This window comes from Pangasianodon hypophthalmus, chromosome 17 (genome assembly GCF_027358585.1).
Source record: "Pangasianodon hypophthalmus isolate fPanHyp1 chromosome 17, fPanHyp1.pri, whole genome shotgun sequence".
NCBI classification, from domain to species: Eukaryota; Metazoa; Chordata; class Actinopteri; order Siluriformes; family Pangasiidae; genus Pangasianodon; species Pangasianodon hypophthalmus.
Window position 1 is genome coordinate 8,496,624 of NC_069726.1, and position 72,089 is coordinate 8,568,712.

At 38.6% G+C, this 72,089-nt stretch overlaps 2 long non-coding RNA genes across 2 annotated transcripts; both read left to right on the forward strand.

Moving 5' to 3' along the window:
* The first annotated feature begins 12,132 nt into the window (after positions 1–12,132).
* Positions 12,133–23,061, forward strand: LOC128320787 (uncharacterized). The gene is made up of 4 exons (XR_008304375.1): positions 12,133–14,327; positions 14,417–14,458; positions 22,226–22,330; positions 22,470–23,061. It is a non-coding gene; the product is annotated as an uncharacterized LOC128320787 (long non-coding RNA).
* Positions 23,062–26,123: 3,062 nt separating this feature from the next.
* Positions 26,124–42,520, forward strand: LOC128320780 (uncharacterized). Its single transcript, XR_008304368.1, has 4 exons — positions 26,124–33,201; positions 36,087–36,169; positions 41,685–41,847; positions 41,944–42,520. It is a non-coding gene; the product is annotated as an uncharacterized LOC128320780 (long non-coding RNA).
* Positions 42,521–72,089: the final 29,569 nt, after the last annotated feature.

Below are 72,089 nucleotides of genomic sequence, written 5' to 3' on the forward strand. Positions count from 1 at the left end.
ACCATTCATGAACACTAATCTCAGCGCTACCGTGAGAGGAATAATAGAGTCGTACATGTTTCAAAAACTACAGAGTGCTGAATTTATTTAGCACTCAGTATTTATTTAGTTCATTAAGTTTATTTAGCGGTTGTTTAGTTTACTTCTCTTTGGTCAGGTACATAGTGAGTGCATATCAAGTAAGTACGACTGTGCTGTTTTCATTGTAGCTTGACTTTAATTAAGCTGAATGTATAATATGTTAACGTTAGGGTGATACGTGGTTATGCTTCTGGCGTTAGTATGGTTGTCACCATGAATTCTGCCACTACTTTGACTTAAAGAATATAAATTGATGTAGTGTTTTTTTATGGCTTGTGATATTCTAGTTTATATTTAATTAATATATAGTTGTGTGGTTTATAGATAACATATACGAAAATATGTCGTACTGCATTGTTGCGCTAATCTGTGAATGGATTTCTACTGTTGACTAGGTTACTTCAAAAAAACATGTGGGGGCCATCAGCCAATCACATTTCAACACACACATCACAGTTTTAGCATTAAGCCACCGTTGCCAAATTTTATGTTTGCTTTAGTGTTCTATGCAACTTGACGAGAACTAGCTACCTGTGGTGCTTGGCCCCTGCAGATTGCTGCTTACTAATAATAATAATAATTATTATTATTATTATTATTATTATTATTATTAGATTTATTGATTCATCTTTTGGTTTATCAATCCAAATTTGGTGTCAAACCACTCAACATGGTGTGAACGATCTGCACATGGTGCTTGGCCCCTCCAGCCTAAATAATAGCAGCATTTGCAGCTATACTATTATTTTTTTCTGCACTGCAACTGATTGTGCAGACTGAACCATATGTCCTACAGATATGAAACTTGGTCAGTACGTAGTAATCCCTCCCACTACTCAGGCAAGAGAGATGTGCCTGATTGGACTAATGGTGGTGCTGTAGCAAAGCATTTTAAATTTTGGCTCTCATATACCAAAAGTCCTACAGTGAAAATTTTTTTTGCTACTTATTCATTGGGGTCTCCCAAACAAACAAACAAACAAAAAAGCCCAAATAACCATTTACCTCCACCCACTTAGATTTTTAGTGAGTTTGCTTATATGCAAAACCTACTTTTGTGAACTTATCCTAGAATTTTTTCTGATCTTAAAAAAATTATCATTGAAATATTGTGACCAAATTTGGTTGTTAGTTCCCATATCCCACCCCTTTGCAGGCAAATGAAATGACCGATACCCACCAGAAGGCATGCTGTAATAAATAAATTTACCTTTTGGTTTATATCATGACAACTGTAGGGAATAGAGAAAAACCTGTTCTATCAGCAGAATTCCAGAGTCCTCCTGCATCATTTTGCCATATAGTTTAATTATTTTTGGCTGATATACTTTCTGCCAACTTTAATTTATCTGATCATAACAAACTATGAAATCTAGCAAGTAGATAGTTTGCTGACAAAAATAAACTAAAATAATTTTGATTGACCAAACCGTTTGGCTGCTACAGGTCAGTGAATTTTAGGCAATTGCCTGTATGAATTAAAAGATCCATATCGTCTGAATGCAAAGAATACAAAAGAATACAAAAAACTTTACAGTACATAGTCACTCTCTGGCCACCCCTCAAATTTCATAACAATTGGCCCATACAGGGCGTTATAACTAAAAACTTTATACTCAGAAAATGGCAGACTTTTGGACGTTGTGTGTGTGCCTCACCAGGAAAAGAGAGGAGATGGGAGATTATGGACATGCTTGTTCTTAGCAGGACAGAATTAAAAGTTTAACATCCCTGGCTTATATGGATCCTACCAGGCATTCTTCTGCCGGGTAAATAATAAATATATTTATTATTTGTCACATTTATTAAACTTTAAAAACCGGTTTGAGACTTGCAGTACTGCAGCGTTTTCATGATTTAACACACTTCATTCAAGTGAAATTTTTATTGAGTAGCAGCTTGACTGCTAGGAGTTCTCAGTTGCGGATGTCCTAGGTTCGTTCTTGGAAAAGAACGCCACTGGGTGAAGCTTAGGTTTCTTTCCAAATCTCTGTGAAAGCACCACCCCATGCTGGTCTCTGAAGCATCCACTTCCATAATGAAGGGCTTGGAGGGATCTGGGTGCTTCAGGATTGGAACCGGTGTGAACACTTCCTTGGGTCATTGGAATGGAATCACTGGAGTCTCTACCATGCCAGAGTCATCAGGAGAGCCACCAACATCATCAAGGACAATAGTCACCCCTAGCATACCCTTTGCACATGCTTACCATCAGGCAGATGCTATAGGGGTGTTAAAGCCAGAACATTAAGGCTGAATAACAGTTTTTACCCACAGGCCATCAGGCTTGTGAATGACACCCATCCGCTGCCTCTCCCCCCTTCACTAGAGACAAAGATTACCCTTTGACTATCCAGAGGTGTCAACTACCCCATCCTTCCTACACACACACAAACACACACACCTCAATGCAAACAACATCAGAGGCTACAGACTAACTCTGCATACTTTGCGCACTCACACACATCCTTCTCAATGCAATAAGCAATATGGACTCATCTACCCCTACAGGACTTTGCACATGTATGTCTTCTTTGTTACATGGCACAAAGTGTACTTTATACATGCAATAATTTTTGTCTCTTGCATTTTTGCACTATTAGTAACTTTGTAATTGTAAATTTGTAACTTATGCCTTGTGTATTATTTTCTTATGTCCTTAATTTATGTCATAGGCTGCTGGAGGATTCGCACAGAGTAAGAATTTCATTGTATGGTGTAACATTTCCTGTACAAATGACAATAAACTCTTGAATGGTTGGTTAGCTTGGTCACTGTAGTTTCTTGGGCCCTTTCTTAAGCAAGGTTTTGAGGGGTGTGGTGATGAAACTGAACCCTCTGATGAATCGACGGTAAAAGTAGCTCCTGTAGCTCCTTCACTGTGGTGGGGATTGTGCCACTTTGTGACGGTGGTGACCTTATCCTGGTCCATAAGAACACCGTCTTTGTTAATGACATAGCCGATCCTGGTCCATAAGAACACCCTCTTTGTTAATGACATAGCCGAGGACCAAGATTGTGGCCACATGATATTCACATTTCTCCCCTTTTACAACAAGCTGGTTTTCCAGGAGCCAAGCAAGAACCTTTCTGGCATAAGTAACGTGATCTTCCTTGGATGGAGAGTAGATGAGAATGTCGTTGATGTAGGCGATGACAAATTTACTGAGCATTTCCTGGAGGACATCATTGATGAGGCATGAGGCACTGCTGGAGCACAAGATAACCCATATGGCATGATACAATACTCAATTTGGCCAGAGGTGGTGCTGAAGGCCATTTTCCACTTGTCCTGCTCACAGATCCAGACGAGGTTATGGGCACTGTGTAGATCGAGCTTGGTGAAGCTCTTAGCCTCTTGGAGTTGGTCTAGGGCCAAGCTGGGACTAGGGGTAGCAGATAGCAGTACTTGACCGAGACTTGGTTAAAAACTGTCTGCACATGTTTGCACTTGTGCACTTTATGTATAAATTATGTAGTCCCTTGTAGTTCTGTGTTGTTCTGTGTTTGTCTTATGCAGCACCTTGGTCCTGAAGAAACATTGTTTCATTTCACTATGTACTTGTATATGGTTGAAATGACAATAAACTCCACTTGAACTTGAACTTGAAAACTCAATAATCAATGCATGGTCTGAACCCTTCTTTTTCTTTTCCATGAATCTGCTTTTGTTGCTTAGCGACAAGGCGGTCTTGGGAGGCCAGAGACTCTCACAACTCTTGGAAACCTGCTGTCTCCATGTGCAGGTGAAGTATTCTGTCAGATGGCTGAGATGGTGTCACTTGCAGGTTAAAAGTCTGCAGGTTAAAATTCTAGAGCAGAATAACAAAAGGCTTGGTATCGAAGGTACAAGACAGTAAGCATACAGTATACTGCATAATGAATGGAATGACTGAGAGTCCTTTTATGCTGTGGTAGTGATTGTGTATTTGACTCCAGGTGTGTGCAATCAGGAGGAAGGTGAATGTGAATCTGAGAGAGTTTGCGATGGCTGCTGGGTGCTGTAGCCTTTGGCAGCCATGTTTCTAGGCTGCTCTGAGTTCAGGGAGTTGTAGTCAACGGCCATGCTTGTAGGCCGCTCTGTGTTACTTGGAGTAGGAAGCAATGCTGATTCCGGCATTGACGTGACAGTGGTACAAATATGGATATGCTGGCAGTCAGTAGCTACTGCAAACTGTGGGCTTAGTCCACAAAGAACTTCAGTAGCCTAGTAGTTTATACATAAGCTAATTTATATATAGTAGTTTAAAGATACAATATATATTATATATAGTATATGTAAGGGAGTAACTGAGAACAGAGAATCTTTTTCCCCAGAGTTTTTTAGGTGGCTGCAGTATGCTCTTTAAAAAGGAGTGGCTTCTGTCTAACCAGTAACCTAGGAAGGTTCTTTCATCTCTGGGGAGGACTTCTGAAGCTCTGTTAGGATGGTCATTGGGTTTCTGATCACCTCCCTGACCAGAGCCCTTCTAGCCCAGTCACTGAGTTTGGACAGTCAGCTCTAGAAAGAGTCCTGGTGGTTTCCAACTTCTTCCATTTAACAGTGATGGAGCCCACTGTGCCCCTGAGAACATTCAAAGCTTTAGAAGTGGTTTCCTACCTTTGCCCACACAATTTGATCTATTAGATCTACATCTACTAAGAGTTCCTTGGACTTCATGGCATTTTGGTCTGACATGCACTGTGAATTATGGGATATTATACACATGGGTGTGTGACTTTCTATAAATATAAATATTTTATTGTTAAATATATTTTAACAATAAAATGTGCAAAATTCTGAAAATTATATATACACTCTATGGACAAATGTATGTGTAGACCTGAGCATATATGAGCTTGTTAGACATCCTATTCCAAGCCCATGGCTCTTCTGGGGAGTCTTTCTACAAGATTTTGGAGTTTGTCTATCGACATTTGTGGCCATTTAATCAAAAGAGCATTTGTGAGGTCAGGCACTGATGTTGGACGAGAAGGCCTGGTATGCAATTCCAATTCATCTCAAAGGTTTTCAGTGAGGTTGAGGTCATGGCTCTGTGTAGGCCACTGGAGTTTCTCCACACCAAACTCATCAAACCATGTCTTTATGGACTGTCAGGTCAAGTGGCATTTATTGTCATTTCTACCATATACAGCTAGTTAGTACACAGTGAAACGAAACAACATTGCTCCAGGACCAAGGTGCTACATAAAAGAAACACAGAACTACAGGAGACTACATATATTTGCATAAAGTTCACAGTGCAAACATGTGCAAACAGCACAAGACAGTACAAAACTTCCAAAACTTTGTGTGAGGGGTGTGTGGGGTCACCCACAATGCTGGTGGTTTTGCGGATGCAGCGTGTGGTGTAAGTGTCTGTGATGGAGGGAAGAGAGACCCCGATGATCTTCTCAGCTGTCCCCTCTATCCGCTGCAGGGTCTTGCGATCCGAGACGGTGCAATTCCCAAACCAGGCAGTGATGCAGCTGCTCAGGATGCTCTCAATAGTCCCTCTGTAGAACATGGTGAGGATGAGGGGTGGGAGATGGGCTTTCCTCATTCTCCGCAGAAAGTAGAGATGCTCATGGGCTTTCTTTGTTATGGAGCTGGTGTTGAGGGACCAGATGAGGTCCTCTGCCAGGTGAACACCAAGAAATTTGGTGCTCTTGAATATCTCCATGGAGGAGCCGCCGATGTTCACGGAGAGTGGTCACTCCATGCTTTCCTGAAGTCAACAACCATCCCTTTAGTTTTGTCCACATTCAGAGACAGGTTGTTGGTTCTGCACCAGTCCGTTAGCCACTGCACCTCCTCTCTGTATGCTGACTCGTCGTTCTTGCTGACGAGGGGCACAGTCATGCAGCAACAGGAAAGTACCTTTCCCAAACTGTTGCCACAAAGTTGGAGGCATACAATGGTCTAAAATTTCTCTGTATGCTGTAGCATTAACATTCACTGGAACTAAAGGGTCTAGCCCAAACCCTGAAAACAGCCCCAGACCATTTTCACTCCTCCACCAAACTTTACTGTTCCCACTATGCATTCTGGAAGGTAGCGCACTCCTGACATCCGCCAAAACCCAGATTCATAAAGCAGATTGCCAGTTAGTGAAGCGCAATTCATCACTCCAGAGAACACGTTTGCGCTGCTCCTGAATCCAGTGGTGGCATGCTTTACACCACTCCAGCCGACACTTGGCGCTGTGCATAATTATCCTAGGCTTGTGTGCAGCTTCTCGGCCACTGGGTGCTTGTGCCGATGTTGCTTCTAGAGGCTGTTTGGAACTCTTTAGTGAGCAATGCAACAGAGGATAGACATTTTACACTCCACAATCTATGAGTTTGCATGGTCTACTGCTTCATGGCTGAGCTGTTCGCTGATAATAGACACTCCCATTTCACAAAAAGAGCAGAAGTTGACCAGGTATATCTAACAGAGCAGAAATTTCATGTACTGACTCGTGGCAAAGGTGGCATCCTTTGACAGTGCCACATTTAAAGTGGCACTGAGCTCTTCAGTATGACCAATATATGACTACTGCCAATGTTTGTCTATGGAGATCACAAGCTTATGCGCTTGATTTTATTCATGTGTTAGCAATGGGTGTGGCTGAAACACCTGCACTCAATCATTAGGAGGGGTGTCCACATACTTTTGGCCATATAGTGTGTATAGCTACCTAATGTAAGTTCAGTTAAGTTTTTCATCTAAAACAAGCTGTAAGTGTTAATGAGAGTGACTGAAACTGTTATGATGCTCATCAAACTGGGCATTACAAGTTTCTAAACATCATTTTTAATATTTTTGACATTTTTTCACATTATAATCAAATTATGCATTTTGAGAATTGGATTCAGAATCAGAGTCAGAGTCTGAGATGTTTGTGTTGAATGTATCATGCGGCTCATCTTGTGCTCACCTAAAACACCTGGGGCCATTGTGACAACCTCAAAGAAATACTAAGATGCCCCAAGTGTTCTCCTCATATAACCAATGATTTTTATCATTTAGTTTCAAGGTGGCATACCTGAAACATTCAATTCATACCACTGTCAGAATATAAATAGTCTGTCACACCTATGACAAAACGAGAAGGGTAATTTGTCAAGTTGTACAGGTTTTTACTTAATTATAAAGCTGAGATTTGGCTGAAATAACAAATTATTTATTTAAAAATAAATGTAAAAAATAATTTTAGATTTTTTTAAATTATGAAGAGTTACCAAGGCCTCAAAGGTTCAATGTGCCTTTCTAGGTTTTGCAAACTGAATGGTTCAGTCATACTTGGGGTCACACACACAGCTACTTTGCTGACTGTGCAATTGAACTTTTTTGCAGTTAAATATTTTGCGTTTATGTTGAACTAATTGTTTTTGTTTATAACTAGGTATAATATTTATATTGTGGAACTGAGGGTGCAAAAGTGTCAGTACATGTCTTGCAACGTAATGTAGATCTCAACAGAATTAAAAGTTGGGTAGGAAAAGTCTTTCATTCTGGATTTGACCAGAGCCTCAGAGATACTTATTCATAAAGACATTCTCTTTGAAGCTAGTGAAATTTTCACTGACCCAAGTGGTAGATATATTATTCTCTCTGGAAACTCTTTATCAAACCTGTGATCACACTTGGTATTTACACCCCTAATTGGGATTTCTCCTTATTACTAAATGTAGATTTCAATTCTTTTATTACTGGGGAGACATGAATAGTCCTGAATTAGACCAATCATCTAATACACTTATTCAAACATGCCCTAAACTTTACTACAGAATTAGTCAAAAAGACTAAGGCACACCAGGTTTCTGCCTCATGGCAAATACTACAGCTAAGACAAAATGATACTAACACATTCTGTTAGGCATAAAAAAATGTACTCTCATTTTTTTTATTCTCATGAAAAATAACTTTTCTGTTGTTTTTTTTTTCATTCGTGATATTTAATCTTCCAAAGGCATTTTGTGGGAAAGGATGATGGAATAAATTATTAAATTTGTTCATGTTCATTACATCCATGATGGGCTGAAAAATATTAGCCCCAATGCACACAAAATCTAGTAGGCATTTCACTCTAAGTAATCACTTGACATAGATGGGTCTAATTCGGTTCATTGTATTAACTCACTTCTCCATATCATTCTGTGGATTTTTCTTACAAAGATCAGTCGTTCTGTTGTGCTGGTTCCACAATTTCCAAAATAATCCACTTTAAGACATCAGCAAATTATCTGATGTAGCTGCACGAAAATGAAGCCTTCTGTTCAGTGGCAGCTCATCTCTTGAGGCAAGGGTGGCAGAGCCCAACCAGCATTCAAATGTTAACCTCATTCACCTCACTCATAATGACCTAATTTTTTAAATTCCATTGAAATTCTACTTACTTCTTTTGAGTGACCCATGATTTAAAAAAAATTGCTATATACAGATATACAGTACACCTGTCAGGTCAACCCAGTCTAGTGACACCAGTTCCCAACATGCACCGCGGCCGCCAAACATGGCTGCCCTGGACTCCATTTCCCACAATACACACACTACCTCACACTCTATCACCGGACTTTTGATTGTGCACACCTGCACGTGATTACACACACACACACACTCACAGCCACCATACACAAGAGACTCTCATTCACAAGAACTTTGCAAAGTATACGCTCAATTCCTCAGTGTTTGTGATATTACCAGGCCAGTTTATTCTCTGCCTGATCTTTGTCTGTTTTGACTTTAACTTTGTTCTTTGTTCTGTGCTGCTTTTGCCTAGTTTCTGACATCCTATTTGTTGATTGCCTGACTTCTTCCTGTCCCTGGTTTTTGATTATTGCTCTTCGTTTTGGATTGTTTGCACAAACGCTGCCTTACCTGCAATTGCATCTGTCTCTATATGATAGAATACTTCGCTGATAGCATGAATGCAGCTGAGGAGCCAGCCAGGCCGCACGTCATCATGGTTCATAGGCAGCTAATGGGAGAGCAGCGGCAACACATCACTGATCTCAACACCAAAACTGAGCTCCTTTCCCAGGCCATTGCCCTGCCACGGTCTGCTACGCCACAGCAAGCACTGACTCCATTCACTGGCTCACCAAAGATCGCACCAGAAAAGTTTTCATGTGACGTTTCACAGTGTAAAGTTTTCTTACTTACTAGTGTTCTCTGTATTTCGCCAGTCACAAGGTAATGTCTGAAACAGCACAAGATCTCATGCTTCCTCAATCTGCTCACGGGGAAGGCGTTGAAATGGGCATCAGTGGTTTTGGAGCAATGAGGAGCACCTATAGCTTCTTACCAGCAATTCACGGACCTATTCTGTGGTGTATTCGACCACTCACCCGATGATGAGCTGAGCTGAGCAGCTAACTCTCGACTCCTTTATCGACCTGGCCATATATCTTGACCATCTGCTCCAGAACTGCCTTTCTCCTCACGCCAAGGAGACCTCTGCCAGTGTCAGCATGTCCGTTGAGCCCATGCAGCTGGGGCACAAACGGTTTAGCGATGCAGAGCAGGAGAGACAATGTCGAGAGCGCTGCTGTTTCTACTGTGGCAAAGCGGGACATCTCATCGGGCAGTGTTCACTGTTTGATTCCACTGGTTCAACCATGAGCGGTAGCCCCAGTCCCCGCTCACATTCAGTGAGTCCATTTCAGTCTACTCTTAGCAATGCATTCACTTTGCTAGTTATTCTGCAGCACTCAGGGTTGTTCAGGGTTGTGTATTGACAGCAATGATTGACTTAGGAGCAGCTGGAAACTTCATAGACCAGGAGACTGTGAACCTGCTGAACATTCCCACAGAACCCCTGCCTCAACCCAGACAGATCCAAGCCATTGACCGGGGACCCATCGAAGAAGGTGTGATCACCCACCACACACAGCCGCTTCTCCTGAACAAAGAGCCATGAAGGAGTACATTCAGGAGGTGCTCCAACAGGGGTACATCAGACCATTCACTTGTCCTGCATCGACAGGTTTCTTTTTTGTGGAGAAGAAGGGGAGGGGGGGCCTCAGACCTTGTATTGACTACAGAGGACAAAGCCAGTGCACAGATAAGTACCGTTATCCCCTGCCTTTAGTCCCAGCAGCCCTGGAACAACTCCATTCGGCCCTGGTGTGGAATCCCACAGCAGACCAAGCACTGACTCAGTTAAAAACTGCATTCACTAAAGCTCCCATCTAAGGCATCCAGACCTGTCCAAGCCCTTCAGTGAAGTTACCACCTCTGAAACAGGAGGGGATGCCATTCTCTCCCAGAGGTACAGGGACAAGTTGCATCCAGTCGCCTTTTTCTGAAAGAAACTGTCCCCGGCTGAGCGGAATTATGACATTGGGAACCGGGAGGTGCTGGCAGTCAAACTAGCCCTTGAGGAGTGGCGACACTGGCTTCAAGGGACCAAACACCCCTTTGTCATCTACATCGACCATAAGAACCTGGAATATCTCCGTTCTACCAAACACTTGAACCGCTGACAAGCCTGTCCCTTTTCTTTGCCCAATTTCAGTTCACTCTGTCCTACTGCCCAGGCTCAATGAACACCAAGGCTGATGCTCTGTCCTGCCTGCATGCCACATAACCCAGTCTCAACAGCGAGGAATATATCCTGTCCCCCGCCTGTGCAGTGGGCACTATTGACTGGGAACTGGATCGAGCAATCTCTAACACACCACGTGAATGAATACCTGCATCTTGTCCACCCAATGAACTCTTTGTCCCTCTCCACTTGAGAACCAGAGTCATCAGATGGGCCCACAACTCCGTTGCTTCCAGCCGCCCAGGAACCCAGCATACCTAGCACCTGATGTGGGAGCAATACTGGTGGCCAGATATGCTGGCAGACAGGCACCATGCAGTGTCTTCCCGTACCATCTATGCCCAGACCAAAGTGCCCAGGACTCTGTCGTGGTGCATGTTGGTTAAGCTCCTGCCACTGCCCACACTCCAACATCCCTGGTCACATTTGGCTATAGATCTCCTCACCTACTTGCCTGTATCACATGGCAACACCACCATTTTTGTAGTCATAGACAGGTTCTCTAAATCCCTGCGCTTGATTTCACTACCCACTCTGCCTTCCATGTTTGCTACAGCTAGTTTAACCATGTGTTCTTTGGGATGTCAGAGGATATCTTGAGTGACGAGGGACCACAATTCACATCACGGGTATGGGCCAGCTTTAGGGAGAAACTGGGCATAATGGTGAGTCTGCCAAAAACTCCCTGCAACTTTCAGCCACCCAGCTTACCCCGTTCCAATGTGTGCTGGGTTACCAGCCACACTTGTTTCCAAGGAGCACTAACACCGCTGATTCACCTGCTGTGGACAGCTGGTTTTGATGCAGTGAACAGGTCTGGAAAAAACACATCAGCAACTTGAACAAGTCACCCAGTCATACAAAAGGTTCGCCGACCAACACAGAAGTAACATCTCCCAGTATCAACCAGGCAATCATGTATTGCTGTCTACCCGTGATCTGCAACAACCTCATGCATGTATAAAACTTAGCCCCAGATAGGTTGGCCCCTTCAAGATCCTCAGTCAAATCAACATAGTCATCTACAAACTCGAGCTCCCACGCCACTGGCGAATAGCCCCATCTTTCCATGTATCCTGTTTAAAACCAGGAGCAGTGCTGGGCCCCGGCAAACGACATACTTGACCCTAATCTGTGTAGAGAGTTTCATGCCCCCATCCTAGGGGGAGGCCGAGGAAAAGCAGCGTTTCCGGAGTGAGCTCATCAGGGGGGATCTATCAGGTCAACCCACTCTAGTGACTCCAGTTCCCAACATGCAAAACATGCAAAAATTGCCTGACTTCTGCCTGTCCCTGGTTTTTGATTATTGCTCTTTGTTTTGTATTGTTTGCACAAACTTTACTGCTGCCTTACCTGCAAATGCATCTGTCTCACCTATGAGAACATGACAATACCAATGTTCCACTGATTTACTTGCCTCTCTAGATCAAATGAGGGGCAGCACACTCAGTGTCTCATTTAGTTCCATATTATTATTATTATTATTATTATTATTATTATTGTTGTTGTTCCCTATTCTATATATTATTCCATTTATTATTGTACGTAGTGGTCAAACATGGGAATTGCAACTAGACCGAATAGAAGCTCATTGGGGAAGGACTCATGCAGCCCAATGCTCACTTTCTGAACATTTTCACTAGAGGCGGAGCAGAGGACAAGACATTTAATGACTTTAACGTTGACTATAAATTAGTTTTAAATTACTTTAAAGATGGGAGTGCAAGAGAGAGTATTGGTTGTTATAAGTCATCAAACTTATCTTGACAGGTGTAGGTTAAAAGGTCATCATCAATCATTCTTATCTTGACAGGTGTCATTCAAAAGGTCATCATCAATTGTTCTTATCTTGACAGGTGAAGGTTATTGTTTAATAATGTTAGTCTTCCACATACATTCATACATACAGAACTCCAGTATGGTGTGTTCTCATACATGTAGACATAATTCTGATTAAATAATAAGGTCATAGGTTAATGATTAATAATGATAGTCCTACACATACATACATACATACATTCATACACACATATCACCAATATGGTCTGTTCCCATACACATACACATAAATCCAATCTGTTCCGTTCCCATTCCCAAGAATATTGCATCTAGGGTAGTGATTAATAATGATAGGTCTGATCCCATACAAGTTTACTGCCCAAAAATATGACACACTCACCCCACCCACACTCACACACGGAGAGAGAAGATACTCCCTGACCAACCAGGATAAAGAAATCTAAAAATGCTCCGGGCAGTAGGTGGCAGAATATGTGCCATAAGCTGTTTAGCCAACTGCTATAAAACATAAACGAAAAAGAAGAACAACACACCCACCCTGCCCATTTTCCCTTCAATTACTTTACTTCTCTGGATGTAACATACCGTTGATTCTTCAACTATGGCCGCTTGTCCATACACACTGCTTGTCCATACCATACTTTGAGAAGATTTGAAAAAATTTTAGAGCATGAAAAGATTCAATATTGGGTAATGGAAAATGGTTGTACAGCCGGATTTTTTTTTTCAATGCAGAAAAAGGAGATGTTATGCTTTTCAAGCTCTCGGTACTGGGTCACATCCACTAGAGCAGTGCTACTGAGACCGTAACTTTTTATTAGTGTGAGTGTGACTGGAAAAAGTTCCGTAAATGGTGTAAGGATTTTGACTACATTGTTAGAATGGATTTCTTTTCACCAGAGGCCTACAGGCGTAAATGAAGAAGCAGTACCTCACGACAACACACATATCACATCAGAGCAACAAATTTCTCGAAGAAACAGGTTTCACTGCACTGTGTAGCTATTATTACTGGGGACTACGCATAATTCTGATTAAATAATAAAGTCACCAAGAATATTATATCTAGGTTAATGATTAATAATGATAGTCCTACACATACATACATGCACACACAACTACGGTCTGGTCTGTTCCCATACACATACACACATCTCCAGTCTGGTCTGTTCCTACATGCATACACATATCTCCTATCTGGTTAAATAATACGGTCACCAAGAATATTATATCTAGGTTAATGATAGTCCTACATTATTAATCAGTATTACACATACATACACATGCACATAACTTCAATCTGGTTGTGTATCGCCTATCTGGTTAAATAATATGGTAACCAAGAATATTATATCTAAGTTAATGATTAATAATGTTAGTTCTACACAGACATACATGTACACATAACTCCAGTCTTGTCTGTTCCCTTACACATACACATAAATCCAATCTGTTCTGTTCCTATACATACACACATACATATGCCCTCTTTGGAAAGGAATAAAGAACTTCCAAGCTCTGTTTCAAAACTTTAAGAGACCATGGACTTCTCAGCAGGTAAGAAGTTGTATTTTTAAAGATGTTAAATCATTAAATTTAAATTGGTATTAGAATATTTTAGTCATTTTACATTTTGGCATTAACCTATTAACCTTATATATTAACCTATTTAACATATAAAATAATCAGAACGTTTCCGATTGAGATGATCCATCTACTTACCTTACTTAAAAAGTAACTGTTAAGTTACTAAAAGAATATTTTATTTGTTTACTGAATATTTTAGATAGCAGCATTGTGATTATTTCTGATGACGAGTATCCTAAAACACGCATAGTCATTTGAACCCGAGATTATTGGGACATAACCAGTCTATCCAAAGACATTTACCATTTGGAGTTCCGCAGCGTAGAACAATCCAGCAAACTACACGTAAGTCATAACATAAAAGTATGAATATTTCGTACTGTAAAGTCTTTCATTTTTCATATGCATTTATATTTTGTTTGTTTCATATTCAGAAGTTGAGGACACCCTGACCGATGATGAATCAGTTGCTTCAGGTGAGATGATATTATGTATATCATATATTATGCTTTCTATTTTCACCCATCCTTTCAGTGCAAAAAGTGCAAATAGAGGGAGAAATTGATAGGTAAGCTTTTGTCGTCTAATGGTTAAGGACAATGTACTTTGCGTGCAGAGTGCAAGCAGGGACTCCGGTAAGACTAGCAATTACAGCATAACTAAAAGGGAGAGCCAGAAGCTAACACAGACACGAGGGCACCCTGGGATATAAGGCAGCCAGCCACTCCACCGTCGACAAACCTGAGTGAATGCGTGAGAGCGGGGGGTGACAGCATCCAAACATCCCAGTTCACCACAACACTCTATGCCTGTGAACACTCCAGACCTGCCCCTGTACCTAAGAAAAAACTATTCACAAATGGCTTGACTAAACAAATATGTTTTCAGCCTAGACTTAAACACTGAGACTGTGTCTGAGCCCCGACACTAAGTGGAAGGCTGTTTCATAACTGTGGGGCTTTGTAAGAGACAGCTCTACCCCCAGCTGTAGCCCGCACTATTCGAGGTACCAACAAATAGCCTGCACCTTTTGATCTAGGCGTGGCGGATAATAAAAGACCAAAGGTTTGCTCGGGTACTGTGGCGCGAGACCATTTAGTGCTTTATAGGTCAATAGTAGTATTTTATAATCAATACGAAATTTGATTAGGGGCCAATGCAGTGTGGATAAGATAGGGGTGATGTGATCATATCTTCTGGTTGTAGTAAGGACTCTCGCTGCTGCATTCTGGACTAACTGGAGCTTGTTTATGTATCTACTGGAACATCCAGACAGTAAGGCATTACAATAATCCAACCTAGAGGTAACAAAAGCATGAACTAATTTTTTGCATTGTGTAGTGACAATATATTTCTTATTTTAGCAATATTTCTGAGATGAAAGAAAGAGATCCTAGTGATATTATCTACATGAGCTTCAAAAGAAAGACTAGAGTCAATAATCACACCGAGGTCTTTTACTGCTGCACATGATGAAACAGAAAGGCCATCCAGAGTTATTATGTAATCAGAAAGCTTATTTCTAACTGCATGTGGTCCTAGTACAAGTACTTCTGTTTCTTTTACACATTCCTCAACTTTATTAAGCTGGTGTCTGTCATCTGGCTTTGCTGAAACATACAACTGTGTGTCATCAGCGTAACAGTGGAAGCTAATTCCATGTTTACTAATAATTTTGCCCAGAGGTAGCATGTATATAAACAAAAGAGCAGTGGGCCTAAAACAGACCCTTGCGGGACACCAAACTTTACCTTAGTATGCGAAGAGAAGTCACCATTTACGTCTACAAACTGATAACGATCAGTCAAATAAGACCTGAGCCAGGAAAAGGCCGTTCCCTTAATGCCTACTACATTTTCTAGTCTATCGAGGAGAATAGCATGATCAATGGTATCAAAAGCTGCAATAAGGTCAAGCAGCACAAGCAAGGAGACACAACTCTGATCAGAGGCCGGAAGTAAGTCATTTACCACTTTAACCAGTGCTGTCTCTGTGCTATGATGAGGCCTAAATCCTGACTGATACATTTCATTAATGTTATTCCTATGTAAGTATGAGCATAGCTGCTGTGCTACAACCTTTTCTAGGATCTTGGAGATAAAGGGGAGGTTTGATATTGGTCTATAGTTAGACAGCTGACAGGGGTCAAGGTCAGGTTTTTTAATCAAGGGCTTGATAACTGCTAGTTTAAAAGATTTAGGTACATAGCCAATGCTAAGGGAAGATTTGATTATCTTTAAAAGAGGTTTGATTGTTTCAGGAATTATCTGTTTGAAGAAACAAGTAGGTAAAGGATCTAGTATACAGGTTGATAATTTTAATGATGAAATTAGTGAAATTAGTTCAGTCTCTTCAAGGGGAGTAAAAAATTGTAATTGTTGATCTGATATTATTATATTATCATCTACAGGGTTAGTTATAAAACTGTCTGGTTTTAAATTAATAGTCTGAATTTTTTGCCTGATATTTTCAATTTTACCGTTGAAAAAATTATGAAAGTACGTTTGACACGGTGGCGTGGCAAGGTGCATATATTAAGATTAAGACACATTTTAAATGAGATGAGGTAATGATCTGAGATAGCTTCAGACTGTGAAAATGAGAGTATATTTTCTATGTTTAATCTGAATGTTAGTATTAAATCAAGAGTGTGACCACCACTATGGGTACTATTAGAATGTACTATTACATTCTGATTAATCCTACTGAATCAAGAATGGACACAACTGCTGTTCTTAGAGGGTCATCTGGATTATCAAAATGAATATTAAAGTCTCCAACAGTTAACACTTAGAAAAGGAAACAACCAGGTTAGAGATGAAATCCGCAAATTCACATAGGAATTCCGAATATGACCCTGGGGGTCTGTAAATAATAATTAGTGGAATCACCTGGGTAGACTTATTTTTAGTGGCTACGTATGTTATGTTAGTATAAAGAACTTCAAACGTGTTGAATTTATGACTAGGTTTTTGTGTGATGCCAAGATTATCAATATAGATGACTGTGACGCCTCCTCCTTTGCCAGTTAGACGGGGCTGATGTATGTAACTGTACCCGGTTAATAATGACCACGACCTTCCAATGTTTGATGTTCAAATGGAAAATGTTTTGTCTCCTAATAACCAAAATGTGCAAATAGATATTGATGATGAAAACATGCCATCTCCTAATAACCGAAATGTGCAAGCTGGTAATGGGATAGATCCTGAAATTAGAATAATTAATCATGAAAGATTCAACAACACTGAGATTAGGAGAATAGTAAATTTTTCTTCGACTGCTACTGTCAACAGCTTTGTGAAATTTAGAGATTTTAAACAGGGTGTTAGATGTAGCAAATTAATTAATTACACCATTGGATGTTGTCACAGTTGAAATCAGAGGTGAGACGCTCAATGTTTCATCACACATTCAATTATTCAGTGGTAACATGGATTTGCAATCTTTTCTGACCATGCTCGAAAATGCCATTCAGATTAAACGTGAAATTTTTACAGACAACGCCCTTGAAATAGTAATCCAAATTGTCCGACCACCTCGGGGTGGTGCATCTGGAAAGAAAATAGTTGACATATTCAGTTCAGAAGCCATTCAGGAAAAAAAATGACACAACAAATTGCTAAACAGATCCAACATGATGTGGGATTACCTGTAAGCACTCAAGTTACCTTTGCTGATGTAACGAGATTTGAGGAACCTTTGAACTGTAAAATCGTAATCGTATACTGTTCCGCCAACAAAGCCGGATACTCATTCTTTCAAATTAGCAAGACTCCCCATGAAAAAACTATTTACTTGTTCTTGCATGACAACCACTATTATGGGGTTAAAAGTATCACGGGTCTTTTAGGATCAAGTTTTGTCTATTGAATGCGAATATGCGAATATAGTTGCAACGTTTGCTGTGATCCCGATTGTCACTCTAAAATTGTATCTAAGTGTCCAGATCGCTGGAGATTATGTAGATCACAGTACACAGTTTTGACAGGCATAAAGCAAAGCTTCAGTTGAGTGGAGGTGAATATTCTATGTGTGAAATGGGATTCTGCGGTAAATGCAATTGTGTGATGCGGGATAACCCTTTTAAGCGTAAAGATCATGTGTGCTCTAAGTGGAAGTGTAAACTCTGCGACAAAAAAGTCAATACAGATACTGAACATAGTTGTTTTATACAACTGGCTAAGAAAGAACACGTAGATGAGAAATATGTGTTTTATGATTTCGAAACTAAACAGGAAACAGGAACTCACATAGCTAATTTCTTATGATGTATTGAGTTTCACGGACAGGTGTGGGTGGCCGAAGGGAAACGGATGTATCAATGCCTTTTTTTAAGAAGTTCTGATGTATTGCTTACAAAACTACAAAAGGAAAAACAACTATGAAAGCTAAAGGCGTTAATTTAAATTATACCAGTTTTGAAGCTGTCAGTTTGAAATCATTGTTAGAGTTGGTGGAGCGAGTGAAAAATCCGAATCAAACCAGTCAACTTATTACTTCACATAACCAAATTGTGCGAGATAAAAAGGGTTTTCATTTGAGAAAAACAATCACAGTTAAAAAGTTCAGGGTTGTGTATGGTAAGCGTGTTTTATTACCTGACTTCACAACTCTTCCTTATGGCTATTAAGACTATTCATGTATATATGTATACATTTTGTTTGAACATTAGTAATGGAAAATATGAATGCACCTGCCTTTTTCGGGCATGGTATGTGGACCAAGTAATAGCGGAAAATCGTGTTTTATCAAAATGTTGTTGGAAAACTGTAAAGAGGCATTGTCTGGTGTTATACGTGTTGGCAACCTCTGTATGATGAATTGATGACCAGAATAAATATAAATTTTCTTCAAAAAATCCCTGATTCTTTGTGCGATGAACTATTTCCCCCCAGCAAAACTAACTTTTTGGTAATCAATGACTTGATGGAATCTTCCAGTAAAAATGATGAAGTAGAAAAGGCTTACACGCACCACAGAAATCTGACCATCATCTATCTTGTTCAGACCCTGTTTTTTCAACTGAAAACCAACTACATGGTTCTTTTTAAAAACCCTAGAGACAATTTCAGTTCAAGTTCAGTATACTAGCCCGTCAGATGTATCCGGGTAACAGCAAGTACTTTTTAGAATGTTTTCAAGATGCCACTGCTAGACCTTACGGATATTTATTTGTTGATCTGAAAGCACACATCAGAAGAACTCTGTCTCTAGTCTGGGTTGTTTCCACAAGAGAATCTGGTTGTGCATGTTCCAGAGAAAAAAAAATGAAAGTATTGAAAACCAATGTCCATTCAATTGGAAAAAAAGACCCTCCTGGGCCTTTAGGATGGAAAGAATTATTATAGACAGTAGCTAACCTAAATATACCCTTTACAGCAATACCTAATGTGGTTGTTTGATGCAAAATACCTGACATAAAAAGATCTAAAGATCCATACACTCAGACACCCCCTCTCAACTTGTTTCCCCTTCTTCAGCCCCTAAAAGCAAAGACTATGATTCTTTTACACCTGAGCCTGTTTTAAAATCTCCCACTCTTAGCCGTTCTGTCTGGTTTGATTTTTGAAATGACTGACGAGGGACAACATATGATGTGTTGTATTTTGTTACCCTTTATTTCAATAAAATAACTCTGCGTCAACAATTTTCTTGTGATGTGTTGTAATTTAATATTCCACTACATATGCTATTGAAACATATCTAGAGAATTTTGAATGTTTTTATTTACTCTAGGGTACATATTTTTAACAAAAGACACAACTATCATTTCTATTTAAATCTTTGCTATACATAGACATAGTGTGGTTAAATGAATAACCTTTAGCTCTATGACACAGAAAAACACACAATGTTGCCCACAGCAAACTGAAATAAAATCTTGAACTTGTACAGGGTTATATTTTATTTTGCAACAGTTCTTTGTCAAAAAATAATTAATCAAGTGAGGAAAGAGTTCGTAGTCTGGCGGGTTTCCATACGAATCCAAAAAATCTCCTGTGGTTTTGTCATTAAGGCATATTGCACAGTGAACAAAGCAGGGAACTGTCTCAGTGTATTTGTAGGTATGTTGTCGCAGGCCATCACACTGAGAAATATTTTATCTATTTCAGGACAACTTCTCATAACCGTTAGTTCTATGGTATCCCTGTGTTACTGGTAATTGATGAGCAAGTTTCTTTGATTGTTTATTTCTAGAATACTGTCGAAACTGGCGTACACAATTAGATTCACTGTTCTTGAAAGCGGTTGTCTGAGTTCCAAATACATATTCCCTGACATTATTAATGACAAATGTTGCCCACAATCGTCATCAGGATTCAGGTTGAATGCAAATAAAGTATATCTGTTCAGGTACCCTGTGGTATTCTGTACTCAGGTGTTTATTGCCAACTCCTGATCCTTTAGCTGCTTTCCTTATGCTAAAATTAAAGAATGGAATTCACGGACCATATTACTGGACTGAAAAACAGGTTGAAATGGTTTTGCAGGATATTGAGTACCGTCTAAGTAGAGTGCAATAAACTCTGCATGGTAGTTTAAAATTAAAAGGATTTTTATTGTATGCTCCACCAAAGGCATTGTTGTCTACCATCCCAAAGATAAAGGTTTTAGGTAACAGTCTAAGGAAAAGATTCTTTTGTGAACAAATGTGGCTCCCTGCAGCTAGACATAAGGTCTTCATGCAGACTCTTTCGATAGGGTACTTAGCGGTGGCAGTAAGGAGTGCTTGTGCATGACCAAGTTTTACTGATGGAGGGACAGTTACTTTCTTCACAACAAGAGAAGTGTTGAGTATTTTCAGAATGAAATTTGCATTTCCTTCCTTCATCAAGCAAAATTCATCTTTACTGCGAACCATTTTAATCCTCAATTCGATACAATTCAGTAAAAGTTTATCCTGAAAAAATATATCCAAGTGAATGTGTCCAATCAGATCAAAAGTGTTGCTTTCAGCACTGAATCTGGCCCTTTTTTAAGACCATTGTTTCAACCATCTGGATCAGTGACATCCATATGCCCTGCTGTGTCTTTGTAGAATAGCCCGGTGCGTTGTGTTTCCAAGGTCTTCCATAGTTGAGAAGACTTTTGAAGGTAGCAAAGGTAGTTGAGAAGACTTTCAAAGGTTTCAAAGGTAGCACAGTATGGGTATGTGCTACTCGATTGAGAAATAAGACGATCCCCAAGCATGACATCCACTTTTCCAGCCACGTAGAACTCCAGGGTGCCATTGTCCATCAGAGCAGAAAGTGAAGGTATTTTGATATAAGTGTACATTTCAATACTCGTTTGGGTATAAGGTAATGTGAAAATGTCCAATTCTGTCTTAGTACATTCTGAAGATAGTCTGTGTAAGAAAGCCATGATGTTAGAAAATGTTCAGCTGTTTTCTTTTGTGAGAGATAGAAGGACGCTTGATGGTTCTCTGCTTGGTCTTTTTCACAGTGGCCTTGATTTTAGTTACTTTACGTCTTTTATTTGTAATCATGTGTCGACACCCAGGGGGTTCTTTAGATTTTTTATGTGTGATCAATGCAAGACCTGATCCGTCTTGATTCTGAGTTTGTGTCTTATTCATAATGTTGCTCACTACGTTGCTTACAATACCTTTTGGCCATTTCCAGCCTGATGAACATAATAATCCACATAGGACTGCGAATCAATTTACTCCATCTATAATTTTTTGAGACGGAATGAATGTTTAGCAGTTCTGAAGTGTAGTTTAACTATAAATTTTTCGTAACTAAAAGATATATGCTTGTTATGATCCGATTTGACTTCGATTACAATATCGGTAATGTGGTTCTTGGTGAGAGGTACGTAATGTGGCTTATCATAAGTAATAGTGACGACTTTGTTGTTTTCACCTGTAATATGTACGCATCTCAGTAAAGGGGCAAAGCTGTCACCAACTCGTTAACACTCAATAATGTCTGTATATACATACATCGTGAAAAAACCTGCATGAATATCAGCGGGGTTAGGCGCTTCTGGTTCTCGTAGTGTTTACGGACCACCGGGAATCAAACCGATATGGTAAGTTTCCATTAGCTCTGAATGTATAAAATTTTTGTGTCTGGATACATATTTTATTTTTAAAAGGGTTTTAGTTTATCTCCATATCAATATCCATTTTTTTTCATTGTTTTGTTGATTTCACTAACCAGTTCTTTGATGCTTTTATAATATCTTTGAGTGATATGAAAGTAAATGTTTTGTATTTTCTTTCCATCCCCCAGGGTATATAGACTGCCATCCTCTGTTAATGAGTACCAGCTCTGGATATATTGTACCTCTACTGGTTTGGCAACTTTAGTAGAATAGTGCGCGATCTTATTATTAGGGTAAGTGTCCATCGACTTGGAAGGGTTACAAAGAATCCACACTCTTGCATGGTTTAATGATTACAAATTTCAGTTATGTTCATGACGATCCTTTTTATGTTCTTTTGTTATGTTAACTACATCTTCGACCGGAACCCAGGAATTAAATTTATCGGGACACCCCACTCATTTCACCAGGTAAACTTTTTTCCTGTTTCGGGCCTTTTCGGACAAGAGTTTCTCTATTTTGAATGCCTTGTCCTTCTCAATAATGATCTTTTGTAACTCAGGTTCATAAAATGTTCCCTCAATTGTTTTCTCCATCATAGTCTTGCAGTTTATATACCAGGGAATCTTTCGGTATCTGTTCAGAAACATTCATCCATAATGTTTTGCTCATAGCCTTTTTCAAACTGTCTTTATAAATGGGAAATTCTTACAAAATCACTGACTGTAAACTTGAATTTTAGTTTCTTTAATTTAGGTGAAAATAGTCTATAGAGGGTTTGAAGCAATTGGCTTCACTGACATCGACAGGCTTCATTCTAATGCTGGAATGGTAATTGTGTTTGTACGCTTGAACCAAATCCTGTACTATGTCAGTGTATTTTCTCATGTTAAAAGCTGTAAAATATCTCCACATCTTAGTCTTTAGCGTTCTGTTGAACCTTTCACACACCGATGCTTTCTGTCCCGTACCTGTAGCAAAGTGAACAATGTTATGTTTTTACATTAAAGATTGAAATTTTTTGTGAAATACTCCTTCCCTTGATCAGTTTGTAGTTTTTTGGGTACTCTACCTTCCTTCCTAGAATGGATTCTATAGCTTTATTTACCTCAGTTCCGGTTTTGTTTCGTAACACACGTACCCAGGAATATTTGGATAAAATATCTATACACGTTAACATGAATTTCACATTGTCATTACTCTCTGACAGGTTGCTCATATCAAATAAATCAGCTTGCCATTGTTCATCGATGTTCTTTACAAAAACCTTGTTTCTTTTAAACTTTGTAGATACTGGTTTATGTATACTGTACGCATCCTGCTCTGCTAACCAGTTTTTTATTTCAGCATTATTAACTCTATTACCTATTTTCTCAACAATAGCTCTTTGCAATCTCTCAATACCACTCTGGGAAATTAGTATGAACCAGGGCCTGACGGCTTACAATATATATTCTTCATCAGTCGTTCAGTCATTTTGGAGTGTTAAGACAAAATGATCAATCATAGGTATAGATTAAGCATTTTATCTCAGAACACTTATGACGTGAGCAAGGTTTACATTTTTACATATTAGAAAATTCAATCAGACAATCAAAGATTATAGTGACATCAACATTTTCCTTTCTAAGCAATTTTAAATCACATATAATGGTTACATAGGTTAAGATGTACCATACATGATTAGTATTGTATTCAAAAGGTTGAGCAAACATGTGAGATAACCTTTGGTACACATAGGTGTGTAACGGACACACAGGATTTACAGCAAAGAAAGATTCCCAATTTTTAATAAAATGTTGCACGTTGTTCATAAACATTTCTAGTTGATAAACAACTATATCAACATGAATATGATTAGAGAGCAGACAGGCTTTTCTCGAAGTGAGAATAGACTTGCCGTGTTTCGAAGTTTCCCATGTAACTGGTTCCATAGATGTCCACAACGTCTTCATACACCCGGTCACTGCAAATTTCTTATGTTTTCTCTTTGACCTCGCTCAGAACAGTTTTGATGTGAGGCTTGGCCCTTGATTCACACACGAGGGCCTCTGCGATACCTAGAACTTTTTCCAGGGATTGGGTGTGTTTGATACCACACAATTTCAGACCTCTAGCCAACATTTATTTCAACTATGGTTTAAACAGCTTATTCACCAATCTGTAGGTGTTTAGGTATAGATAGTACACTTCGGAATCAAACAAACACGTGTGTTGGAGTTGACTTGGGTGATCGTGGCAGCCGTGGCAGTTGTCTTTCAGGCCTTAACCAATAATTTTGTCCAGCAAACATGTGAAACCTGGTTCTTGGAGAAATTTTTTGCTCTAATGTGATATGTGTGTTGCGGTGATGTACTGCTTCTCCATTTATGCCTGCTGGCCTCTGGTGAAAAGAAATCCATTCTAACAATGTAGTCAAAATCCTTACACCATTTACAGAACTTTTTCCAGCCACACTCATCAAAAGTTACGGTCTCAGTAGTACTGTTCCAGTGGATGTGACCCAGTACCGAGAACTTGAAAAGCAAGACTCCTTTTTCCGTATCGAAAAACAGTCTGGCTGTACAACCATTTTCCATTACCCAATATTGAATCTTTTCATGCTCTAAATTTTTTTCAAATCTTCCCAAAGTAGACGTAACCTTTTTTGATGCGTATAGAGAAGCGGCCATAGTTGAGCACTCAAAGAATCAACGGTATGCTACATCCAGAGAAGTAAAGTAATTGAAGGGAAAATGGGGAGGGTGGGTGTGTTGTTCTTCTTCTTTTATGTTTTATAGCAGTTGGTTAAAAAGCTAATGGCACATTTTCTGCCACCTACTGGTATTTTTAGATTTCTTTATCCTGATTGATCAGGGAGTAACTTCTCTCTCCATATGTGAGTGTGGGGGGGGTGAGTGGGAGGTTGGGTGTGTCATATTTTTGGGCAGTAAACTTGTATGTGTATGGGATCAGATGTATCATTATTAATCATTCACCTAGATGTATTATTCTTTGGAATGGGAACAGAACAGATTGGATTTATATGTATGTGCATAGGAACAGACCATACTAGTGATATGTGTGTATGTATGTATGTGTAGGACTATCATTATTAATCATTAACCTATGACTTTATTATTTAATCAGAATTATGTCTGTGTGTATGCAAACACACCATACTGGAGTTATGTATGTGGAGGACTAACATTATTAATCAATAACCTATGACCTTATTATTTTCAGAATTATGTCTACATGTCTGGGAACACACCATATTGGAGTTACTTATGGATTAATTTATGTGGAGGACTAATATTATTCATCAATAACCTTCACCTGTCAAGACAAGAATGATTGATGATAACCTTTTGACCTTACTTTGGTGACTTATACCAACAAGTACTCTCTCTGGGGCACAGTGGCTTAGTGGTTAGCACTGTTGCCTCTCACATCCAGGGTTGGGGACTCAAACCCCGCCTCCACCCTGTCTGTGTGGAGTTTGCATATTCTCCCTGGGCTTCTCCCTGGCTTCTACTGGGTACTCCGGTTTCCTCTCCCAGTCCAAAGACATGCATGTAGGTTGACTGGCATTTCCAAATTGTTCATAGTGTGTGAGTATGTGTGCATGATTGTGCCCTGCGATGGGTTGGCACCCCATACAGGATGTCCCCTGCCTTGTCTCCAGGCTATCCACAAACCTCTGCAGGACAAGTGGTACAGAGACTGGATGGATGGCTTTGCCAGAGTCATGGTTTTTATGTCAAATTCTGCTAGTTTAAAAATACTCCAAAGATCTTGTTTTATATTAAGTAATCAGAAATAAATCTAACAAATTTTCACAAAATGGGTTAAGTGTAGTCTCCACAGGTGCAGACAGTGTGTCTGTAAAGTATACACCCATTTCTATTGTAAGATATATTGCAATGATTGGGAGAGTGAAAGGGGGATTATGGAGTGGATAATGCCCTCTGTTTTGTTTTCATTTAGCTAAAGAAAATTACTTCCCATCCGAGTTTTTAGCATCCACTATTCAATTTAAATTAAATATTATTTATATAAAGCAGCTTTACAGAAATCCAGATGTATAATTTTAACTCAAACTTATCCCTAATGAGCAACCCAGAGGTGATGGTGGTAAGGAAAAACTCCCTGAGGCAACAAGAGGGAGAAACCTTGATGCAGGATAGTGTGATTATACTATAAAGTCAAGCAGTGTAAGTGTGCTAAAAGGAACTTGACTATGAGCATCATTACAAATTTAAGTTTAAGTTTCCAACTGAAATTATCAACCGTTCAATGGTGATTTGAGTGTAAACAGTTCTTAGTGATTTCTGAAAGAACATCCACTGAAAGAACATCCACAGCCATCTTAAGGGTGTCTGTGTGGTACTATGTGGCTTTTAGAACAAGTGGCCAACCACTCCACCAACAAACCTTAGTGAACTCATATGAGAGTGGGGGGCGGTAGCATTCAAACATTCCAGTTTACCAAAACACTCTATGCCCATAAACCCTCCAGATCTGTGCCTTTACCGAAGAGAAAAGCTAATTAACAAAAGGCCTAACTAAACAAATAGGTTTTCAGCATAGGCTTAAAGATTCCAAACACAATCCCAAACACAAATTGGAAGACCAAAATATGCTCAGAAACTGTGGCCCAAGACCGAGATATTTCTGAGATAAAAGAAGGGTATTTTAGTAATATTACTACAGGAGCTTCAAATGAGAGACTGGAGTCAATAATCACACTAAGACCTTTAAATGCTGCACATGATGCAACTGAAAGACCATCCAGAGACTACAAATTTCTACTATGTACATCTACAAACTGATAACAATCAGTCAAATAAGACCTGAGAGGAGAGAAAGAGTGTTGTTCTCTTAAATCCAACATTTTCTAGTCTATCTAGAAAAATGTTATGATCTATGGTGTCAAAAGCTGCACTAAGTTCAAGCAACGCAAGCAAGGAGACACAGCCCTGATCCGAGACCAGTAGTAGGTAATTTATTTTAACTAGTTGTGCCTCAGTGCTGTGATGAGGCCTAAATCCTGACTGATAGATTTCATGAATGTGATTCCTATGTAACTATGAGAATAACTGCTGTACCTTTTCTAGGATCTTGGAGATAAAAGGGATGTTTGATATTGGCAGACAGATTGGTTAGACAGTTGACGAGGGTCAAGGGCGGGGTTTTTAACCACGGGTTTTGATAACTGCTAGTTTAAAGGATTTAGGTACATAGCCAGTACTAAGGGAAGAATTGATTATTTTTAGAAGTGGTTTGATTGCTTCTGGTAATATCTGTTTGAAGAAACCACATAGTTCCTGTGACGTAGTTCCAGGTTTCGAATTGTTTGCTGTGAGATTCTTGCCAGTGTCGTCATTTAAACTATACCGTTTTTTTCTCTTTTCATCAATAATTTTGTGCTGTTGTCTTCATTTTTTTGTATTTTTCACTTTCCCTTCTGCTGCATTTTTTATTTTCTCAAAGAATGTTTTTATTTTTTGTCTAAAGACAGCAAGTGATGGCCATCCATGCCTGATCCATCTAATATAATCTCAACAAATCTTCGACTAAGGTATGTTAAACACTCAACATGGCAAACATTCAGCTTGTTCAGTGTGTTGAGTGCAGAATGTTTAGTCCTTGCTACTTTGTTAGTAGCTTTATTTGTGAGAAGTGTATATTAGTTAGCCCTCTGATGGAGAAGATTGCAGCATAGGTGCACATCCAGACTCTAGAGAGGGGTAGCGAGAGTGAGAGCAGTGTAGTGTCTGTAGGGGAAAGTCTGGATGCCTTAGGCAGAGTTAGTAATCCCCCCAGCTCCAGCATTAGAGCCCTCACAGTGGGGTGAATGGGTGATGACTCGGCGGCATAATCCAAAAGCCAAAGCTAACGCTAAGTCTCGCCCATGGGAGCACCACTCCTCTCCGCTTCACGTGTCTAACAGGTTTGCTCTCTTCAGTGAAGCACTCGCTGAGAAACCTGAAAGAGTTCTGGTTATAGAAGACTCTATCTTAAGGCATGTGAAATTAGCTAGGCCTTTAGGGGCACCAGCAGCTTTAGTTAGGTGTATACAGGGAGCCAGGCCATCTGACATAGCAGATAATCTTAAAGTCTTAGACAAGCATAGGCTTTCAAAGATAGTTATTCATGTAGGAGATAATGATATACACCTTTGTCAGTCAGAGGTTACTAAGAATAACATTGTAGAGGTGTGTAAATTAGTGAAGGCGATGTCCGATGCAGTAGTAAGCTCTGGCCCCATCCCGATGTGGTGTGGCGATGTAGATTGCAGCAGATTATGGTCACTGAACTGCTGGATGTCCAGGTGATGCTCCGAAAACAATGTGGGCTTTATATATAATTGGAATAGTTTTATAATAATAATAATAAAACTTTATTTTATATAGCACCTTTAAAAAGGACTCTCAAGGTGCTTTACATAGGAAAAGAAAATAGAACCAGAAGTACATAGCATAAAACAAGGTATATAATAACAATAGTTAATATAATAATAATATAGTAATAATTGTTAACTGTAATAATTTTGAGGGCAAGGCTGGCCTGTTAGGGCAGGACTGTCAAATTTACATGGAATTGGTTAAAGAAACACAAAATCAGTGTTTTCTAGTGCCCCTCTCAGTCTTTGAATCATACTGAAAACCTGCGGTCTGAATTGAAGAGGGAAGTCTGTGTGCACAAACCTAAGAATATAAAGGATCTTAAAATGCATGATTGAGTGGACCAAGGGCAGGTGTCACAAAATATTAATTGTAAATGTGGCAATAATTTTGAAACCAATGTGTTGTAGAAAAAAGTCTGCACTACATAAAAAAACATATGTGTTTCTTATAAACATGTTTAAAAGAAACAATACACTGTTTGAGCTAAAAAAAATAAATAAATAAATAAATCAGCTATTTAAGGCTGCTGATACAACTGGGGCAAGCAGGCATTTGACCAACCAATTTTCAAAGTACTGAGACAAAGCCCCAGCACTGTTTGGTTCAGTTAAAGTTGATTTTATGGGGGAATAATTTCTCCCTAAACACTTGAAGAACTGACCTATAGACAAGAACTGGCAGATAGTTAGATGTAGAACCAATCAAAATCTCCTTCTCAATTTGGGGGCAGGACATTTCCCCAAAAGCATATGCTGTGAAGCTGTTCAGTGTGACGACTGCTGCATCTCACTAATTTGGTAAATGTTTTTACTGTGAAGCACAAACTAAGTCAGTCAGTTCAGATTTTAGTACCCTTTTGCTGTTATAATAACCTCCACTCTTCTAGGCTTTCACCTAGGTTTTGCCCATGCAACCACAAGAGCATTAGTGAGGTCAGGCGCTTATGTCGAGTGAGAAGGCCTGGGCAAAGTTGGCATTTCAGTTCATCCCAAAGGTGTTCAGTGGTTGAGGTTAGGGCTCTGTGCAGGCCACTCGAGTTCTTCCACTCTAAACTTATCAAACCATGTCTTCATGGACCTCGCTGGACCTCGGGACACTGGAACATATTTGGGCTAGACCTCTTTGTTCCAGTGAAGGGAAACTTAATGCTACAGCATACAAAGATACATTCTAGATAATTGTTTGCTTTGTGGTAACAGTTGGCTCATTTATGGGTTTGATGATCCGGTGAACACAATCTTTTATTGGAGCAAAAATATAAAATATATTTATATATGGAATATACCTTTGAGTTTATATTGCTTACTTTTATTATGTTTACAGCATTTCGCAGGCACCCTTATCCAGAGTGACCTACGGAAGTGCTTTGTATTCTCTATCAAGAACACATCCTCATACTACAGTAGTTCACTAGTTCAGGGACTAAGAGTACCATCAAGAAAATTTTGTGAAAACCAGTCTTTTATATTATTGGCATTAACTAAATCAAAAAAATTAAATGTGAAAATTAAAGAAAACAAGCCAACATAAACCCATAAATTAAGACATATAAAACGAATCATTCAATTATGACAAAAAAATGCCAGTCAGTCTATGCATAGCTGTAAGCCATAAACGAATGCCCCAGCTGATAAATAGCTTAACTGTTTTAAGCTACTCGTATCATGTAGACATAATAACAGTTTTTTTTTTTTTTTATTGAATCACCACCACTTTTGGATGTGTGTTGCCACCGCTGCACTAATTGCTTATATTCATCTTATTTACAGTTCTTTTGCTAATTTAGATGAATGGTGGCAATATTCTTACACATTAACAAACAACCATACATTACATAGCACTCTTGTTTGCTAGAGTTACGATTTAAACTGCTATTACTTTTTCCTCTGGAAAATAGGACATTTAGGCTGGATACCAATGTAAATGTCCCCATTATCCTGCACTAATGTAAACCCTGTACCCCACTGTTGCTAATGCAATAAAAAGGGACATAATATTGACAACCCCTTTAGTTGCAGGCTCCACTATTCTGTGAAGTTTTTTTTTTCTGGAAATATGCCTGTGGGCATTTACTTCCATTCCACAAGAGCATTAGTGAGTTCAGGCACTGATGTTGGATGATAAGGCCTAGCATGTAGTTGGCTTTTAAAGAGGTAAAGATCTGGAATCAGTTAAGTATTTCCATACTAAACTCAGCAAAATGTTTGTTTATGGGCCTTAATGGACTCGTGCATGAGACAATGCACTGAATAAAACTGTGAGACAAGACATATGTTATACAATGTTTTATTACAGGGTAATTAAATGTGTAGCATAAGCAATGGAGGACAGGAAAAAAAAAGGGAAAAGAAAGAGCCAGACTTCCTGATACACTGACTGTTTAAACTGTTTAAAAAAATTTACCCTTGACCCAAGAGCAATGACCAATATAAATGTTCTTTTCCTGAATTTCCATGATTAACCATTAGTGATAGTACATCTTAAAAATTTAACTTACACTATGTGCCAGGGGCATTGTTATCCCCAGACCATTATTCCTCCCCTACAAATGGCTACTTGCATTCGAGCAGGTAGCATTCTCCTGACATGTACCAAATTCAGATTTGTCAGTCAGTATGCCAGATCCTGAAACATGATTCATCCAGAGAACATTTTTACACTAGTCCAGGGTCCAATAGTGGTGTGCTTTACACCATCTCAGTCATATCTTGGGATTACACTCAGTAATCTTTGTGGCTGCTCAGCCTTGGAAACCCAATTGATGGAACCAGCGTTGAATTTACACCTTTTGAGTAGGGGTGAGGGGTGCATTTGGGAAGGTAATGTGATTATGTTTGTGTTTTGAAAATGCTTATGTTTTAAGAAATGTCAAAAATGACTATGTATATTTAAAAGCGCAGTGCATATGCAAATCATGATTGACAGTAGCTATGTTTTATAAAAACAAATACTAAAAGGTTTACATTTATTTACTAAAACATAGCGATTAATAAGAGAAAGCAAGAGAGTATTTACTGCAGATGTGGCATCTAATATTTCCACCCTGAACAAATGGCATATTTTGAAATAGGCTATCAGCATTGTTTACATTCATCAGTACAGTGAGACAGCTACTTGTCTTTCAGGTTTCTCTAACTATTATTCCTATATACCAGCTATAAAATACCACTACTGTGAGTGTAGTGAATGAACTGGAAACACAGGAGCTGTACTTGAGTCCATCTCACATTCAAACACATGATCAAAAGTAATTATCATACACCTGTCAAAAACAACACCATATAATACTTGTCAAATAAAGAGGGAAAACACAGAACCTAAATAGGGTAACTAATTAGGGGAACACAAAACAGGAGTGCACAAACACAGGGCGTGGGGCAGACAACAAATGAAGAAATTCAAAAAATGTGAGTAAGCATGCCCTCTGGTCATCTGGGGGGGTTGTCCAAGGTGAACATGACAACAACATCTTGGTTTCATCAGACTGTTGAAGTCATGATCCGCAAGGGTGTCTATTTTACAAAAGTTAATCATATCTCAAAGAAACAACTAATGTGCGATTTATGATCAAATAGACCTGTGTTATTACAGCTCTTCTTAGTGTCAAAATAAGTCACAAGGAAAATGTATATCTGATATACTAACAATTTATTTTTGTAAAATAATTTTAAAAGTAATACACATTAATTAGTTTTGCATGAATTACACAGTATCAAACTGTGGTCCATGGTCCATAACTAGTGGTTAGGCCACAGCACTCTCACTGCTGCATCCTGGGTTTGATTCCTGGCCAGGGCATTGACCCCAGCCACTGGGGTTGTGTGCAATAGTGCACTCTCAGCACCGTTCCCAAGCCCAGGTAAAAATTGGGGAGGGTTGCCTCAGGTAGGACATCCGGCATAAATCTGTACCAAATCAAATACACAGACCAATAATTCACTGTGGCGACCCCTAATGGGAGCAGCTGAAAGAGGAACAACAACGACACAGTATCAAACTGCATTTAAGGTACAATGATTTACTTTTGATGGCCACACTGTGATTTTATGGTAAGTAACTGTATTAAGACAAGATAACATTATATTGATCCCAAGGGGAAATTAGAGAGCTGCTGCAACAGGCTGCAGATGGCATGGTGCCATCAGAACAGGTCAACGGTTTACTACTGATAACCCTTGTGCGGTTCTTGGATCTAAGTGATGTTTATTATTATTAGTATAAGAAAAATATAGAACTAATCATTTGTAAACCTAAAACACAGTGGACTCAGCTTATTTTCTCTGATGAACATGTACAACACCAAAACAAATTTGAACACTCATCCTACACCCTCCTATACGTTTAGTCAGTTTTACCGGAGGGTAATAAATGGTTGAAAAGAGTACTTGAAAACAGATCGGTCATGGTAAATATGAAATTAAAACATGAGTTCATATGAAAGTCACAAGGTAAGGCACTTGTGACCCCACATATCCAGAGAAGAGAACCCTCAGTCCTGAACATCTGCAGTCATGGTGAGAAGGATTAAGGAGGAGGTTCCTATTGCCCCAAACTGCACGTGCCAGCCACCACTTCCAGTGCCTAAAGTAAGTGTGTGTGACTTTTTTGTGTGTGTGTTTGTGTGTGTGTGTGTGTGCGTACATCTGTAAACATTTTAGGTGTATTAGGTATCTAACAAAGACTTTTCACCATTGTAGGTGGCAGCTGGGCAAAAAAAAAGGAGCGTTGCCAGGATTTTGTACCAGCAAAGGGCACTAAAACACCTTCTACATGTAAGAGCAGCCAGTACATTTGTAACATACACACAATGAAATTTTGTTCATCATGTGCTGTGTAGACAGACATGCACTTTCAAATGGTGTTTGTTTTTCCACTACTCAAGTCGATTGTTCTAGTTACTAGAATCTAATTCATGTACTTTAGACATGAATGCACACACACTGCTGTGTTTTATCCAGTGTTATTTCAGAAGGATGTGATTCATTTTTGAAAGCATAAATAAAAAAAATCAATACAAATTCCTATTGTTCTTTATAGCTGGCTTTTGTTTTGTCATAGTCAATACTAATTTGAATATAAAAAGATAGAGATAAAAATTTAGAGTAACATTTAAACACAAGTTTTCACTAGTCATGAAAACCTTGTTTCTCAAAGGTTTTACAGGAAAACATGATTTATGCTACAAATGTTTTAATTATGTTGAGTCATTGCATATATCACACAAAAACAAATGATATTTCGTTGTTAAAATTGATCTAGCAGAGGTAAATTTCACAGAAAAATTTAACGAATTTGTTTGTAATGGAGTTAGAGACCATTAATTCCCTGGAACTATGTAATTTTTTTCAAGCCTGTCATGTTTTAAACCCCCCAGTTATGTCCTGGGTCAATTTGACCTGGTGAAGACACCCAGTGGTGAACCTGACGTTGCCTGAAATGTACAGTTCTTTTACAGTCTTTTACAGTTGAACTGGGGAGAATCCAGATTGCGAAAGGAAAATTGTAAAAAAGGAAAGGAAAAAGTGGGCCTTTCCTAAACTGTTGCCACAAAGTTTGAAGCACACTATTATATAGAATGTTTTATATGCTGTAGTATTATGATTTTACCTTCACTGGAACTAGCCCAAACTTGTCAATGCCCATGTGCACAAAGCGGGGTTCATAAAGACATGGTTTGCTGATGTTGGTGTGAAAGAACTTGAGTGACCTGCAAGGAACCCTCATCTCAACCCCATTAAACACCTTTGGGATGAATTGGAGTGCCGACCGCATGCCAGGACCTCTTGTCCAACTTCAGTGCCCAACCTCACTAATGCTTTTGTGGTTGAATGGGCAAAAATTCCAATAGCCACGTTCCAAAATCTAGAGGAAAGACCCAGAAGAGTGAAGTCTGTTATAGCAGCAAAGGGGGACAAACTCCATATTGACATATAAGACATGACTAATTTGAAGGCATAGTTGAAGGCATTGAAGGCGTCTGACCTTGCCTTGTACATCCAGAAGTTAGAATCTGGAGGAAAGCACTTATTTACACACAATTAAACAGATTAACTAGATGGACATGCTGCATGGAATTGGTGTCTGTTGTATCTTCTGCCATGCTAATATGGGAATGTATAACAAAATCCTCAAATGATGATGCCTAAAACTGCAAGAAGTTTTTGAATCAATATGTGCAGCTAAAATTAATTATAATAGGATGGCTTATTTTAAATTTCTCATTGAAGATGATCTTAACTTCCGTCTGACAAACAGCTTACACCTAAACACCATTGCCTTATCCATTACCAAGAATGAATCATTCAGTTTGGCTCTTTTATTCAGTTGTGGACAATGAGATTTGAGAGCAAGCAAACATATTTTAAGTAGTGTGCAAATTAGAAAAAATATGTTCTACTCTTTAGCTGAAAGACATCCACTCTTGCAAGCCTATCTCTGTGCTGGCAACCTACCACAAGTTAGCTAGCCACAACTTCCACAAGTTCTGCATGATTGTTGATCATGCAGATGAATTTGATACTCAGCTCTATAATGCAGGAATCCAGGAGGCTATGACATTGAAGGATTTACACCAACATACTACCTTTGCCACATCTACAATTGCATACAACGGGACACTATACAAAAAATTGTAGGCATGCCCATATTCCTGCATTATAATTGAGGACACCAAGGTCTTGTCCTCTGTATTTTTTCAGGTATTTTTTGTACTTTTTCCAAGGAGTTAGCTTTTACACGTGAATAGTGTTGTTATCAGTTCAGAGTGGTTACTAATCGGTTAGAATTGGCCTAATTCAATGCATAAACTGTGTGTCCTGGGAGGTGGGTATAAATACTTGCGCAGCCTATAGAGTTTTCTCACAGTTTATGAGAATTCCGATTCTTTGTTCGTCATGTGATATATCTGAAACACCGTGCACAGCTACGATTTAGAGAAATAAGTGACTGACACAAGGTGATTTCGGATGGAGAGACAGACAATAATGAATTTAGGAGGTAGGCTGCTATGCGACTGTACCAGACAAAAAACTTTCACTGCATAAAACATGACACTATGCAACAATACTGCTAACAAACTGTTTTACCTGGTAGAATGCCCTCTAATTTTTTTCAAAGCTATAGTCTGGATAACATTAAAACATCTAACACACTGTCCAGACAAATGCCAACAGACACCAACAAACAGAACATGTGTTAACATCGTCTGTTAACAAGGCATGGCAAATTTATTTATATAGCACAGTTTCTAAACAATAGTAATTCAAAGGATTATGAAATGTCAGACCACTGTGATTTGACATTTCAGCAAACTTCCTCAGTAATGGCTGAGTTCTCAATCAACGTTTGTTAATATCTTATGTTTAGTTACAACTCATCTTCTGAACAAGGTTACATGAAGAGAAATGGGCTAGTCATAACTCAGTAATGGCTCTTGATAGCCCGCTAAGCACAGGGTCATCCATTCTTTTGTGAAGGAATAGAAGTATAGTGACAATAGAATTTAAATGGTTTTTTAAATTAAATAATAGTGATAAATGAGAATTTATTATAGCACCATATTTTATACTGGCACCATAGACAGCCATCTCCTTATGCATTTATATATTTTTGCCCATATTTTATACAGTATAATTGATAGTGTTTATTGTCTTCACAGAGACAGAAAGAACAGTGAAAAACAAACATAGCTGACCTTCAACTGGGAAGGAGTGGAGACACAGAGAAAAAGAAAGAAAGAAGGTGAGGAAGAAAAGAAGTGCAAGTACTTTCAAGAAGGAGATGTGATTAGAAATGTTACCTAGACACTTAAATAATGCTAAACTGTAACACATTTCAAATGCATGGCAATATAAACAGATTTGATGATGCTGTGGACAAAGTAATGGAATCATGTTATTATCAAAAAATAACTCATGAATCTGTAAGTGAAATTTTTTATATCATTTTTAAAATGTCAGCAAGAGACAAGACAAAATAGAAGCAGAAAAAACTTTGAATGTATTGGGAAGAGACCCAGCAAAGTATAAAAAATTAGGAACCACCTTAGTGATGAAGAGAGGAACAGCATTCTTCAGGACAGATGGGCCAGGAACCAGAATAAATACCCTCAAACTAAGTTTGGAGACAGGCTCTTAAGATAGTCATTTATTTGTCATTTAAACAGTTACAGGGTGTACACTGGGCATTGAAATGCTTGTGATGAGGCTCAGATTTAGACATTGACAATGCAAACACTTATTAGACATTGAAAACATATTAGACATGAATGATTGAGATGATGCTGTAACGTAATAAGGAAAATAAAACAGTGGTTTACAATAGCAAAGTAAAAGTGACGTGTTATTAAATTATTGCCATGATAAAAGTGACACATGCTATTAGTACGATAAATAGTATAAAGTAAATCTGAATAGTAACTATTTAAGTGTCCGGAAGTGGCAGTAATAAAGTGTCGCAGTGCTAGATGAAGGCCTACTAGCTGTTAAGTAGACTGATGACTTGGAAATAAAAACTTGGATAAAAACATGACTGGATGCAATGGAAGTGTCACAAACAACTAATGAGCAGGGTGAATACAGTCCTTAATGATTCTGTGGGCCTTCCTCAAACAGCGTGTTTGGTAGGTGTCCTGTAAGGCTAGGATTTTATTTCCAGTGATGAGCTCTGGTGTTCTCACCACTCTCTGAAGGAGCTTTGCTGTCGGAGGAAAAGCAGCTACAGTATCAAACAGTAATGCAGCCAGTCAGAATGCTCTCTGTGATGCAGCAGTAGAAGTTTCACAGATGTCAGAGGAAATGCCAGGCCTCTTAAGCTTCCACAGAAAGTAGAGATGCTGATGGGCTCCTCTCACTACTGTGTCTGTGTAAAGGCTCCAGGAGAGATCCTCAGAGATGTGGACACCAAGGGACTTGTAGCTCTTAACTCTCTCCACCTCCACCCCAATGATGTAGATAGGACCGTGACCCCCTCTCTGTGACTTCCTGTAATCCACAATCATCTCCTTGGTCTTGCTGACATTCAGAGAGAGATTGCTGTCATCACACCTCTGACACCTCTGTCTTCTTCTATGTAGGATTTCTCATCACTCATGGTGATGAGTCCTAGGATGATTGTATCATCAGCAAATTTGAAGATGATGTTGGTGGTCAAATACTTATTGACCTCACTGTATATATATATATATATATATATATATATATATATATATATATATATATATATATATATATATATATACAATCATTGTTATCTTAGCAGAGCAGTCATAGGTGAACAGGAAGATGATGTTGTAGCTGTGCTTAGCAGAGCAGTCATAGGTGAACAGGGAGTACAAGAGGGGGCTGAGCACACATCCCTGTGGGACACCAGTGTTGAGTGTGAGTGTGGAGGATGTGTGGCTGCCAATCCTGACCACCTGGGGTCAGCCCGTCAGGAAGTCCAGAATCCAGTTACACAAAGTATTAGCAAAAACCTAGGCAACTCGCTTAGAGTGTGTATCAAGTATCATTCACCCTGATCAGACAGGGTTTATTCTGACCCTTAGGTCGGAATTCGTTTAGTAATACTAGGAGACTATTGAATATAATGCATTATCTTGTCTAGCATCAAATCTCTTGTGTCGATCGATGCAGAGACGTCAAGTAGAGTGCAAGTACATGTTTGAAGTTATGAACATATTTTAATTTAGGTGAATAATTTATTAGGTGGTTTAAGGTATTGTATTGTACCATTTGTGCTACTGGTCAAACTAATAATATTGTCTCTTCACCATTTCATTAGTACAGGGGAGCAAGGCAAGCGTTCCCTTTGTCTCCCTTAATTTTCGGTATTGCAATAGACCCCCTGGCCATTTATATCAGAGAAAATAAAAGTATTAAAGGGATCTTACTAGGAGGCAGACAAACAAAGATTTTACTTTACGCAGATGATACCTTGAGGACAATAACTGACCTTATGCATTCTCTCCAGGAAATTCAATTCGATTTGTCACCAACTACTTAAATATCTTCAATATCAGGCTACAAGGTTGTAACGCTCAGTGGGAACACCACTGAGATTTACACAAACAAAGGGGTTCTTAACTTCTCTAAATAGCATTTATCTGAGTCCTAAAAAAACAGAACACAACAAACTGTTATAAGACACGCAACAGGTACATATGCAACAGGTGTAACCACAAATAATACGAAAGTAAAAACAAGTAAAAGTGTGATAACATACATGTGGGTGTGTGGGTCTTTCAAGTCTTTCATGTCCAAAGTCCTATATACAATTAACAGTCTCCCTGGAGTGCTCTCACCGGCTTGGCATATCCTCGTCGGCGTACTCCAAAAGTTCAATACATCCTTCCCTGATGTTTCATCCCTGTGCAACTCAGTCTTAAAGTATATCCATGGCAGCAACAGGAAGAAGAAAAAAAAGGTAACCCATATTGGTAGTGATTGCTTAAGGAAGCAAGGAAAAATTAAAGGAAAAAGGCTTCTCCCATGTCCCGGTGTACCAGATCCTTTCATGGCACACTTCTTCTACTTCTGCCTGGGGTCACATGGTCAGGAACTCTCACATGACCAGCAGCTGCTTAATTATGGACAAATGAAGCACAAGAGGTGAACAATAACAATGATTGTATATATATATATATATATATATACAGTGAGGTCAATAAGTATTTGATCACCCTGTGATTTTGCAAGTTCTCTTACTTAGAAATCATGGAGGGGTCTACAATTTTCAGCATAGGTGCATTTCCACTGTGAGAGACAGAATCTAAAAATAAAAATCCGATAATCACATTGTATGATTTTTTAACAATTTATTTGTGAATTACTGTGTCAAATAAGTATTTGATCACTTGCTTATCAGCCAGATTTCTGACCCTCAAAGACCTGTTATTTTGCTTTTAAATAGTCCAGCTACACTCTGCTCATGATTCTAAATTAGTAGCACCTGTTTGAGGTCGTTAGCTGTCATAAAGACACCTGTGCACCCCACAATCAGCCAAAGTCTAAGTAGCAACATGGGCAAAACCAAAGAGCTGTCAAAAGACACAAGAGACAAAATTGTAGACCTTCACAAAGCTGGAAAGGGCTACGGGGCAATTGCCAAGCAGCTTGGTGAAAAAAGAACAACTGTTGGAGCAATTGTCAGAAAATGCTTCCATTGATGACTGTCAATGTCCCTCGGACTGGGGCCCCACGGAAGATCTCTCCTCATGGGGTATCAATGATGCTAAGAATGGTGAAGAATCAGCCCAGAACTACACGGGAGGAGCTGGTCAATGCCGTGAAGAGAGCTGGGACCATCGTTTCCAAGGCTACTATCAGTAATACACTAAGACGTCATAGTTTAAAGTCAGCCCATGTCCAGGCCCGTCTGAAGTTTGCCAGGGACCATCTGGATGATCCAGAGGAGTCATGGGAGAAAGTCCTGTGGTCAGATGAGACCAAAGTAGAACTTTTTGGTCTTAACTCCATTTGCCGTGTTTGGAGGAAGAAGAATGATGAGTATCATCTCAATAATACTATACCTACAGAGAAGCATGGGGCTGGAAGCATCATGCTCTGGGGGTGTTTTTCTGCACAGGGGACAGGACGACTGCACTGTATTAAGGAGAGGATGAACGGGGCCATGTATTGTGACATATTGGGCAAAAACCTCCTTCCCTCAGTCAGAGCATTAAAGATGGGTCGTGGCTGGGTCTTCCAACATGACAATGACCCAAAGCACACAGCCAGGAAAACCAAGGAGTGGCTCCGTAAGAAGCATATAAAGGTTCTGGAGTGGCCTAGTCAGTCTCCAGACCTAAATCCAATAGAAAATCTTTGGAGGGAGCTGAAACTCCGTGTTGCTCAGCGACAGCCCCGAAACCTGACAGATCTAGAGAAGATCTGTATGGAGGAGTGGGCCAAAATCCCTCCTGCAGTGTGTGCAAACCTGGTGAAGAACTACAGGAACCTTTTGACCTCTGTAATTGTTAACAAAGGCTTCTGTACCAAATATTAAAATTTTTTTGACTGAAGTGATCAAATACTTATTTGACACAGTAATTCACAAATAAATTGTTAAAAAAAATCATACAATGTGATTTCCAGATTTTTATTTTTAGATTCTGTCTCTCACAGTGGAAATGCACCTATGCTGAAAATTCTAGACCCCTCCATGATTTCTAAGTAGGAGAACTTGCAAAATCAGGGTGATCAAATACTTATTGACCTCACTGTATATATATATTGAGCCTCTTATGTGGCCGCGCTACATAGGAACTGTGGATGATAACTGGTGGTGAGTTTCTGGATACTACCCCAAGACATGATCAGCGAGGATGGTGGAAGTGAACTGTGGTCCTCTATCTGGGATCAGGTATTGAGGTACTCCCCAATGTGTGAAGATCTCTTCCATGAGGATTTTCATAATTTTTGTGGTTTTACTGTCTCTCAAATAGAACAACTCTACCCATTTGGTAAAACAGTCCACAACTACCACCAGGTAGGTATTTTGTTTTCTGCTGGTGGGGAACAGACCCATCAAGTCAATCCCCAGTGTGTGTACTGGTTCAGGGACAGAGGTGCTTTGTAGAAGGCCACTGGGATTGGTGTTGTCTTGTTTGTGATTCTGACAGGTACAGCAGCCCTTGAAGTAGTACCAGACATCTTTACGGATGGTCGGCCACCAGGCCACCTCCAACAGCCTCAGTAGTGTCCCCCTAGAGGGTTGTCGTGGAAATAATGAAGGAAGCCCGGTGTCAATGCTTGTGGTACCACCAACTGGAACATCTCTCCATTCTTCTTAAGTGGCACTCGGTGATATAGCACCCCCTGGTGGTCCTCAGTAGTAACCTGCTGGTCTTTGGCCTTCCAGTTCCTTTTCTCCCCCTGCAGGTGGGTGATTTAAGGATCACTGAGTTCGGCTTGCTGGATTTTTTCCAATGTATGGGGTATGTCTGAGTATTTGGTTTGAGTAATGGCTAAACATCTGGTGGTGTCGATCTTCAGTGGTTCAAATGCCTGTGACAAAGCGTTGCGGCCCAGATAGAGACAGCCTTTTCTGTGTTGGACCTTGAAGGTGAACTGCTGTAAACTAAGCATCCATGCTGTGTCAGGTTGGCTCCCAGGCCCACATTGCTGCCTGTGTGGATCTGGAATGGTTGGTGAAGGTTGGGCTGGCGAGAATTGGTGGAGCCTGTAGGGCCTGTTCAAGGATGTCCATACTGGCCTGGCACTCGGGTGTCCACTTCCATTTGACTCTTTTTTTTCAGGTGGTTTAGGGAGCAACGAGTTCCGCAAAATGGGGGATGAACTTGTGGTACCAGCCCGCCAGGCTTAAGAAGCTTTGCAGCGCTTTAATATCATGCTGTAGCGGGAAGTCGGGTGCCATGTGGAAAAACATTTCATCTTTACCATCTGAAAAAACTGAGAACGGTCAGAGAAATGTCATAACATCATATCATTGTTAAAAAATATTTAATCACTGGTTAATTTTGTTTTTTTAATAAAAAAGTTTTTTCCCTTCCACAGACACTGTGATAAAGCAGTTTCCAAATGCCTGCGAGCCCTCATTCGCAGAAAAGGCAACAATGAGTTGTACTCAGAGAAAAATGACCCTCCACTTGAAGGATGAAGATGGTAACATTTAAGTTTTTCAATTTCCGTGTTTGGTTCAACGATTTGCAGGCTTAACTTGAGTTTTTGAAAAATGCACTTTATTCATCTCTGCACTTTGTTGTTTTTTTAGTAACTTCTGTTTTTTTTGTGCAGAAAATTGCATTGTGATGCATTCTTATTTCACACTGATAGGGTATTCATAGTGTACTTTTCAGTAATACAGGTATAACTGAAATGTGCTACAAATTGTTTAAAGTAGCTCTGTCATATCATTTCACTGATCTTTATTTTATTTTAATGTATTTGGTCAAGAGATGCTGTGCTTTTTAATGTATACAATGAATTTATTTTTGTAAGGTAAACAACAAGATATAGTACATTAAAGTTTTCTAGTTTTCAAAATTGTATGTGTTTTAAAATATATATTTTTTCTGATTTTTATGGTACTGTAGGGGCATTTTGCACTGTATTTTTAATACAATATTAAGACATTGTCATACTGAATGGTTTTATAAAACAGCTTTTTAATATACTAATAGTGGCTCTTGTAGTGTACTGTAGTGTAATTACTAATGAGCTGATTTGACATTGAAAATATTCTGGAAACACATTAAAGTGAAGCTTAAAATGTATTCCAACTGTACTTCAAGAACAGCATAAAAGTGTATTTTAAATGAAATTTAAAGAAATACAATTAAAATACACTAAATATATTTGAAGTGGTTCCATTTTAACACAGCGAAGTATATTAAAATATGTTGCAATTAGCTTAAAATTGGTCTTAAACATATCTAAAAGAACACTTAACATACTTAAAGTTGTTCCAAAATAACACATTTAATATGTAGTTAGTATAGTACAATTAAAATATTGTACTACTTAAAAAATACTTAAAAGCACTATTTAAGTATATTTCTTTTTCACCTGGGTCTATAGCACCTTGAAACTTGCTAAAAGGCATTTTCAGCATCTAGTGTGCGCAATTGTGTAAGCACATAGGCATCTGTTGAGAAAAGTGGTATAATATAAATAATATAATAATATAATAATATAATATATAATAATATAATTCAAAATATGAATATTAATATAAACAATCATGTTTTATTTTTTAGCTAATAAGTAAAAAACCTCTATTAAACATATTACACAAATGTGCATATGTGCTTTTGTAGCCCTGACTAACTATATGTAACTATATGGTAGAAATTGTGTTATTTCACAAGGGAATTACATTTAGATAGGAATGTACATGGAAAAACTTGGTTTCTGACATTAAGTTAGTCTGCTTTTTTCTTTGATTAGTCAGGTATTTGACAACCCATCCATTCCTCTAATCAATGGACAAGGGGTTTGGAGAGAGAAACATGAGGTCTGGGGGGAGAGAAAAGTGAATAATGCTTGTAATAGTGAGTAAAATTATGTTTTAGGCCATTTCCCAAGTGGCCAATATGATTTCTTTGCTCGTGTAGCTTGTTTCAGAATTTTGGTCATTGATAAAAGGATTGGGTGATCTAAAATTGGTCACTAGTTAGTATAAATAGATTGTCATGTTTATACAATCATTGTATAAACATGATTGTGAGGGTGCTCTCTTGAAGTAGGCAGGACTTACTTAAGTCCCAAAGGGGGGGAATGTATATGGAATATTTAATCATGTAATCGATATAATCATCAAGACAATCCCATACATAATCATAAGTATGCAATATCAGGTTCATGCATAAGTTACTGAACATCTAAATTTCAGTAACTAACTGTGCAAAGTACAGTTGGGTATCAATATCTGGTGGTTCTCAGTGTCTGAATAACATGAAGTGAATGGATATACCAAGGCCATGGAGATTAGGAAAGAATATGCTGATGAAATACCTGGGGTTAAAGGATGTACAAAGGCCTTGAGATTAGGTCTTCTGTCACCATTAAAACTGAGAAATAATGGTGGCAGACAGCCACCACTGAATTTATTTAAAGAGAAAACTCTGCCTGTAAAGAAAACTCTGCCTAGAGAGATGTGCATTTGAAAATGTATAAAAGGCTATGTTGAGATCATGAGTTACTCTGCAGACTAACTTGTCTTTTTTGCTTTTTACAGTAAAGTCTAATTTTTGGCATCAAGACCCCAAGACTCTGAGAAGTTTTATTTTAGCTGAAAGAATTCCACATGAGTTAGTGCATATTTTATGAAAAGTACCTTTCTACACATGATTTTTTACAAACTTTATTATGAAAATAATATAAACAATCAAGTTTCATATAATTTTCCACCAACAAAGTGTAAAACCTATATTAAACGTAACACAAACATGCATGAATGTGTTTGCAAGCCTAATGCGCTTGAAACTTGTTAAAGAACATAGTGAGCACACAGAGAACACACAGAGACATTCGCTCAGAAAAGTGTTAGTGCATATTTGATGTAAAGAATCTTTCTACTCATGTTTTTTTTTTCCACTTTTTTATGTTTTCACTTTATTATCAAAATATAAATGTTAAAATATACACAATCATGTTTCATATTATTTTCCATTATAATGAAATGGAAAACCTATATTAAACGTTTGTTACTTACGTGCTTGCATGAAAAACTGCTTTCCTGAAGCCACAGGCTAAAACGCATTTTCAGCGCCTTACACTGAAAAAAAATGGAACGTGTGGTCGGTTAGATTTAAGAAAAATATTACGTATGGTTTACATAAAAATATTATGTTTCTCATCAAAACGTATTGCTTATGCTAAACCTAATTTAAACAAGTTTCTAATTACAAGATTGAAAAAGTTAGTGATACAGTAAAGTGAAGAGAGTGTGATCAATTCACATAGTACAGATAATTAATTTTTGTCAATTTTACTCTAACTAAAATGTTAGTCGAAAATAACATTTTGGTTGACAAGAAAGTGCAAAATTAAACCAAATATTCAAACATTTTAAGTGTTAAAGATGTGGCAACATTTACCAAAGTGACACCCTGCTCACATAGTGATTTACACATCCTGACTATCATATATAGTTGTGCATTCATGTCATTTTGTGCAGATGCAGGTTGTAATATTGCGTTTATGTTGTCTATAAATCTGATTAATCCTGATTAATCTTCTAATAGGATGCGTTTGGGTGAGTTAATTAACTGGCTAATAAAGTGCTTTAGTTTACTGGTTTTCATTCGCTGCTGATATCACTTTCATTCCTGCTGATATCTATATTCTTTATTCTGTATGAGTGCATTATTTAAAACAATAATATTCTTTCTAGATTTTTCTTCAAGAAACATTGTTAGTGTGTTGTTAATTGTTTATCTTTATTTTTTGTCAATAGTATGCTTAAATTAAAAACGAATAATTATAGTCATTTTTATATGGTCTTCGTTATCGCTGAGGGAAAAAAAATCGAACACTGACTTTGTGTGGTTCTTCTGGCACTCTCTTCCCTGGTATCAGCTCATAGGCAGTGGCAGCAGCACGACAAATACCTCTTCTCCGAATCCGGGGGAAACAAAATTGTATCAGCTCTCTGGGGGCTCGTCTGGGATAACCAGGTGGAGGTAAGAATTTTTCTTTGTCACGTAGACCTACCTCCATGTGGTTATCTCGTGTTATCTCAGTTAGGATTGCATACATTTCATAATCTTAACCTGCAGTGTATCTGTCAGGGTAATTCTGTTTAGAATTATTGGCACATGAAAGGAATGTAAGGAATAGCTGAAAGGAGTTGATTGTGATCCTTGCTAAGTTGTAGTGAGAGAGTTATCTTAGGGTTGTGCGTGACCGTAGGGTTAGGGTTGTGCGCGAAACATAGTTTGATTAAACTTAAAATTCGTTCTACAGCTTGCGCTGACCTTACTGTCTTTGTTTAACAGTGGGAGGAAGTTGCCAGTTTAAGCAAAATCCCAATGACTGGATGTACAATCGTGATTATGGTATTTTTGAAGATTATGATTTAAACTCAGCTATAGTTCTTGTCTTCGACGGATATGGTGACCCCCAATAGGACTATAATTATATGACCGATGCATTAAAGAAATGGTTCAAAATGAAACCAATTTGGGAGCACCAGAGATCTAAAAATAAAAATAAAAAATGTCCACTGCTTCAAAACCTAAAATAAAAGTAGTTTTAGCCTGTCCCGCCATCACACCGCCCTCTCCCACGGCCCAGACACCGCCGCCTTATGCTCCACCCACACAGCCAGTGGACATTACGGAACCGCCGTACAAGGACGTTAGAGATATGCTGTCTGCTACCCAGTCTGAATCTAAATCAAGAAGCATCTCTGTAAAAGACACTCCTTTGGCTCAACCGCCTCGGAGGAGGAGTCTCAACCTAGCCCTTCCGAGCTTAACCCAGCCGCCCGCTTTTGTACAGGTTGGCAAATTTTTCACCATTTCTCCCCCCCAGTATGACGGAAATTAATGCCATCTGTGATACTCTGCTCCCTTGCAGCAATCCTGGCCATTTTGTGGATTCACTGAAGCAACACACACTTTATGTCCAACTAACTAGCCCTGATTTCCGTTGCATCCTCCTAAGGGTGCTCGGAAATACTGAAGAATTATTAATTGACAAAATTCCAACTTTGAATTTTGCTCATGACAGTACACATGGACGGGGAGATGACACCCTCTACGAGTGGTCCACGCGAGATAATTTGCCCAAGTTTTATGATGAGCTTTTAAAATGCCTAAATGAAAGAACACAGAGTCAACAAGATATGTTGCCCACCGCCAATGCCAAACAGGGGCGTAATGAGACCCCTAGCGCCTTTGTGACTCGTTTTAAGGAAGAATGGCAGGTCAGTTTGCATCTACCCATTACTAACACATACTCGCAGCTGTTCGTCAATACCTGTCTCAACAACATGCACCGTAATATCACACAGCTTATTAGAGTCACCACATAGAATTTACAAACTATGACAATTGCTGCATTTGCATCTAGAGTCAGGGAACTAGAATCAGCTGGTGCCTTTGATAATGCTCACAAAAATGCCAAACCCATGTTGGCTTTCATCCCTAATGGTCCGCAACACCAGCAACCCCACCCAGGCAAGAAGCCTGGTAAGTGTCGTTACTGTAACATTCCCGGGCACTGGGAAAAGGAGTGTAAAAAGAAGCAATGTGACCTTAAAATGGTGTGACTAGAAATCTCACATATCTCATAACACACAAGGAGAGGCACAGAGCTCTCAAGGTAGCGCTCCTCCCCAGTGGTATTTTCAACAACAGCACTAGGACTGCTCACAGAGTGAAGGAACCCCTTTTATGTTGTCCCTTGTACTGAGTTCCGATTCAAACTCCTTACCAATTGTACAAATCCTTACCTATGTGTTGAAGGTGGTGTTTACCCCTTTATGGTTGACATGGATGCTACGTGCACCTCTTTCAGAAAATAGTACAGTGGGCCTGTATCAAATTCAAGTATTTACTCTGTGGGAATAGATGGGGTTCCTGTCACCTGTCCTAAAACATTCTCACTCAAAACTACTAGTCCAGCTGATCCTCAAATTCTCTTTTATCATAGATTCATTGTCATTCCACCCTCGCCGTTCAATTTGTTGGGTCGTGATGTTTTGAAAGAGGACATCTTGTTCTCAGTACTCCACCTAGTCTCTGTTTTGCTTCCATCGTGTGTGCGTCTGAGGCCTGCGGCGACCTTGCCATACCCACCAAGCTTTCTGAGGTTCCATCCAAACTGTGGGCCACGCACTCCAACGAAGTAGGCCATGTATTGTAAACAATATCCTCTCTCTGTGGAGAAGGAGTTGGGTACTCAAACTGTCCTTGACTCACTGCTCCAGCAGGGTGTTATTAAACTCACTTTCTCACCCTACAACACCCCTGTCAACCCAGTAAAGGAACCTAATGGTAAGGGCTGGCGCTTTACACAAGATTTGTGCTGCATTAATGATCTAGTGATACCTATTAGCCCAATTGTGCCTGATGTCTCATCTATATTAACAGCCATTCCACGATCATGACCACTGTTGTTGGCCCCTACAGTGCCTTTTTCAGCATCCCCGTTCAAACAACTTCAATACACCTGGACATGCCTACCTCAAGGGTTCATCAATTCGCCAGCTGTGTTCTCGTCATGGTGCATTCCTCGTTGTCGTCACTCGTCCTGACAGAGGGCTGTTCTCTCCTGCAATACGCATACGACATTCTGCTTTCGGGGAAAGACGCAGTCTGCTGTAGAATGGGCTCCCTTGTCCTCCTCACACACCTGGCCCAGTATGGTTTCAAGGCCTCACTCTCTAAACTCCAATTCTGTCAGCCTCTGGTGCAGTATCTGGGGTTTATCTTTTCTCAAGGTCAGCGAAACTCTCATCTGATTATCTAAGAGTCATATTGGAGGTCCATCCACCCAAAACAAAGAAGGGTATGCTTAGTTTTCTGGGACTGATTAATTACTGCCTCCAGTACATACCTGACTGTTCACATCCCGACAAGGTGTTGCACCAGTGCTGTCTCAAAGACATGCCTGATGATATTGAATGGACTGCGGAAATGATGAACTCTCTCTGTTTCGTCAAACAATCATTGAGCTCTGCTCTGGCCCTAGGTTTACCTGACCACAATGCTCCATTTCATCTCTATGTCATTGAGGACGGGAGTCTTGGCCCAAGAGCGTGACGGTGGTTATCATCCAGTAACATATCTTTCTAAATCTCCCGACCCTGTGGTCCAAGGTATGCCTGCATGTTTGCATTCAGTTGCTGCCTCTGCTCTACTGGTCTCAGATGCTGGCAGAGCTGTCCTTTCACACCCACTCACACTGCATGCATCGCTTCAGGTAATCACCATCCTTAATAACATTCAGACACAACACATGACTGCACAGCGTCATTCTGGGTATGAAGCCATCCTCTGTGCTACACAGAATCTCACAATTAAACCAGTAACAGCCCAAAATAGCTCACAATTAAACCAGTAACAGCCCAAAATAGCTCTGCTGTTCTGCTCCACTGCCTTGTGCTCTCCTGTTCGGAGGAACAGACCACCGATGGCTGGTTGGAGCACGACTGCCTTATTGAAAGACCACAGACCACATATTTGTAGATGACTCATGTTCTAAACCCAATGACAATACCACTGGATATTCAGTTTGTTCTATGCCTAAGGTTATACACGAACCTCACTCCATTCCTTTCCTTTCAGCTCAGGCTGCCGAGCTTGTAGCTCTGACAAGGGCCTGGTGTCTATTTAAAGATCAAGTGGTAACTATTTATACTGACTCGCGGTATGCCTTTGGTGTAGCTCACGACTTTGGCAAAATTTGGCACACATGCAGCTTTAAAGCTGCTTATGATAAGCCCATTTCTCATGCAACACGAACCTCACTCCATTCCTTTCCTTTCAGCTCAGGCTGCCGAGCTTGTAGCTCTGACAAGGGCCTGGTGTCTATTTAAAGATCAAGTGGTAACTATTTATACTGACTCGCGGTATGCCTTTGGTGTAGCTCACGACTTTGGCAAAATTTGGCACACATGCAGCTTTAAAGCTGCTTATGATAAGCCCATTTCTCATGCAACACTGGTCTCTGACTTTTGGAGGCCTCAATGTTACCTAAACATCTAGCTATTGTTAAGGTCAAGGGTTATGACAAGTTCTTGTGTGTTTTTCATGGTATTTCTCATGCCGCACAAAGAGGTGTGATTAATAACATCAACAAACAATTTTGTATTCTCGATGTCGCTAAAACTGCCAAATTACTATTACCTCCTCCAGAAGCTCCTTTGCAAGCCTTACAGATTGACTTCACACATATGCCTCCTGTGAGAAATCTAAAATACTTTTGGTTGTCGTTGATAAGTTCTCTAAATGGGTTGAGGCCTTTCCCTGTTTGAAAGAAAATGCACACACTGTCGTTAAAATCCTGGCAAAGGAAATCATACTCGGGTACAGTATCCCACAATCAATTGACAGCAATAATGGCACACCTTTCGCCTCTAGAGTAACTCAAAAACTTCGTAAATATCTCAACATTGACTATAATTTTCACATTCCTTACCATCCTCAAAGTTCAGGGATAGTAGAAAGAAAGAATAGAACCATTAATGACAAACCCACTAAAGTGTTATTACAAACGAACCGTCGAAACTGGGTGGATCTCCAGTTCTTCGTGAGATCCACATGACACCACATCCAAAATCCCCCTTGGACTAAAAGTAATCCTGGTGTTTCCTTTTCAGGTGACCCAGAGGTGATTGTTGGCAATTACATTCAAGAAGAAATTGAACAGTGTGCATGGTAATGTCTCTGCCTCTCTGCCTCTCTCCCTCTACCAACAGATAAGCCGATTCACCCTTTTCTGCCAGGTGATGCTGTATTGGTAAAAAGTGGGGTAGAAAGTGGGGGAAGCAGCCTTTGGCCCTCCCACTAGGGTGGTAACTGTCACACGCAACGCCGTCCTCACCGATTCGCAACCACAGTGGATCCACGCCAGCAGGTTGAAATGGTGCCCTGTTCTGGTGACATCAGGAGAAGACAGGAGAACATCGCAATCAAGCAGCCCTTAGGGGCCTCATCTCATCTCACCTTTTCACATACACATATAGCAAACTTATGCATTAGCTTTAATACGTCTGATAATCTGACAGGAACTAGAACTGCTAACATTCCTAGACACTGGTTTTGTAGACTCTTTGGTCATTCTAGAACTTGCTCATGTTGTAATCCTGATAAACTAACTCAGCCATTGCTTAGAAAATAAGTAACTCAGCAAACATACTGATTATACTCTTAGTAGGTACTTGTATGTAGTCTTACACCTCAGCAGCATTATGGTGGAAATTTGGCCTGCACCTTTTCTCTAGAAATCGCTCGCAATTTGTCTGATGCTCATAATGCATTGTGTTGGGTCTGTCATCATACTGGTACTCAGTGGTCATCATATCCCTTAGATAATAATACTGCAGCTGAGGTCAACAAGAACAGCTCTTCCTGTCTCATCCCCCCTCCTATCGTCTGGCTGCTACAGCTGCTTTTCACTCAGGTCATAACATAACTGATGAAGTGCCTGACAGTTTCTTCATACTGAATGCATGTCATGGTCTCCGTGGAAGAAACTACACCCCTACCACTGATGCGTTGTTGAATAATTCTCAGGTATTCATTGTCCCCGAAAAACTGGGCGACACTCTCTGTTCTAACGGTAGTGATCATTTATCCCTCAGCAACTCTGAGTGCAAAACTCGCATAGACATGATCGCTCCAGAAGAGGGCTCGGACTCATCCTGTTTTATTGATGCAACAGGTTTCCCCACTTCAACTAGCAGTCTATTCCTGATAACTCTCACAATGTCACCGATATCATTCACCATATAAGAGAAGCTATAGTCACTCTGCCACTCGCTGATGTTGTGATAGTCATTTTGGCCTTTTTGTTGTTGCCGTGTCTTTCAGTGTATTTCTGCTTGTGATCTGTAGGTGCCCTAAAACTGCGTAGCAGTTCCACTCAATGCGATAAAGTAGGTCTTTGGACTATCTGGTCTTAAAAGGTTTGAGGTCATTTGAGGTTGGGGCTGTGGGACGGCCCAGTGAGCAGTGAGACTGTTTTTGATGCTCCTTAAGAGACTCAACCACCACTTGTTTTCTACCGATGCCTTTGTCTCTGCAGATATTGCACCCTTTGTTCTGTATAAACAAAGTCTGAACTCTGTCTGCCTCAATAAACTTTGAAGAGCTTTGCTACTCGAACACTGACTTTGTGTGGTTTTTTTGGCACTCTCTTTCCGGGTATATGAGCTCAGAGGCAGCAGCAGCGTGACTCATACTTTTTCTCCAAATCTGAGGGAAACAAAATTCTATTACATAAAAATAAAAATAAGCATTAACTGCGTTAATTAATAAAAATTAAAAGAATTTTGATTTATAATATATGAGCAATTATTAGTTGATTGTAGGCTGCGTATCTTTTATTGCTTTTTTTTAATAAAACATCTTTATCCTCACCACTTTTCAAAACAAAGTGATGCCAATGTATTGCCTAAGCAAACAAATTACTGATCACTTTTCCATTAAGCTTTTATTAAATATAATTTGCAAATAGTATACAGTAATTAGTATTACTGTATACTATTAGTATTAATTATTTTAATCCAATGATTTTAGCTGTAACTGCAGTATGATTGTTCCATGTATTTAGAAGATGGACCGAAGTCAGTCGTCTGTTCTGGAGAAGCTGGATAAGTGGATCTCTTTATAGCCTTCCATTCACGGGATGTGAGGTGGAATTTCCTTCCAACCGGTTTTGCTGGTTTCACACGCCCTGAATTGGGGGCTTTATTTCCTACATTTGCAACTTCTCACAACTGTGATTTTAGGCTGCATCTCACAACTTTGACTTTATGTATTTATTATTATAAATGTGACTTTATAAATCACATTTTTCATCATTGAGCCCATCTTTGCAAGAGACCTTGTAGAGCAACTGTTCAGACATGTCATGCTGTGCAATCATTCACTAATGTACTATTCCTTATATAGTAGGTGTCACAGTATTTTTATGACCTATGTTTGGTATGTGTGTTTGATTGTGTTGAGATATATATATATATAGACAGATAGATAGATAGATAGATAGATAGATAGATAGATAGATAGATAGATAGGGGGCTACACTCATTTATATACACATATTTATATATTGGCATAACCAGTTTGCTGTATATTAGTATTTATAAGATTAAACTGGAACGTAATAAAACTGAGTAGCACTCACTGAGTACTCAGTTTTATTATGTTCCAGTGTAATCTAATAAATACAAAAATGCAGGAAAATGGTTATTCCAATGAAAAAGTTTATATTTATTGGAAAGTGGTCAGAAATGTACAGTATTTTCATTTTACGACATTACACTTTAGACTATGTATGTCTCTAAAGGTCTCTAAACTCAAGGGCAAAACATTAAATAAATATTTGACACTTTAGGCACAACCAACATATGACATTGTTGCAACATATTTGCATTTGTGATAGCGTCATATTGTGTGAAGTGGGTAACTTATTTATTTTGCGAGGATTAAGGATGTTCCTTCTTTGTAATGTCTTCTGATGGTGCTCAATGTAGCATGTACACCAATGGAACTCAGATGGTGGTGTATTTCTTGAGTGGAACTTCCAGCAGACCTCATCATCCTGATGTCTTAGGAATGCAGTTTGCTGTTCATGGTCATTTTGAGAAGCCTTTACATGTAGATGGACTACATTTATGCATACAGATGTCAAGGTGTCATTGGGGGCGAGAACATTAAGTGAGAATGGGTTGTAGATACTGTAGGCTAGGCCTATCTCTCAGGCCAATCTGTGATTAATATGGCATAATGTACTAAAGACAATGACCAGGAAAGTAAAACAAATTTTATCACACTTTTATCACACAAATAGTCTTATGCAGGATTTACCACCAAACAATGCCATCAAAACCACTGTCAGCTGACAAGGAAGCACATGTGACTTTATACTTTAACTATGTATATCTAGATTGCACTCCCCCAGCTTTCCACCAGTTTGTTGATTTGCTGGAACTTTTGTATGCAAATGTTAAAGAAGCACACAGAGCTACTATCCTACCCCCACTTGGGAGGTTTTTCAGTTGGGTATTCATTGGGTATTCATGTGATGCGAATTGGGTATTTATTGGGTAATTCATGTGATGAACCAAAGTTATTGTCGTTAATTTTTAAACTGTAAAAACTAACTCAAAAAAGGAACTTTCTTATTAAACTTTTCTTTCTTAAAGCACAATCTAAGTGTTAACAGGTCAAGGGCAGAATTGCAGTTACTGTTTTGTATATTTTAAAAAATACGTAAATTTAATGTGCATTAACAAATATTTGAAAAAAATGCATATTTTAGTCTAACTTATTGCGCTCATTTCTCGCTTGCGTTCCGTCTGTAGTACACGTGCATCTTTAAAGTTTAACAACGACTCCGTTGCTGTTATGACAAATTGTTTTGTGAAATGGAAATATTCGCATGACTTTAAATATTTAAAATAATATTTGCAGATTATATAAAATAAGAGTAAAAGCATCTCTTAAACGCATTAAGCAGCACAAGCACCGCGGTATTGTTAATCGGCGCACTGAATTGAGTAATATTTATGTATACAGTGTCTCGTGAATACCTGCAGAGAGCGCAAAAGTGCTTTGAAATACAAAGCACATAAAATAATGATCCGCTGCATTACACTCATGCAATGGATTTTCCACTGTCCTTATTACAAAATATTTGTGTCATTATTAGGCTATTTTTCGTTCATATTTTGTTGTGGATATTTTATGTTTTCTCGAAATCACGACGTTAAACTTGCAGTTAACAAATTATCACACTATCAGAGAATGATGTTAAATGTTCTATGTTAAATATATAATGTAATAATCTATAAGCCTAGGAATAGTTAAAGATCGATTCATTGCCAAGAACAGTCTGATCTGGCCAAGTGGATTTCTGTGTTCACTTTAAACCAGCTTTTTTAATAGTGAAATTTTAAAACTAAGAAAAGAACAAAAGTTTTCATTGGCAAGAAAGGAGAAAATAGAATTCATTCAACGCTGCTTGGAGGAAGGACATTCATACTTACACGTGCACACACAAATCGACTTTCTACACTGAAAAAAACCACAAGGAGCCCACACTTTCACCGGAGCTGAAGACCGAACGCAGGTTGCTGGCATTCTACAACAGCCACATTACCACTGCGCTAGTCTACCACGCATGTTTGAGTCATGTTAATTTAAATCATTTAAATACTATAGTTATTTTACCTGTTATTATATTAGTTATTATATTAGTACTAGCTGTACTAATTCAGTCTTGTAATTAGAAACTTGTTTAAATTAAGTTTAGCATAACCAATGAAATCATGTTTTGATGAGAAGCGTAATATTTTTATGTAAACCATACTTAATATATTTTTTAAATCTAACCGACCACACATTCCTTTTTTTCAGTGTAACGTGCACGCCTTTAAGCACCTAGGCACGTATTAAGCGTGTGACACGTTCATGCAAGCATGTATATAATGCGTGAAAAAAAGCTTTCCCTGAGACACAGCGCAGTGAAGCTTGCTAAAACGTATTTTCAGCGACTAGCGTGCATTATCCTAGACTTAGGATGATGTGCATGTTTATGCATGAAAAAAGGCTTTCCTGAAGCCACAGGCGCTTGAAACTTGCTAAAAACGCATTTTCAGCGACTAGCGTGCACGCATCTGAAAGCACCTAGGCATTCACTGAGAAAAGTATGTCAGTGCATATTTGATGAAAAGTATCTTTCTACACATTAATTTCCCCTTTTTAGACTTCCATCAGTATCAAAATATGAATTTTAATATAAACAATGAGGTTTCATATTATTTCCATCAAAACGCATTTTCAACTTCAAATGTGCACAATTGTGTAAGCAGAATTCTTTTCGAAAAGAATGTTAGTGCTTATTTTATGAAAAGAACCTTTTTAAACACGAGTTTTCACTTTTTTGTCTTTTTTAATGTTAGTGCCTATTTGATGAAAAGTACCTTTCTACACATTAATTTCCCCTTTTTTGACTTTTTCACACTTTAATATCAAATTATGAATTCTAATATTTAAAAAAAGTTTCATATTATTTTTCATCCCGACAAAGTGAAAAACTTTATGAAACTTATGACACGATGTATGTCATGAAATGTATGTGATTGCATGAAAAACAGCTTTCCTGAATCCAGGCGCTTGAAACTTGATGAAACGCATTTTCAGCTCCTAATGTGCACAATTGCGTGTTTGATGAAAAGTATCTTTCTACACATGAACCCCCCCCCCCCCCCCCCTTTTTTTTTTTTTACTTTTTCACACTTTATTATCAAATTACGAATTTTAATATAAACTATCATGTTTCATAAAGAAGAGGAATATGCAAAATTCTTACTGTTAAGAGGGCTTTGATGGATAGCTTGTTAAGTTAGCGTGTGTAAGAAAGTAAACTCTGTATCTGGTGGATACAGAACGCGCACCTCCCCTGGGGACGGACGAATTGTGAATGATACATGAGCCCTAGGTTGGAGTGAGGCACATGGTTATCTCTCCGCCAAATAAAGTGACAGTGAGAGTGTTGTTTCATGTGTATTCTCAAAACTATAAACCCTCTGCGAAACTGGTTTTGAAGATTGTTCGGACATCAACCAAAATGCCATCGCTGTAATCCACAACAAAAAATATTGCTCATTAAAAAAAAAATCCCAAGAGGCTAGTTTTGTAGATTATTTGGTTACTCTCCCAGTTGCAGCCATTGTGTTCCTGATAAAGAGACGAAACTGCTACAGAATAAATTCTGAAAAAAAATTTGTGGGACTATATGTCTAGTGCCCAACCCCATATACTCTATTTTTCAGTTCTGCATTGCTGGGACTATCATTCGCTAACTCGGTTGGGATTTGGACAAATTAGATTGGTTGTACGCTACAAATCAACCCAAAGTAGAAGAATCCTTTCCTTTTACAACAAGAGTATTAAGAAAAGCAATTCAGAAAGGAGGAAAGATTAGCATCTGCAGTCTAAAATTTCATTTTTGTGGACACCAGGCTAGAGTCCATTTTGTTGAGCTGAGTATATACAAATGTAGGAAAAAACAAATTCATGAGAGGTGCTAAGGGGCACATTAAATTAAGAACTGGAGAATTGAACAGATGAAAAACTAAATCAATTGTTGCTGGAAACACAAGGAATTAGTGATCATTTTTGGAAACAACAATTTTATCCTAGGAAGGAGACAGCTCCTGGCAGAGCTAAAAGAGAATGAGGATTTAGTGCTTTTGACCAGAATCTCAAACCTAAGAGAGATAGAAGAGGAGTGGCCATACATAAACTGGACAGGAAGAAAGCTAGGAACTGTACTGGATAAGCTTTGCCATCCAAAACCCCTACCGCATTTCTTTAGAATACCTATCGAGCAACAAATTCAACCATATTTAAGAGTAGGGGAAGAAAGGTGATACAAGAAAGGAAAAGAAGAAACCGGTAGGGTTCTAAGTAACCCCGAGACTGAAGTATCCCCAGCATTAAGAAAGGTTCACTGGGTAAGATGAAGAAGAACAGTGGAAGGAGAATTAATACCAGTAGAGGAACACACCACCTTAAGAGGACTGGTGGTGAATATTATACCAATAGGGACAAGTGTAAGGCCAGCAGTAGGAATCCCTAGATTCTATGAGTGTGAAATGGAGCAAACGGCAGTAGAAAGTCTGGGTAAGAAACATCCTTTGCTCAAAGAACAAATTAAAAAACATTCAGAGTAATGGGCAAAAAGGACCAAGCAAATATGGCCAGAGGGAGGAGCAACACAGTGTTACGTGAGGAAATGGAGAAGCTAATCAAAAACTACAAGGTCACAGACAACAGCAAGAAAAGATAAGAAACAGAGAGAAAGAATGAGGAGTGCTAACACTGTTTAAAAAGAAGGAGATGACATGTGGAAGAGCATGAAACAGGCAAGAAAAAAATGAGAGAGGAAGATAAAAAGACAGGTGTGGTAGGGAGTGGTAGAAGTGAAAGGTGTGGTAGAAGTGAAGGAACAAGTGGAGATAGGGGAGGAAGAGCAAGCGGGAGAACACTCATCAAAGAAGAGGGAACTGACTCCCAGAATGAAGAAGGACAGGACACTGAGAGTGCAGAAGGAGCCCAACAAGAAGCAGAAGAGAGTAGGTGAGCAGAGGAAGGAGGAGAAGTCAGTGGAAGGTCAGTTTATACAGAGAATGAATCAAGTATGAGTAATTTTCTAGTTTGCAGTAATTGTCTAGTTTTCTCCTTTGAGAAAACTCATAGTGGTGACCAACCAGTATGACTACAGGCAGTGCGCTGAATTCAAAAAGTATTTTTGTCACCTGAACATGATTGGTAAACCATACTGTCTTGCTGAATGCTTAGACTATCATTTTAGGTAGTCTAGATTAGAAATGATACTACAATTCAGCAGATTGGGGAGAATGGTGCCAAAGTTTGGATGTACGAGTAGTGGATGTACGTGTAGTATCCCTGCATACTACAATATAGATTATACGCTGGAGTATGAGTGTTTTAATAAATCACATGGTAGGCTTGTTATGGGCAGGTTTCAAGGTAATTGTGTAGTGACATGGCATCTGGATAGTAAATCTATTTATCAGAAAGATGTCCTGAAGAATACCATGCTGCATGCAACACCACAGTAAAAGTAAATGTGACAGGTGAAACTCTGATAAACTGTGAAGCCCAAATGCTGGCTTTTCCAAGGATTTTCCAAATGCAGAGCAAATGATAGCAATAGCAGATTTTTTGGCTCTGCAGAGGAAATCATTTGAGGGCCACATTACCTAAGGGGTGAACAGGAACATGTGGTATGGTAAGAATGATTCAAGAGATTACAATAGTAGATTGGGATGTAGAACAACCAACTGGACAACCTAGAGGCATCCCTAATGAATATAAAGCTAGAGATGAAGTAAAAGCAGGGCTTGAATCAGTACTCGTCTGGATCACGCCAAACAAAAGCACTGAGTGGATAAATTACATCTATTAAAACCAACAAAGATTTATTAATTATACTGAATCTGCGTTATCTGCTTTGGGTGAACAAGCACATGCTACTAGTAAAATGGCCTAGCAACATGGACAAGCTAGCAGAAAAAGGAGGTTTTTGTGTGATGTTTGGAGATCAATTGACTAGGAATATGTCCTAGGGTAATAACTGATTCAAACACTAATTTTACTTAATCTCTAGCTTTATATTCATTAGGTATGCCTCTAGGTTGGCCATATATTGAGTCAATATATAACTTAGGGTCTGTCTCTTAAGCACTCTTAACCCTGTGATTCTCTTACCAGGTTGTTCTACACCCCAATCTACTATTGATCATCCTTACCCTCATGTCCACCACTTAGGTAATGTGGCATTAGAAGTACTGGTTCCCATCCACTTCTTCAGTAATGATACCATTAAGAGTACTGGTTGGAATCATGTTATTGTATCCTAATCAACATCAAATAACTCTGTGATTTCTTGGAATTATGTTTGAAACCATATTTCAATGGCAGGGAAGACAGAACTGAACTACATTGCCCATGCTTAAAAACACTACTGGAATGAAGGGCTTAGGAAGACAGGATGTTTTCCTCCTTCTTAGTCAAGGGCGGAGGGAGATGTTTGGTCCTGATGCTCCACAATAGAGCTGTTTCAGAATTTTGGTCAGTGATAAGTGGAGACTGGGTGGTCTAAAATTGGTTACTAGTTAGTATAAATGAAGGGACTGGATTGTGAGGCTGCTCTCCTGAAGTTGGTGGGACTTAGTAAGTCCCAAAGGGGGAATATATATATGGAATATTTAATCATGTAATTAGTATAATCATCAAGACAATCCCATATGTAATCATAAGTATGCAATAGCATATTCATTTATAAGGTCAACTAAAGTTCAGTAACTAACTGTACAAAATACAGGTGGTTATCAATGTTTGGAGGTTCTCAGTGTCTGAAAAACATGGAGTGAAAGGATGTACCAAGGCCGTGGAGATTAGGAAAGAATATGCTGATGAAAAACATGGAGTAAAATGACATACCAAGGCTGTGGAGATTAGGTTTTCGCCACCATTAAAACTGAGAAATAATGGTGACAAACAGCCAACAGCTACTAGCCGTGCAAAGAGGAAACTCTGCCTAGAGAGATATGCATTTGAAAACGTATAAAAGGTGAGATCTCTTTGCTGAGATCATATTCATATTCGGCAGACTAGGCTTTGTGGGTTTTTACTGTAAAGTCTAATTTTTGGAATCAAGACTCCAAGACTCTGAGAACTTTTGTTTTAGCTGTAAAAATTCCACGCCATGTGTTAGTTGATGAAAAGTACCTTTCTACATGTGAATTTATTATTTTATTTATTTTATTTTATTTTTACTTTTCCACACTTTATTATCAAATACGAATTTTAATACAAACAATCACGTTTCATATCATTTTCCACCTAACATAGTGTAAAACCTGTATTAAACGTACGACCCGAACGTGCATATGCATGTTTGCATGAAACATGGCTTTCATGAAGCCTCTAAAAAAAGCATAGTCAGCGTCTAATGCACACAGTTTTCACATAAGGTGTGACAAAGTGAAAAACTTTTTGAAACGTGATACCAACGTGCATGAGATTGCATAAAAAACAGCTTTCCTGAAGCCACAGGCGCTTGAAACTTTTTAAACCCATTTTCAGCGCATAACGTGCACTTGTCGGAAAGCACATAGGCATTCCTTGAGAAAAGAGAGTGCATATTTGATGAAAAGTATTTTTCCACGCATTAATTTCTACATTTCTTTATACTTTTTCATGCTATGAATTTTAATATAGGGCATATTGAAAGAATGACTCCAACGTGTTTGCAGGAACATGTTTGCAGGAAAAAAGTTTTTCCTTAAGCACCTTGAAACAAGCTAAAATGCATTTTCAGCTCGCAATGTGCACAATTTTGTAAGCACCTAGACATTCGTTGAGAGCAGAATGTGTTAGTGCATATCTGATGAAAAGAACCTTTTTAAACATGAGTTTTCACTTTTTTGTCTTTTTTACGCTTTATTATTAAAAATATGAATTTTAGTATACATAGTATGCATTTTGACTTTTCACTTTTTTTGTCTGTTTACTGACCTGCATGTATGTGTTTGCATGAAAAGCGGCTTTGCTGAAGCCACAGGCGCTTGAAACTTGCTAAAAAGCATTTTCAGCGCCTAAGGTGTACAACCAAAAGGGTGTGTCTTAAAAATCCTTTTTAGACACGCGTTTTCACTTATTTTATAATTTTTCACACTTTAATATCAATTTATGAATTTTAATATAGACAATGACGTTTAATTTTATTTTCCATTACACTGAAATCCAATACCTATATTAAACGGGTTTTTTTTAACTTAAAAAGGCTTTGCTGAAGCCGCGAAAACTCATTTTCAACACCTAACGTGCAGAATTGTGCAAGTATTTAGGCGTTCGTAGAGAAAAGAGTGTTTTAGTGCATATTTGATTTAAAAATGAGTTTTTACTTTTTTGTATTTTTTACACTTTATTATCAAAATATGAATTTTAGCATACATACATTATAATGAAATGTAAACACATACATGCACGTAAGTAACAAACGTTTAATATAGGTTTTACATTTCATTATAATGGAAAACAAAATAATAATAAAAAAAAAATAATAATAATAATAATAAAATAAAATGAAAAAAGGCTTTTCTGAAGCCACAGGCGCTTGAAACTTGCTAAAACGCATTTTCAGCGCCTAATGTGAAAACTTGTGAAAGGACTTAGGCACTCGTTGAAAAAAGAGGAAAACTATCTTTCTAAACACTAACTTCCCTTTTTTTTAAAAAACTTTTTCACACTTTAATATCAAATTATGAATTTTAATATAAAAAAATCATGTTTCATGTTATTTTTCATCCAGTCTAAGTGCCGTCATGAAGCCACAATGCATTAAACAATTGTGTAAGGACATAGGCATTTGAAAACAATGTATCAGTGCATATTTTCTGAAAGAATCTTTCTAAAGTATTAGTTTCCACTTTTTTTCTTTTTCATTTTTTCACACTTTAATATCAAATTATGAATTTTAATATAAACAATGAGTTTTCTTATTATTTTCCATCGCAACGAAGAAGCGCGTAAACGTATGACACGAACCTGCATGTACGGGTTTGCATTCATTACCTAAAACCTACCGCCTTGAAACTTGCTGAAACGCATTTTCAGCGCATAACATGCACGCCGCTGAAAGAACACAGGTATTCCTTGAGAAAAGAGTGTATTAGAGCATATTTGATGAAAACTATCTTTCTACACATTAATGTCCTCTTTTTTGACTTTTTCACACTTTAATATTAACATATGAATTTTAATATAAACTATTTATTGATATATTAGTTTAAATCGCATCGAAGAGGAAACCTTATATTATAGGGATGATACAGATGTGCTTGTATGTTGTATGCATGAAAAACGTCTTTGCTGAAGCCAGAGGCGCTTGAAACTTGCTAAAACTCATTTTCAGCGCCTGGATGCTCTGTAAGCACCCAGGAATTCGGTGAGAAAAGTGTGTTAGTGCAAAATGAAAATCTGAATGAAACGTATGACATAAACCTCCATGTATGTGACTGCATGAATAGCAGCTTTCCTGAAGAGAGGAAAGGGATGTGCTTGTGTGAAAGAGAGAGAGAGAGAGAGAGAGAGAGAGAGCCAGAGGGTGAGAGTGTGTGAGAGTGAATGTGCATGGGTAAATAAACATTGTATGTGGTGGAAACTGAGCTGGCACCTCCCCTGGGAAAGGATGCAGCTGGTATTGTCCTGGAAAGGACTGTTTGAAGTGGGACAGTGTGAGGGTCTGAGCCCCAACCCTTGTATTGGACAAGGAGAATGTGGAAGAATGGTGTGTGTGTATGCCGGCATGTTTGTTTGCATGAATCAGAGGGTTCCTTCCTGAGATAAAAGAGTGTTGTTTCATAGGTATTCTCAAAACTATGAACCCTGTGAGAAATTGATAATTTAGACTGTTCCAACCGTTACCGAAATGCCTATGAACTATGATCGCTGTAATCCGGAACAAAATAATATTGCACATAAAAACATCCCAAGAGCCTGGTTTTGTAGGTTATTTGGTCATGCTCCCAATTGCAGCCATTGTCATCCTGATAAGGAGACGAACCCGCTAATGAATAAATAGGTTGGGACTATATGTCTAAGGCCCAACCCCATACGCTCTATTTTTTTAGCTCTGCATTACTGGGACTATCATTCGGGACATTGTTTTAACTACAGGGGTGCATTAAATTAAGAACTGGCGAATTGAATGGATGAAAGTGGCCATACATAAATTGGAACGGACTGATTGGGAGAAACTGGACAGTAAGAAACCTAGAGAGTGTACTGGATGAGCTTTGCTATCCAAAACCCCTACTGCATTTCTTTAGCATACCAACAAATTGAAACATATTTAAGAGTAGGGGAAGAAAGGTGATACAAGAAAGGAAAAGAAGAAACCGGTAGCGCTATAAGTAACCCTGAGTTTGAAGTATCTCCAGCATTAAGAAAGGTGTATTGGGTAAGATGAATAACAAAGTGGAAGGAGAATTAATACCAGTAGAGGAACAGATTCTAGGGGTGTGAAATGGAGCAAACAGCAGTAGAAAATCTGGGTAAGACAAATCCCTTGCTCAAAGAACAAATAAAGATACACACAGAGAAATGGGCAAAAATGACCAAGCATTTGAAAAAAATTGCCAGAAGCAAAAAGAGAGAAATAATGAGGAGTGCTAATACTGTTTAAAAAAGAAGAAGAGGACATGTGGAACAGCATGAACATAAAAACAGAGAGAGGAAGATGAAAAGACAGCTGTGGTAGGTAGTGGTAGAAGTGAAGGGTGTGGTAAAAGTGAAGGGAGAAGTGGAGATAGGGGAGGAAGACCAGAAGAAAGAAAAAAACAGAGGTCCTCCGTGAATTTTTCTCAGTGCTGTCCTCACCTCTTTATAAAAGTCTAATTTCAACTCCCTCTGCTTTGCTTCACCTTGCATTGAAATTAGACTTTTATAAAGAGGTGAGGACAGCACTGAGAAAAATTCACAGACAGTCTAAAGATCCACAGGAGAATGGGAGTGAAGAAAAGGAAGAGGATGGGGACTCAATAGAACAAGAACTTTGCACAACAATGACCAAGAAAGATAAAAAACAAAAAGAGGCAGATCTTTCTCTAAGCCAAGTGAGCACCAGGGCAGGTTGCAGGAAAAATGGAAGAAGAGGGACAGAGAAAGGAATAAAAATACAGATGATGAAGAAAATGAGGAGAATGAAAAAGAGGAGTTGACGGCTCCGGGGATACAGATTATTCAGGATGGAATAGGGGAGCATGACTCAGATCTAAGGTATCGAAACCATTCTGCATTGCTCTTGATGATAGTCGTCCTCAGTTCCCCATTTTAACTAAGCATAATCAGGGTCAATATGTGCCCAGATCCACACAGCATCTCGATGGGCTGGTCATTCACCTTTTCAGATGCGGAGGAGGAGGTTGGGAACTTAAGGTGTTTGAAGAAGAAACATTGGGCAACAATGGGAGACATCAAAGCACTCCTAGCCAAGATTCTGGGAGGAGCAAAAATGGAAGAGATCCTCTATGCAGCCGACGTGGGAAGGGCTGTGGGAAAAGGATGGGAATCTAAAGATTTACGGCCAATGATGAGGATAGCACAGAAATGTGAATGGAATGCCACAGCTAATCCTTTAATCTTTCTTTCATTTGACAAATCATACATTATGATCTTATGTGCCATTATAATGACAGTAATCCCACAAGAGGTAATGATCAATGAAAAAGCAAGTGACAGAAACGCCTGTAGCAGTAACCAAAACAAAAGAGAAATGGAAAGGCAGGTACCAGCTGACTTATGTTCCCGACATGACATGATGTAGGACTATTTAAATCTGCCAGCCCCCTTAGGATTAGGACTAGACTTGGGGTTCAGTTACCACTGAAACAGCAGTACACGTTGTGTTCAGGAGCTGAGATAGGCATCAGAAAAACTATTGTATTAAGGTTTAGTCCAAGCTGGTGTGCTGACTGAAACCTTCAGCTATTGTAATACTCCCATTTGCCAAAGCAGACAAATCAAAATGGTTGTTAGTACATTATTTGGGAGCAGTCATTGAGGTAGTAGAGGATTGGCCAACAGCGGTACATTGCTGACTAATGTTTCTTCTGATGCCAAGTACTTTACAGTAATTGATCTCTGCTCTCCCTTTTTAGCATCCCTCTGGCCGAGCAAAGAAGACACCTTTTTGCCTTTACTTATGCTGGTAAAAAAGACATTTATACCAGAATGCCACAAGGTTTTAAATATTCACCTCATGTGTTTAATCAGGTTCTCAAGGCTGAATTGAAGAGCCTTTTCTTAGAAAGTGCGTTGTTGCAGTGTGTCAATGACCTATTGATTTGCTCCTCCTCCTCCTTAGAGCAGTGTCACAGATATTCCATTAAGGTCCTGACTAAGTTAGTCCAAGGAGGGCACAAAGCATCTAAGACTAAGTTACAATACTTTCAGTCAGAGGTCAATTATTTAGATCATTTAATTGCTTATGGTACTAAAGCTATAGCAACTGCACAGCTGGATGGCATAAGTAAAGCACCACTGCCACAGACAGTAGGACAGATGATGACATTCTTCGGCATGACAGGTTTTAGTTCTGACTGGATAGAAGACTGCAGTTAAGACTGCACCTCTGCGAGAAATCATGAAACAGGCAGGGCAGCAAAATCGAAGATTGTCTTTAAATTGGAATAGTGATGCTTTATTGGCCTTTGAGTCCATAAAAAGGGAACTCCAGGTGGCACCTTTGTTGGCCACCCCTGATTACATCAAGCCATTTCATTTGTATGTGGCTAACAGGATTGATGGCTATGTGTCATCGTTGCTGTAATGGCAGGAAAAAGCAACCCATTGCTTATTATAGTACCAAGCTAGATAATGTAGCACAAGGATAAGCTCCTTGCTCTCAGCATTGTTTAGCTGCCCAATATTATGTGTATGATATGGCATCCACTCTAACTATGTAGAGTAAATAACCCAGTAGTTATTTACACACATCATAAGGTTGTGAAGCTCTTAGAACAGGGTAGCTTTGTCTTGACTCAGATGAGTAGTTTAGCCTAGTAGTTTAGGGTAGCTTTGTCTTGACGAAGATGAGTAGTTTAGCCTACTCATCACTGTTAACTTATCCTGATATTACTATTAAGCAGTGTATCAATGTCAATCCGGCTGATACAATTCCTTTGGAGTTTGAGGGATGACCACATAATTGTGTAGCTGACTCTTTAACGTTTACCCACTTAAGACCAAACCTTGAGTTCACACCTATTGCCGAAGCTGATGTTATTTACATTGTAGATGGCTCATGCTTTAGAGATCACTTAGGAAATCATGGTCAAGGTATTCCATAGTAAAAAAGGAAAATAAGGAGTATTATCTATCTCATCTCACAATATTGTGACCAACTGTGTCCTGCCGAACTAGCTGAGCTGAAAGTTCTTTGCATGTCAAGGGGCAGACAGCTAATATATATATACTGATTCTGCCTATGCCCACAGAGTGTGTCACCTCTTTGGTCCCTTTTGGAAACAGAGGTTTTAGGAAGACTTATGGGATGCCCATTTTACATGCTGATCAAATTGATAAATTAATCTCTGCTATGATGCAGCCTAAAAGGGTAGCAATTATTAAGTGTCAGGCTCACGAAAAGGATAATGATTTTGTTACTGAGGTCAACAATGCTACAGATATGGGGCAAAAAAAAGGCCTCAAGATGCCGAGTTGCTTTGTTAGCATCAATAGTTCTCATTGAACCTCAACCTCAGCCGGAAGACACAATGCGCATTCAACACCGGGCAGATCCTTACGAGCAGTCAATGTGGCAACAAAGGGTTGCAACTAGAGATGCACATGGTTTGTGGCATTCACATGAAGGAAAAATCATTGCACCCACCACACTGCTCAACACTCATTAGACCAAGGAGCTGGAATGGTAATCAAATTTCTGACAAGAGAAGTAATTCCTACATTTGGCATACTGATGCAATTAGAAGAAGAGGAAGCCCTCTTTCCAGTTGCTCCAGGGGACCAAGTGTACCTGAGAGTGTTTAGGAGAAAGTTAAATGAGCCCAGGAGAGAAGGAACTTACAAGGTGGTTAGAGCTACTCCAACAGCAGTTCATGTCAAATGAAGCACAACTTCGTATCATTTGAATCATTGCACTAGGGTGCCTACGGTACAGAGAGAGAACACTCATCAGAAGTAGAGGGAATTGACTCCCAGAATGAGGCAGTACAGGACACTGAGAGCCCAGAAGGAGCCCAACAAAAAGCAGAATAGAGCAGGGGAGCAGAGGCAGGAGGAGAAAGGAATGTTGAGACTGAAGGGACTGAGGTTGAAGCTGATCCCACAGACCCAGGCCCCTCCACTCCCCTCCAAGCAGAATTCCCTTCAATTGACTAATCTAAATGGGCAGTGTATACAGAGAATGTATCAAATATGAGTAATTGTCTAGTTTGGACAGCATCTCCTTTGAGAAAACTCATAGTGGTGCCCAATCAGCATGACCACAGGCAGTGCACTGAGTTCAGAAAGTATTTTTGTCATCTGAACATGATTGGTAAACTGTATTGCCCTACTGAATGCTTAGCATTTTTAGGCAGTCCAAATTACAAATGATACTACAATTCACCAGACTGGGGAGAATGGTGAAAAGGTTTCAATGTACAAGTAGTGTAAAGGTTTCAATGTACAAAATGTACAAGTAATGACTAGAGCAATAGAGATCCTTGCATACTATGAAATAGATTATATGGTGAAGTATGAGTGTTTTAATAAATCTGAAGAAATCTGAAGAAGACCATGCTGCATGTAACACTACAGTAAAAGTAAATTTGGCAGGGGAAATGCTGCACGCCAAACCCTTGCTTTTCCATAGATGTTTCCATATCCAGAGCAATAGCAATAGCAGATAAGGTATATACTGACTCAAATGGCCAACCTAGAGGCATACTTAATGAATATAAAGCTAGAGATGATGTAAAAAAATAAAAAAAAAAAAGGGGGGGGGGGGTTGAATCAATACTCGTCTGGATCATGCCAAACAAAACCAGAGATTAGATAAATTACATATTATATTATATTATATTATATTATATTATATTATATTATATTATATTATATTATATTATATTATATTATATTATATTATATTATATTATATCATATTATATATATACTATTATAACCAAAAAGATTTTTTAATTTTACTGATTTTGCGTTATCTGCTTTGGGTACATGCTACTAAAAATATGGCCAGGGAAAATAGACCAGGATAGGGTAGGGATGCGCATACCTGGGACTGGATAAAACATTAGGGAATTGGGGAGCTTGGTTAACAAAACTGGGAAATATTAGAGCATTAGGTGTACTGGATGGAGGGCTAGTCTTGTGTTTTGCCCAAGATTTGGGTCATTTCTGGTGCGGGTCACTGGCAAACAAATGTCTCACGCCTGGTCTGACTAAGAGCAATGGACTGGCAGGAGACTCCTGTGATCTTTACCCTAAGAGGATGCCAGTTCCTCAAGTGAGGACGAAGAAGAGAAGCATGATGAGCCATGTAAGTAAATAAAAATACAGCGCCAAAGTATTATATTATATGTTTTTTTTTTTTGGTATTCATTTTTTTTTGGTATTCATGTTATTGTATCCTAATCAACATCAAATAATTTCTTTGAATTACGTTTGAAACCATATAACTGCTCAATGGCAGGGAAGGCAGAATGTTTACACTACGCATGCTTAAATACACTACTGGAATGAAAGGCATAGGGTGACGGGATGTTTTACAGTGTGATCATTTTTTATTTTATTTTCCATTATAAGAAAACGAAATACCTATATTAAGAATATGAAGTTTAGTGTACACAATAATTTTTATTATATTTTATATTACCGTGAAATTTAAAATCTATATTAAACGTTTGTTACTTACCTGCATGTGTGTGTGTTTGCATGAAAAAAAGCTTTCCTGAAGCCACAGGCGCTTGAAACGTGCAAAAACACATTTTCAACGCCTAACGAGTAAAACTGTGTAATCTAGAGGCACTCTTTGAGAAAAGATTTCATTAATACATATTTGATGAAAAGTGTCTTACTACACATTACTTCAACTTTATTAGACTTTTTCACACCTGTACGTTCATGTTTCATATTATTCTCCAACACAAGGAAGAGGAAATCCTATATTAAACGAAAGCTCTTGCTTGATGGTTTAGGTTTTCCTGAAAAAAGGCTGCCCCTGAGACATAGCGCTTTGAAACTTTCTAAAAAGCATTTTCAGCTCATAACGAGAAAAACGGTTTAATCAATTAGGCACTCTTTGAGAAAAGATTTCATTAATACATATTTGATGAATAGTATCTTCCTACACATTACTTCTCATTATTTAGACTTTTTCACACTTGTACATTCATGTTTCATATTATTCTCCAACACAACGATGAGGAAATCCTGTATTAAACGAAAGCTCATGCTTGATGTTTAGGTTTTCCTGAAAAAAGGCTTTCCCTGAGACATAGCGCTTTGCAACTTGCTAAAAAGCATTTTCAGCGCATAACGAGTAAGACGGTGTAATCATTTAGGCACTCTTTGAGAATAGAGCACATTGATGCATATTTGATCAAAAGTGTCTTACTACTCATTACTGCAACTTTCTTAGACTTTTACAGTTTACAGGAATGTACAATCATGGTTCATATTGTTTTCCATAACTGCGAAGAGGCAACCCTTATATTAAATGTAGGACAAGAGAGTTCATGTGATGGGATTTCCTCAAAAAAGGCTTTCCATAAGACATAGTGCTTTGAAACTTGCTAAAAAGTATTTTCAGCTCATGACGAGAAAAACGGTTTAATCAATTAGGCACTCTTTGAGAAAAGTTTTCATTAATACATATTTGATGAATAGTATCTTCCTACACATTACTTCCCATTATTTAGACTTTTTCACACTTGTACATTCATGTTTCATATTATTCTCCAACACAACGAAGAGGAAATCCTATATTAAACGAAAGCTCTTGCTTGATGGTTTAGGTTTTCCTGAAAAAAGGCTTTCCCTCAAACATAGCGCCTTGAAACTTGCTGAAATGCATTTTCCCCGCCTAACGAGTAAAACAGCATAATCATTTAGGCACTCTTTGAGAAAAGATTTCATTAATGCATATTTGATCAATAGCATCTTCGTACACATTGCTTCCCCTTTTTAAGACATTTTCACACATTATTATGTATAATCATGTTTCATATTATTCTTCATAATAACGAAGAGGAAACCCTATATTAAACGTAAGACTAGAGCTTGCATTATAAAAAAATGCAAGACCTATATTAAACGTTTGTTCCTCACCAGCGAGTGTGAATTTGCATGACAAAAGGCGTTTCTGAAGCCACAGTCGCTTCAAACTTGCTAAAAGACATTTTCAGCGGCCAACGAGTAAAAAGATGTAGTCATTTAGGTACTCTTTGAGAAAAGAGAACATTGAAGAATATTTGATGAAAAGTGTCTTACTACTCATTACTGCAACTTTCTTAGACTTTTACAGTTTACAGGAATGTACAATCATGGTTCATATTGTTTTCCATCACAGCGAAGAGGCAACCCTATATTAAACGTTGGACGAGAGAGTGCATGTAATGGGATTTCCTGAAAAAAGGCTTTCCCTAAGACATAGTGCTTTGAAACTTGCTAAAAACCATTTTGAGCTCGAGAAAAACGGTTTAGTCAATTAGGCACTCTTTGAGAAAAGATTTCATTAATACATATTTGATTAATAGTATCTTCCTACACATTACTTCCCATTATTTAGACTTTTTCACACTTGTACATTCATGTTTCATATTATTCTCCATCACAAAGAAGAGGAAATCCTATATTAAACGAAAGCTCTTGCTTGATGGTTTAGGTTTTCCTGAAAAAAGGCTGCCCCTGAGACGTAGCGCTTTGAAACTTGCTAAAAAGCATTTTCAGCGCTTAACGAGAAAAACGGTGTACTCATTTAGGCACTCTTTGAGAAAATAGTACATTGATGCATATTTGATCAAAAGTGTCTTACTACACATTACTGGATCTTTCTTAGACTTTTACAGTTTACAGGAATGTACAATCATGGTTCATATTGTTTTACATAACTGCGAAGAGGCAACCCTTATATTAAATGTAGGACAAGAGAGTGCATGTGATGGGATTACCTGAAAAAAGGCTTTTCCTAAGACATAGCGCTTTAAAACTTGCTAAAAAGCATTTTCAGCTCATAACGAGTAAAACGGTGTAATCATTTAGGCACTCTTTGACAAAAGAGTACATTGATGCATATTTGATCAAAAGTGTCTTACTACACATTACTTCAACTTTCTTACACTTTGTACAACTTGTACGTTCATGTTTCATATTATTTTCCATCACAACGAAGAGGAAATCCTATATTAAACGAAAGCTCTTGCTTGATGGTTTAGGTTTTCCTGAAAAAAGGCTGCCACTGAGACGTAGCGCTTTGAAACTTGCTAAAAAGCATTTTCAGCGCTTAACGAGAAAAACGGTGTAATCATTTAGGCACACTTTGAGAAAAGAGTTCACTGATGCATGTTTGATGAAAAGTGTCTTACTACAAATCGCTGCAACTTGTTTAGACTTTTTCACACTTGTACGTTCATGTTTCATATTATTCTCCATTACAACGAAGAGCAAATCCTATATTAAATGAAAGATCTTGCTTGATGGTTTAGGTTTTCCTGAAAAAAGGCTTTCCGTAACACATAGCGCTTTGAAACTTGCTAAAAAGCATTTTCAGCTCATAACGAGAAAAACGGTTTAATCAGTTAGGCACTCTTTGAGAAAAGATTTCATTAATACATATTTGATGAATAGTATCTTCCTACACATTACTTCCCATTATTTAGACTTTTTCACACTTGTACATTCATGTTTCATATTATTCTCCATCACAACGAAGAGCAAATCCTATATTAAACGAAAGCTCTTGCTTGATGGTTTAGGTTTTCCTGAAAAAAGGCTTTCCATAAGACATAGCGATTTGAAACTTGCTAGAAAGCATTTTCAGCGCCTAACGAGAAAAACGGTGTAATCATTTAGGCACTCTTTGACAAAAGATTTCATTAATGAATATTTGATCAAAAGTGTCTTACTACACATTACTTCAACTTTATTAGACTTTTTCACACTTGTACGTTCATGTTTCATATTATTCTCCAACACAATGAAGAGGAAAGCGTATATTAAACGAAAGCTCTTGCTTGATGTTTTAGGTTTTCCTCAAAAAAGGCTGCCCCTGAGACATAGCGCATTCAAACTTGCTAAAAAGCATTTTCAGCGCTTAACGAGTAAAACGTGGAATCATTTAGGCACACTTTGAGAAAAGAGTACATTGATGCATATATGATCAAAAGTGTCTTACTACACATTACTGGA